Raw genomic sequence first — 72089 nt, 5'->3', positions numbered from 1 at the left:
TTGTACAGAACATATTTACTTTACGTAAGTTCTTCATGTGTTCGATAAAGGTGCACAGTTTTTCTGAGACCTAAATTCTAACATTATGGTTAGGGATGAGCTGATCTTTAGATTTCAGGATCGATTATAAAATCCAATTTCCAATCATTTTCCAGCTAATCCCGATCGCGACCGTGAAATTTGCTCGATCGCCGATCAGAATCCGATCTTTTCCGATCCCAATCATTCAACCCTAATGGACGGGACAGGTTGGCCCCAATCACTCAACCCTAGTCAATGCTTCTCTATGGGAAAAGTTACTTTTAGGGTTGAGATTTCAAAATCCGATTTCTGATCATTTTCCAGCCGATCCCGATCGTGAAATTTGCTCGATCGCCGATCGGAATCCGATCTTTTCGGCTCCTGATCCCTCAACCCTAATTATGGCGCCTGAGGTGAAAGGTAGCCTGTTGGCTGAACACCAGCCTGTCGGAGACATTGTCCTCTTACCACTGATATCACTTTATACACAGACCTTTGTTTTTGCACCATCCCTGCATATGTAACGCTAGGTTGACACTAGCGTCGGCCTGGGCTTCGTTCAGGTCCGTCAGAGGTCCTCAACAACCTATAGGCGGACCCCTACAACAGTGCGGAGTCCGACGGACCCCTTTAACTATAATTGGATTTGTCAGGTGACTTGCAGGACTTTTTTACCCGGTGATTTTGGATGCACACTGTGACTAAGACTCCAGGACAGATGTGAGCACAGTCTTATACAGTAGTGGAGTCGTACTTGCACAGCTGCACGGCTCAGGAGGTGAGCACGTACTGTACAAGTACAGATCTCCACTACATAATGCTGAGGGTATGAATAATACAGATTACAATGTCCCGCTAGTATTTATCGTCTAATCATACACGTGTAGGCAAACATTTAGTGCTCAGCGCTCACTCCAGGCGGGATCATAAACCTCGGAGCTGAAGTACAGATTTGTTTACACACTGTCTAATCTATGAAATATTAAAGGGAACCCGTCATCCAGATCTTATATCAGGACAGATGCCTTCACTCTCCCATCCTCTACCTCAATGTGACCTCTGGAGATTAGCAGATGATGGATTGTGTACGTGCGATTCCTAACCTGTCTGGTTTCTAGGGTTAAACTGCATAACAACAACAAATTGGGGTTGTCAGACAGCAGATCTACAGCAAACGGTATAAAAGCTCTTAGTGCTATTTTCACCAGGTTTAATGGTATAACGCTCCCATTACTGGCCCCTACATGGTATATTGTTTCCTTTTATGGCCCCCACAAAGTATATTGACCCTTTACTGGCGCCCATACAGTAAGTGCCCCCTTTATATAGTGACCTTAGGCTGCTACCTATGGGGCTCAGTCATCCCCCTGCTTTTCACATATACACAATATCAGACATTACAGAGTAATATTCATCATTGATTCACACTATAGGGATCTATGGGGTCCTGATACACAGCTCCATAAACATCGAGCAACCTGATCATATTCTGTCTGCCTGCAGCCTCCACTAGGGGGCACTTGCTTACACTGTGCTATTATTGAGTTCACTGTATAAATATAATTATTACTAATTATTAGAACTGTCACTACTTATTGTTGCTATGGTTATCACCGCAATTATTACTATTTACTAATATCTTGTTTCGGTTCTCTCTGCAGGAATCTACCTACAAAGCACTTTACTATACCAAAGAGTCACTTACATTTTCTGAAAGGCCAGCAATGTATCCTAAGGACTACGGGGGCTACCAGGAATTCTGAGGCCTTCTGCTGGGACGAACCAGAACTGCAATGTATCCTAAGAACTAACAGGAATTCTGAGGCCTTCTGCTGGGATGAACCAGACCAGCGATGTATCCTAAGGACTACCCGGAATTCTTAGTCCTTCTGCTGGGATGAACAAGACCAGCGATGAATCCTAAGGACTACCTTGAATTCTGAGGCCTTCCACTGAGATGAACTAGACCTGCAATGTATCCTAAGGACTATCGGGAATTCTAAGGCCTTCTGCTGGGACGAACGAGACCAGCGATACATCCTAAGGACTACTGGGAATTCTGAGGCCTTCTGCTGGGACAAACCAGGCCACCATTGTATCCTAAGGACTACTGGGAATTCTGAGGCCTTCTGCTGGGATGAACCAGACCAGCGATGTATCCTAAGGACTACCCGGAATTCTTAGTCCTTCTGCTGGGATGAACAAGACCAGCGATACATCCTAAGGACTACCTTGAATTCTGAGGCCTTCCACTGAGATGAACTAGACCTGCAATGTATCCTAAGGACTACTGGGAATTCTGAGGCCTTCTGCTGGGACGAACCAGACCAGCGATGTATCCTAAAGACTACTGGGAATTCTGAGGCCTTCTGCTGATACGAACCAGACCAGCGATGTATCCTAAGGACTACTGGGAATTCTCAGTCCTTCTGCTGGGATGAACCAGACCAGCGATGTATCCCAAGGACTACTGGGAATTCTGAGGCCTTCTGCTGAGACGAACCAGACCAGCGATGTATCCCAAGGACTACTGGGAATTATGAGGCCTTCTGCTGGGACAAACCAGACCAGCGATGTATCCTTAGGACTACTGTGAATTCTCAGTCCTTCTGCTTGGACAAACCAGACCAGCGATTTATCCTAAGGACTACTGGGAATTCTCAGTCCTTCTGATGGGACGAACCAGACCAGCAATGTATCCTAAGGACTACTGGGAATTCTGAGGCCTTGTGCTGGGATGAACGAGACCAGTGATGTATCCCAAGGACTACCAGGAATTCTGAGGCCTTCTGCTGGGACGAACCAGACCAGCAATGTATCCTAAGGACTACTGGGAATTCTGAGGCCTTCTGCTGGGACGAACCTTTCTTTGCCTCTCGTGAAATCTACAGGCCGGTCTTTTTAATTTTCACCGCACTATCCTCGGACCTATCAAAGTTTTTTTTGCCTTCCGTGAAGATTTCAATTCACCTTCACAGAATCTTGGAAGCTGTAGGACTGACGTCAGACCTGAATGGGACGTTGATCACACTAAGACTGTTATTCTCAATTTCAAGATGACTGATTCCTTGGCTAGAATGAATGAAGGACATTCCGCACAGAGCCAAAAAACATATATGCACGTTGTAAACCACTTATCTACCTCATTCTGTCACATTATTTCTAGAAAATCTGCAAATGTTTTATCCAACGTGCCAGTCAGGGGCATAAAATAGAAGTTCTATCCACTGACTCCTTCAATATGGAGGTCGGAGTGTCTGGTGCAAGAGTTTCCCGCCCCCTTGACTCCTTAAAACAGGAATTGGTCAGCTTTGAAGCAGTCATGGCTACAAGGAAGGGTGTGAACTCTCTGTTCTATGGGTTAGTGGGGCTCTCAGAAAGGAGCAGTAGATTTTCCGGCCCTTGAGGGGTATTTTGGGAGCGAATGATATTTCATTCCACATTGGGTGGTGGTCCACTTTATATCACCAATTTTTGCACCCTCTGCTCCTGTGTATAGGGTCTAATCTTTCAATACTCTGACAAAGGAGAAGCATGGATTCAGAATATAATTTTATAATACCATTGGTTTTAGACTAGGACTACACAGCAACCTTGGCCATGACTCCAAGATCATCATGGCACCTTGCGGCTCCTTCACCTCCAATGAATGGAGTCTCAATGTGACCCCCTAGGGTGCTGCGACTGTGACTTCTAGTCATGTAATCCTAGTCTAAATTGAAAGCATTAAAAGAGAAGATACTTAAACATTTCCAGATGTGCCCAGCCTTACCTTAGATTGATTTGGTTAAAGGGAATCTGTCAGGTCCACTAAAGCACCCAAAGGCCCTTATGGGCCAAACAGGGTGTCCCAAATCACCCTGTTATAAAGCCATCTGTGCCAGAAATAAAAATAAAAAAAACCTTTATACTTACTGTTATGCACTGAAGCCGGGAGACCCAGAGGTGAATCCGATGACTCTTCGGACTCATCTTTAGGTAAGTAGAAAGGTTTATTTTTATTGTAGGCACTGATGGCTCTATAAAAAGTCGATTTAGGCCAATAAAGCCCCAGTCTATAATAGTGTGACATGCTAGAAATACCCTTGAAGGCTGTAGTTCACAACACAACCAGTGGGTAGCCACACATCTTGTGGCACAATATCAGGAAATCATGTTTTATGATGGAAAGGCCTCATCAATAAACTGGTTTACATTTCAAGAGTAGGGTTCGCTCTGAATATTTTTAGGCAGCCCTTCAGTTTTAATCATTTTCACAGAGATGTAAGAGAAGATAGCACTGGGGAATTTTCAGGAGTTGACCCTCCCCGTCCCGAGCAATTTCGCCTGCAATATGGCTACTACTCACACAGTGGGTGAACCTTAAGTGGGAAAGGGGAATATCTGAGAATGTGAAATGTGATGGCACTGTATGATTTATACTATGCACTTCGGCATATAGTAAAATCCTGAATGTAATATCTGAAGCCAACACTATTATATTCTTTATACCTTGTTTGTCAAAATAATTTGGAAGTGGTTCTATAGGATGTTCAATAAATGTATATACATGTAAAATTGTGTTATATTTAAAGGGATTGTACCAAGTTTTACATTTATGACCTATCCATAGCATAGGTGTATGATCAGTGAGGTTGGTCTGACCACTGGGACCCCCAACACTCACAGGATGAAGACACGGATCCATCAAGTCCAACCTATAATCCTATAGTAGAGATGAGCGAACACTGTTCGGATCAGCCGATCCGAACAGCACGCTCCCATAGAAATGAATGGAAGCACCTGGCACGCTGACTTTGCCAGTGTCCAGCCGGCGTCACAGGTGCTTCCATTCATTTCTATGGGAGCGTGCTGTTTGGATCGGCTGAGCCGAACAGTGTTCGCTCATCTCTACCCTATAGTGTTGATCAAGAGGAAGGCAAAAAACCCATGGGGCTGATACCAATAGCCCCATATCAGGGGAAGAAATCCCTTCACAAATCGAAATCCGGGAATCAGTATAAAATCTGGATGAATTTGTCCTTAACAAAATCTAAAATCCATAACCTGTACTAGTTCTCTGTTCAAGAAAGACAGGCCCTCCTTGAGCTTACACAATGAATCCACCAAACTGGAGGATGGGGGGCATGTGAGGGGGACACTAAACTTTGGGAACAGATGAAGAAGGACATTAAACTGGGGGCAGATGGAGGGAGTAATAAAATGGGACAGATGGAGGGAGCATTAAACTAGGGGGAACTGGAGGGGACAATAAACCAGGGGGTTAGCAGGAGAAGGACATTAAAATGGGTTAAACTGGAAGACGACATTAAACTGGGGGAAACTGGAGGGGGGTATTAAACTGGGAGAACTGGAGGGAGACAATAAACTGGGGCGAGTGAAGGGGGATAGTAAACTGTGGGGGGCAGCTGGAGGGGGACATTAAACGGAGGCAACAGCTTAGTCCCATTCATGTGAAGAGAAGGGGTGTCCTCAAGACAAACATTAATTTTTATTGTAAAATCAAGTAAAAGGTCAGGGCAGGCGGCCCCTATTGTTATGAATACAAAAATTTTTTTAGGAGTATGATATACATTCCAAGCACTAGGGAATCTGGGTGTAGTCCCCTTATTCTGGGATTAAGACTGCCTAGTGAGTATATGTTCAATTAACTTCTAGACACCTAATGTTATTGATAACAAATAAAACTTCTGCGTACCATAACCTAGTAATCTTAGCTCTGATACACTGTCTCCAAGGCTAGTAGTGCTCCAGTGTTCCAATAGATTAACCCTTCTATGCTCAGATCCACTCCCCTACTGATACCTAAGGGAGATTGAGAGCCATCTGTTTTCAGCCCACACCTATCTCCTACATGGGGTTAGCAATGAGTGTTCCTCGGTGCTAGAACAGGGGTAGGGAACGCATGGCTCTCCAGCTGTTGCAGAACTACAGCTCCCAGCATGCATACTTCCTCTGCTGTTCTTGGAACTCCCATGGAAGTGAGTAGAGCATGCTGGGAGATGTAGTTTCACAGCAGCTGGAGAGCCGAAGATTCCCTCCCCCTGTACTAGAAGAACAGCGAGGCTCTGGAACTCTCTGCCCCAGGAAGTGGTGATGGTGGATTCATTAAACAAGTTCATAGGCGGCCTGGATGTCTTTCTTGAAGAGAAAATATAACAGGTTATGGTCTCTAGATTTTAAGGACACGTTGATCCAGGGTTTTTATACTGACTGCCAGATTTGGAGTCGGGAAGGAATTTTTTCCCCTGAAATGGGGCAATTGGCATGAGCCTCATGGGTTTTTTTGCCTTCCCCTGGATCAACACTGTAGGGCAGGGGTAAGGAACCTTTGGCTCTCCAGCTGCTGTGAAACTACAACTTTTTTTGCAATAGCTGGAGAGCCATACGTTCCCTACCCCTGCTGTAGGGATTGTAGGATTATAGGTTGGACTTGATGGACTAATGTCTTTATCCAACCTCATCTACTATGTAACTATGTGTATCTAATCCTGTCATGGACAACACTGTGCAGCTGAGCTGTGTATCTAATCCTATCGCGTGAGATACAGTCCTGCATTGTTTTATACAGCCCCATTGATTTTTATGGCATGTCTGACTTGATCATCCGGTTAGACGATGTCAGTCACATGACACGGGGAGAATTTTAAGAATCTCTTCACGCCCTGAAGTATTTTGCAGAACATGAGGTCTGAGCTTTGGCCTTTGACCTGTCACCTGTCAGGCATTTTTTTTATAATCCAGCCTAAGCCGTTCAGGAATCATCTCCTTTTATTGGTGGATGATGGATTGTACAAAGACACGTTGCCCGCCGCCTGCCCACAATGTCAGCCATCAGACAAGCCATGTACAGGCATGTTTTTTTTTTCTGGCTACCACAGGGGGCGCTGTGTCTACTTCCAAACTATCAACCATCACTTTCAGCTGCAGTTTTGCACATAAATCTCACCCTTATATAATGGCCATTGTCCTATAGATTAGCCTCATACACAGTGTCTATTAGAGAGCCCCCATATACAGTGCCTGCTTAGTAGTCTCTATATACAGTGTAGTGATGCCCGATATACGGTACCTGCCAGAGAGTTCCCCAATATACAGTGCCTACCAGTGAGTGCCCATATATATGGTGTAATCCAGAGTGCTCCATATGCTTTACCCGCTTAAAACGGTATAGCCGCTACAATATTCACGTCACTGTGCTTGGTATTACATGTAGAGGCTGCAGCACCCATCCAAATACTGGGTAATACAAGTCTCTTAAACCAGCTGATCTGTAAAGGTCCCAGGTTTCGGATCTCCACCACTCACATATTGAAGACCTATCCTATGTTCCGGAAAACTCTTTAATTGACCCTATAGATATAGACAGTGCATACTGGGGTCCATAATCAGCATCTATGTTAGTCCCTCCTATACTTTGCCTTCCATAGAAAGCATGATATGTAGAGATGAGCGAGTACTGTTTGGATCAGCCAATCCGAACAGCACGCTCGCATAGAAATGAATGGACGTAGCCGGCACGCGGGAGGTTAAGCGGCTGGCGTCAAAGCAGAAGTACCAGGTGCATCCATTCATTTCTATAGAGCGTGCTGTTCGGATCAGCTGATCCCAACAGTACTCGCTCATCTCTAATGATATACAATTTCTGGCAGGGACTACCCCATATACAGTGCCTTCTTTAGTGGCCCCGTATACAGTGACTGACATAGAGTGCCCCACATACAGTACCCTTAAACAGTGGCGCCATATACCGTGCTAACCATAGCGCCCTATGTACAGTACCTGCATACGTTCCCCAATATATAGTCTTGCTAGAACGTAAACTACTAACCCCAGTCTCACCTGTGTAGACAGCGGGGGCAGGAAGGCATGGGAATTGGGGAAGGGGGAAATATCGTCTTATCCTCAAGTCAAATAACTAATAAGTACAGATACAGGTCATGATATTTATTGTATCAGTGTAAAGTCCAGACATACAGAAACAGCATTGTGGTGACCGATGTTCTGTAAGTTCGCCCAGCAGATTTTACCGTGATACCCACCATGCAAAATCGGCTACGGAAGTCTTGCTGCCAATAGCATACCCTTCAATGGGAAGATCGAGCCGAGTCCGCCTGAAGACTGAGCAGGGTGATTATTGTTTCTGCAAATAAACAGAATGAAGCTTCTACCTCCCATTGAAATAAATGGGAAGAGGAATTATGTGTAGGATTCTTCTGCACAGATTCCACCATGTTAACCTGCCCTGGACACCCGGAACATGGCCCTCACTGTAATATTGCCTTTCCTGAATGTAACAGACTTTTTTTTTATTTTTTTTTTAATCTTAAAGGGATTTTCCAGTTTTACAATATTGATGGCATCAACACCAGTTGGTGGGAGTCTGACTGCAGCATTGAAGAGTCAGCAGCATTCAGGTGACCATTGCGGCCTAAATACCAAGCACAGTGCCTTATATATACTGTATCACATGAATGATATCACCGGATCTAGGAGCACCAAAAATTTATATATTCACATAAGGGGTGTCCTCAAGACAAACGTTAAAACTTAACTTTTATTGTAAAATTAAGTAAAAGGTCAGGGCAGGCGGCCCCTATTGTTATAGATACAAAAAAAATTGTTTTAGGAGTGTGATATACATTCTAGGGAATCTGAGTGTAGTCCCCTTATTCTGGGATTAAGACTGCCTAGTGAGTATATATTCAATTCACTTCTAGACACCTAATGTCATACCTCCCAACTTTTGAAGAACCGAAAAAGAGGGATAAAATGTAGCGTACCGCGCCGTGGCAAATTTAGCCCCACCCACTTTTGTGTTGACTATGCCCATTTATTAATTTTTCATGTGCCCTCACACAGTATAATCCTCCTACAGTCACCCGTAAATTATATGTCCCCCCCTCTATCTCTCCCCCAGTTTCATATACACCCTTCATCTGCCCCAGTTTCATGTCCCTCCATCTGTGTCCCCAGATTCATGCCCCCCATCTCTGCCCCCAGATTCATGTCCCCTCCATCTCTGCCCCCAGATTCATGTCCCCCATCTCTGCCCCCAGATTCCTGTCCCTCCATCTCTGTCCCCAGATTCATGTCCCCCATCTCTGCCCCCAGTTTCATGTCCCCCCATCTCTGCCCCCAGATTCATGTCCCCCATCTCTGCCCCCAGTTTCATGTCCCCCCATCTCTGCCCCCAGATTCATGTCCCCTCTATCTCTACCCCAGATTCATGTCTCCACATCTCTGCCCCCAGATTCTTGTCCCCATCTCTGTTCCCAGATTCATGTCCCCCCCATCTCTGCCCCCAGATTCATGTCCCCTCCATCTCTACCCCAGATTCATGTCCCCCCCCATCTCTTCCCCCAGTTTCATGTCCCCCCATCTCTGCCCCCAGTTTCATGTCCCCCCATCTCTGCCCCCAGTTTCATGTCCCTCCATCTCTGCCCCCAGATTCATGTCCCCCATCTCTGCCCCCAGATTCTTGTCCCCATCTCTGTCCCCAGATTCATGTCCCCTCCATCTCTACCCCAGATTCATGTCTCCACATCTCTGCCCCCAGATTCATGTCCCCACATCTCTGCCCCCAGTGTCATGCCGTCCTCTCCTTCATCTGCCCCCAGTTTCACGTTCCACCTTAGTGTACACATTACACTTATCTTCTCCTTCGCTCCCTCGCCGCTCTCTCCGCGCCTCTCTCGCTCTCTCTCTCTCGCTGACACAGTTGTAGACACAATGTGACTTCATCACATCACGTCTACACAGCCAGTAGGCGGCGCCAGTGACCACATCTACTGCATTACCCATGTCCAGTCTTGAACTGACCTCCTCATAGAAGCTGATCAGATTAGTCTGACAGGACCGATTCCTCATAAACCCATGCTGATTGGGTGTTATAAGATTATTTACATTGAGATACTCCAGGATAGCATCTCTTAGAAAGCCCAACACAGCAGACAGTATCACACATGGTAGGATTAGATACACAGCACAGCAGACAGTATCACACATGGTAGGATTAGATACACAGCACAGCAGACAGTATCACACATGGTAGGATTAAATACAGAGCTCAGCAGACAGTATCACACATGATAGGATTAGATACACAGCTCAGCAGACAGTATCACACATGATAGGATTAGATACACAGCTCAGCAGACAGTATCACACATGGTAGGATTAGATACACAGCACAGCAGACAGTATCACACATGGTAGGATTAGATACAGAGCTCAGCAGACAGTATCACACATGGTAGGATTAGATACACAGCTCAGCAGACAGTATCACACATGATAGGATTAGATACACAGCTCAGCAGACAGTATCACACATGGTAGGATTAGATACAGAGCTCAGCAGACAGTATCACACATGATAGGATTAGATACACAGCTCAGCAGACAGTATCACACATGATAGGATTAGATACACAGCTCAGCAGACAGTATCACACATGATAGGATTAGATACACAGCACAGCAGACAGTATCACACATGGTAGGATTAGATACAGAGCTCAGCAGACAGTATCACACAGGATAGGATTAGATACACAGCTCAGCAGACAGTATCACACATGATAGGATTAGATACACAGCTCAGTAGACTATCACACATGAGAGGATTAGATACACAGCTCAGTAGACTATCACACATGAGAGGATTAGATATACAACTCAGCAGACAGTATCACACAGGATAGGATTAGATACACAGCCCAGCAGACAATATCACACAGGATAGAATTAGATACACAGCCCAGCAGACAGTATCACACATGATAGGATTAGATACACAGCTCAGCAGGCAGTATCACACATGATTGATGGGATTAGATACACAGCTCAGCAGACAGTATCACACATGATAGGATTAGATACACAGCTCAGCAGACAAGATGAAACCACCAGGCAAACCTTGAGAGGCGAATCTCGCGAGGATCACCCATCACCTACTGATACTTTAAAAGGGTTGTGGCTTTAATAGGGCGTGACGTAAATAATCGGTATTTTTCGTAATCGAGGTGAAATACCTGATAAATCACGATTTTGATTTAGATCACTGCCCAGCCCTACGAACATTGGCATGTAGCCTTATACTAGGTTCACACTTCTGCTGTCTTTCCTTTGCTCTGGTCCGTTGGGGAGCTCGAACAACAGAGTCAGACCTCTAAAAGAGTGGTTACACATAGAGCCCAGAAAACTCCTTTGACTGTAATGGGGTCCAGGGGGTGTCCATCATTTTTAGACTGAAACAAGTGGAGAAAAAGTCCTCCATTTTCGGCGGCTACCGCAATGGAGTCTCTAATGGGGACGTAGCCTTAGTGGGTTTCTTGTGTGAGTGGATAACATATATGCAAATAACTTCTCCTTGCCAGAAAGGGAGAAATTGCTCTAGCGCCACCTATTGGAAGGTAGCACTGAGACCTAGTGGCATATTCTGGGAAGGACAGGGAGTGACTACAGTCTGCCTGCGGCCTTACAGAATTCAGTAATGAGGCGTACAGGATCTTGCGCCACAGGGTTCAATACAAAATGGTTTATTGGGAGGAAAGCCCTTCCCGGGCATCTCCGCTATGTATCACGCAGCATATTTGCGCTTTGCCTAATGATTCATTAATTTAACAATCCGGACGATATCTCTTACCCTCTCTACACAGAATGCATCGGCCCTGAATTATTTATAAAGAGAGATATTAAACATGATTTATCCTTGTCCAACAAGCCAAGAATCTTAATGGCGGTGTCATGTGTTCGGGCTTTGAGGAGCTCTACAATTCCCACCGCGCCTCAAAGACTTCAAAAAAACGAGCTCCACAATTAACGCGGCCATTGTTCTGCCATTAGCGTCAATTAGCTTCAAAGTTGTCACTCGCTGAATTATTGAAAAGGATCTGATTCCTACGGAAGAGAAATACAGAAGCTGTTGCGGGAGTCTGGTGACCTCAGATTTACTTGGTTTTCTTAAAGAAGCCCCCTTTGGTATACAAATAAAAACTTGAAAACTGTCTCGTGATATCTTTTTTCTAGGATGAGATAGGATCAGTTAAAGTTACAGGCCCTATGCCTGAGGCTGCACTACTGAGGACGTGTTCCCTACTGATACTGTCAGGTGCAGGTCACGTGAGGATCCAAATTACAATCATATCCAAGATCATAGAGGCATCGCTGGCCCTAAATATTGATGGTTCTCAGTGCACATGTCGCTTTCTCTAGCTACACCTGTGGTTGTAAATAGCTTTTTTTTTTTTTTTTTTTTTTTTTTTTTTTTTTACTTTTTTGGTAGAGTTGGAAGGGACCTCAAGGGCCATCGGGTCCAACCCCCTGCGAGTGCAGGTCTTCCTAAATCATCCCAGCATATGTTTATCCAGATTTCACTTAAAGATTTCCATTGATGGAGCGCCCACCACCTCCCGTGGCAGTCTATTCCACTCTCTCACTACCCTCACTGTCAGAAAGTTTTTCCTAATGTCTAATCTGTATCTCTTTCCCTTTAGTTTCATCCCATTGCTTCTTGTACTTCCTTGTGCTAATGAGAATAGGGTAGATCCCTCTGCACTGTGACTACCTTTCAGATATTTGTAGACTGCTATTAAATCTCCCCTCAGCCTTCTCTTCTGCAAACTAAACAGTCCCAGTTCTTTTAGCCGCTCCTCATAGGACATGGTTTGCAGACCTTCCACCATTTTGGTTGCTCTTCTCTGGACTTGCTCCAATATATCGATGTCTTTCTTGAATTGAGGCGCCCAGAACTGTACACAGTATTCCAGGTGTGGTCTGACCAGGGAAGAGTACAGCGGAATAATGACCTCTCTTGATCTAGATTCAATGCTTGTCTTAATACATCCCAGAATTTTATTCGCCTTTTTTGCAGCAGCACCGCACTGTTGGCTCATGTTGAATTTGTGATCTACTATTATGCCCAAGTCCTTTTCCCCTATGCTATCACTTAGTTCTATTCCTCCCATACTATATATGTTTTTTACATTTCTGTTACCCAGATGTAGAACTTTGCATTTGTCCCTGTTAAATACCATTTTGTTGGCCTCAGCCCATTGTTCCAGTGTGTCTAAGTCCTTTTGAATATACTCTCTCTCCTCTCTAGTGTTGGCTATTCCTCCTATCTTCGTATCATCTGCAAATTTTATGAGTTCCCCAATAATTCCATCGTCCAGATCATTTATAAAGATATTAAAAAGTACTGGGCCCAGAACAGAGCCCTGCGGCACCCCGCTTTTGACTTTCTTCCAGTTCGATGTGTAGCCATTTAGTATTACTCGTTGTGCCCGATCATTAAGCCAGTTGTGAATCCACCTAACTGATTTTTTGTCAAAGCCATACTTAATCATTTTTTCAATAAGAAGGTTATGTGATACTTTATCAAATGCCTTACTGAAGTCAAGATATACTATGTCCACGGCATTCCCTTGGTCCAACCATTCAGTGATTTTGTTGTAGAAGGAAATCAGGTTAGTCTGACAAGATTTATTGGTCCTAAAGCCGTGATGGCTCTGGTTAATTAATGCCTTCCCATCCAGGTACCGAAGTAAATGTTCCTTGACAATTTGCTCAAAGATTTTTCCTGCTATCGAGGTCAGACTTACCGGCCTGTAATTTCCTGGATCGTCCCTTTTCCCCTTTTTGTAGATGGGGACAACATTTGCCCTTTTCCAATCTAAAGGGACCACTCCTGTTTCCCATGACTTACCGAAGATTATAGCAAGGGGTTCTGTTATTTCCTCTGCTATCTCTTTCAGGACTCTAGGGTGTAAATCATCTGGTCCTGGGGACTTGGTTTCCTGTAACTTGGCTAAGTGCTCTCTTACCAGACCTTTGCTTATAGTCAGCTTGGAGTCCTCCTTCCCCTCATCTCCATAACCATTAATGTCGATATTTCCATTAGTTTCTTGGGAGAAGACGGATACAAAATATGAATTTAGTAGCTCCACCTGCTGTTCCACAATGTTAACTGTTTCTCCTTTGTCATTCTTCAGGACTCCAATGGTCTCCTTCACTTTTCTTTTGCTTTTAACATATCCCCAAAATCCTTTTACCTTACTCTTTGCCTCTTTTGCAAGCTTCAATTCGTGTTCAGCCTTAGCTCCTTTGATGCTTGTCTTGCAGAGTCTGCAGACTGCTGTGTACTCTTCCTTAGATATAGTTCCCATCTTCCACTTTTTGTATGTTTCCTTTTTCCTTTTTAGCAGGTTATGTAATTTTTTGGTCATCCATCCTGATATTTTTAGGTGCTTCCCATTTTTCTTCCTTCTAGGTATTGTTAGTTCCTGTGCTTTAATGATTTCCCTACAGAAGATTTCCTACCCTTCATGTGCATTTTTGTGCTTAAGAATTTTGCACCATGGAATTCTGCTAACCCTTGCCTTCAGGCTCTTGAAGTCTGCCCTGCTAAAGTCAAGCCTTGAAGTCTGTGTCTTCTCAGGTCTTCTTCTTCTTGCAACCCCAAACTCGAGTATAGCATGATCGCTGAATCCCAGTGTCCCTGCTACCCGTAGTCCCTTAACCATGTGCTCTTTGTTGGTTAGGACTAGGTCCAAAATGGATGTTCCTCTCGTGTTTTCTTCTACTAGCTGGGCAATGAAGTTGTCTGCTAGAGAGGATAAAAATTTGATGGAGCCTTTACTCTTGACTGTGTGGGTTTCCCAATGAATGTCAGGGTAATTGAAGTCTCCCATGATCACTATTTCATGTTTCTTTGAGAGCGTGGTCATTTGCTGTGAAAAAATCTCATCCATGTCTTCTGTCTGTCCTGGTGGTCTGTAATAAACGCCTAGTATGATGTCCTTATCATTGTTTTTCCCTTGAATTACTACCCAAATAATTTCCAGTAGATTATCATTCTGTAAAACTGTAATTTCTGTGGAGATGTGTTCTTTTTTAACATACAATGCAACTCCACCCCCTCTTTTATTAGTTCTATTCTTTTTGAATAAGTTGTATCCTTCCATCTGTATGTTCCAATCATGCATGTCGTTCCACCAGGTTTCTGTGATGCCGATGACGTCATAGTTTTCCTTGTGTATCATCAGCTCTAGTTCTCCTTGTTTGTTTCCCATACTTTGTGCGTTTGTGTAAAAACATTTCAGATTGTGCTCTGTTGTATCCTTTTTCGAAATTTCCTTCTGAGTATCTTGTCTTGGGTCCTCTTTACCACATCTAGTAACCTTGTTTAGTATGTCTTTTAGCTGCATGTTCTTGTCTTTCTTTTTTCTTCCCATCCCCTCTTCTTCTAGTTTAAAGCCCTTCTGATGAGTGTGGCAAGTCTTCTGGCAAATATGTTTTTCCCAGGTTTTGTGAGATGTATCCCGTCTCTAGCAAGGAGTCCATCGTAGAGGTAAGTCACGCCATGGTCCAAAAATCCAAATCCTTGCTCTCGGCACCACCGTCGAAGCCAGGTGTTTACCTCTAGTATTCTATTCCATCTCCTGATGCCATGACCATCAACTGGGAGGATTGATGAGAATACTACCTGCGCATCCAGTTCCTTCACTGTCTTCCCCAAATTTTCAAAGTCTTTATAGATAGTTGGTAAATCATTTTTGGCCGTGTCGTTTGTACCTACATGTATCAGTAGGAATGGGTAGTCGTCCTTGGAGCTGAGGAGGCTTGGTATCCTATCGGCCAACTCATGGCCTTTTCGCACCACTTTTCCAAAAAGTAGGTGCACCGCAGGCGAGGCTTTGTGGAAAGGCAAATGGGCCCAAATAAGATTTATTATTACAAAGTGGCCTAAACCATATATCAAATCTATGTCGGCTTCCAGATGGGCAAAATTTTGCTGTATGAGCCCCACATATACATGAATAGCCTTTAAAAAGACTCTTCAGGTACCGGTAATCTTTTTTTAAATCCCCCTCCCTTTTTAAAATAAAACTATAAAAACATATATGTAAATCATACCTGAATGTGCACGGTGGGCGGCTGTGCACGATCCGATGTCATCTTCTGGCACTCCTACCCCTTCTTTCTTTCAGCGATGCCCTCTGGTCCTGGCTCTTCTACGCCTTCAGCGTCCTCTTCTTCCGGCGTGATGGCTTCAAATCCCACGCCTGTGTAGTAGTGCTTCCCTCCGGAGCGCTACTGCCAGGTTTCGGCGCTCAGGATGCTCAGTTCCCCTTACAACTTCACGTTTGCATCATCAGTATTGCATCATGTACTACAATTGCATCAACTCAGAATGACCAATAAAAAAATGCCAATAAAGTTCAGGTGGTGCAACCCTAATTAAACTTATATCACACAACTTTATATATTCTCCCTCTATCAACCATCCAGCACTTGCTACTCGGACTTGCATTAATAGAGCAGATAATTTCTGCTGTATATGTGACGAAGTCACCAAAGCAAAGTTTGACTCCCATGGTTAGGGAAGCCTACCACCTGTACTTTGGCTGAAAAATACGAGACTAGGACATGAGTTGGGCTCCAGACCTATGCTATAATAGATATTCATCAACCCTCACACAGTGGTTGAACGGGAAAAGACAATCTATGCCTTTTGCAGTGCCAATGGTCTGGAGAAAGCCAACTGACCATCCTGCCAATTGCTATTTCTGCAAGGTGTCGCTAATTGGGAAAGGAATGTCAAATAAAAGGAAGTGGACTTCACAGTATCCAAATATTCCGTCTGCGATATGTCCAATAGCTCATTCAGAAGGATTGCCAGTTACAAAAGCACCAGAAACAATCTCACTTGATTCCACTGAGGAAGAAAAAGAAGAAGCATGTGGTCATTAATAGAGATGAGCGAGTACTGTTCGGATCAGCTGATCCGAACAGCACGCACGCATTGAAATGAATGGACGTAGCTGGCACGCAGAGGGTTAAGCGGCCGGCCGGCGTCAAAGTGGAGGTACCAGGTGCTTCCATTCATTTCAATGCATGCGTGCTGTTCGGATCGGCTGATCCGAACAGTACTCGCTCATCTCTAGTCATTAACCATCTACCTTGCACGATCAAGATTTTCTTTCATCAATCTCCCCCGAACCTCACCTTATATTGTAAAGTGAATTAAATTAAACCATCTTGTTAGAGATCTAGATCTGCCCAACAGTAAGAGTAAGCAGAGCTCTTAGGTCCCAGACTTCAACAGTGGAAGCTGCTAACAGATGATGTTCCGATTTCTTTGTTCCGGGACCGTCAAAAGCATCTTGTCCAATTCTTCTTCACGGACGGTGATCTTGTTGCATGCAATAACCTCTGCAGTTTAATGGAAGCTCTCAATATCAGCTATAACCCAGATGAGTGTAGGCTATTTATTGATTCATCCAAGCTGAGTCTTAAATCTGTCTTACTGCACAATGGCAAAGCACTACCATCCTTTACAACTGGTTATGCAATTCACATGAAGGAAACATATAACAACATGAAACAGCTTTTGAGATGCATATGTAACACTCAGGAGGGCCAGGGCTGGTATCATGGGTAATATATCAGATATGGCCGGCTTTTAGGGGGTCCCTGGGTCCCAAATGTGCACAAAATCTCCTTTCTGATGTCCCCGACTACCCACCCCCATGTGATATCTGACAATGACAACAGACAACCAGGTCTCGGGGGTAGCCGTCACTCTTTTACTAGCAGGACAAGGTAATACAAATGTACATATGGAGTAATTCTTCACATACAATACAGCGATCTTTGTAGGTAGTGACCAATTGAGCAGGTGATAGAGTTTGGAACAGGAATGCTTTGGATAGTTTAATTAATAGTTGCTTGGGTAGTTAAACTTGTATATACTTGTAAAGATGGCCTGTATCCAGGGGGTTAGTCCGCAACAAACTGGGTACACGTATGTAGAAGAGGAAATAGAATTTTCCAGCAGCGGGAGACCCTCAATTTCTGCCAGACTAGCTATGGACTTCTTAAATATAGATTTGTCCCAAAGACTTACTTGAATAGAGAGATACGTGTGAGGTTCCCAGATGTATGGATAAGCAGGTCCGTCAACTTTGGTGCTTCTAGGCTTGGAGCTTCAGAGGAAAACACTCTCTGAGGAGAATCTTGAGTACAGAGGAAAAGACATCTCTGTTGGAAGTGCTCTCAGACTTGGCTGCCATTTTCAGCTCTCCATGTGCTGCTCTGCAGCTGTCTTCACACAAAGGACCCAGACAAAAGGTCCCCAACCCCCCTAGAGGGGGCTGTAACTCCTCCTCCTCCAGGCCAGTCAAGGGAGCTTGATGGGTCCTGAAGGTCACCTGATCATACTGGACACTCCTTTACAGTGCTAACTCAAATTACAATGGCAAGTATAGGCAGGTGTAGTTCACAAAAACATCCACAAGATGGCGCATTAATAGACCCCCTGTGTGCTGGCTCCGGTAATATATGGAAGGAATGAAGGGGGAGGAAACGCTTTACCTTATCTGCAAATGTCCATACCATCTCGGTCTGCAAGGACTATTAAAGGGAATGGGACAAGTAGTACCGGGACATTACACATAAACTATGATCAACATCTGTGGTGCCTCTGTGGTGACCTGAAGGTGGTTGTGCTAGTGCTTGGTCTCCAGGGTGGATACACAAAGCTGCTGCAAGGGATAGTCATCCAAGATCAGACTACTACAAGAAAAGAGACTGGTCACTGCAGCCAGGGACTAAAAATGTTATGCATCCAGCACTTGTTGAACCAACAAAGATTCTGCTACCTCCGTTGCATATCAAGCTGGGCCTTATGAAGAGCTTCGTAAAGGCGATGGATAAAAATGAAGAGGCATCCAAGTATCTTCTATGTAAGGTTTCAAGGTTGAGTGAAGCAAAGATAAAGGAAGGAGTTTTTGTTGGTCCTCAGATTTGTGCGCTTCTTCAAAATGATGAGTTTCACTGTCTGCTGCATGGCAAGGAAAAGGCTGCACGGGAAGCATATCGGTTAGTAGTACTATTGTATACTGGGAAATACCAAGGGAAATAACTATGAGGAGCTGGTGGAAAATCTCAAGGCATATAAACACCTGGGATATAACATGTCTTTAAAGGGATTCTACCACTAAATCACTTTTTTTTCTAGTTACCATGTCAGAATAGCCTTTAAAAAGGCTATTCGTCTCCTACCTGTGGAAGTGCTCTCCGCCGCGCCGTTCGTTCAAAATACCGGTTTGTACCGGTATGCTAATTAGTTCTCTCGCAGCGATGGGGGCGTCCCCATCACAGGAGCAGCGATGGGGGCATCCCCATTGCAGCTCGAAAACCGACCGCAGCGCCGTCTCTCTGGTCTTCTGTATCCTCCCCTTGCTTCTTCAGCGTCTGTCGGACGCCTGCGCAGTATGCTCTCTGTTCGGCGAAGATTGCCGAACGTACTGCGCATGCGCGAAATTGCGGTGCCCACACTATGGCTGGGACCGCAATTTCGCGCATGCGCAGTACGTTCGGCAATCTTCGCCGAACAGAGCATACTGCGCAGGCGTCCGACAGTACGCTGAAGAAGCAAGGGGAGGACACCGAAGACCAGAGAGGCGGCGCTGCGGTCAGTTTTCGAGCTGCAATGGGGACGCCCCCATCGCTGCTCCTGCGATGGGGACGCCGCCATCGCTGCGAGAGAACTAATTAGCATACCGGTACAAACCGGTATTTTGAACGAACGGCGCGGCAGAGAGCACTTCCACAGGTAAGAGACGAATAGCCTTTTTAAAGGCTATTCCGACGTGGTAACTAGAAAAAAATGTGTTTTAGTGGTAGAATCCCTTTAAAGATTCAATTTTTGCACTCTCATGTAGACTTCTTTGCACCAAACTGTGGTGCGGTGAGCGATGAACATGGTGAGTGATTTCACTAGGAAATTGTGAATGTGGAAAAAAGATATCAGGGTAGATGGACCCCATCAATACAGTTATCAGAGACAATCCAATGCCTGAATACAAGAGTAGCCAATGAATGAGGACCTACATTGCAAAAGTGCTTAGACATGTCAGTAAATTATAGTTGATTTTACAGCTAATTTTCCTCAGAATAAATTTCAAAATTTTATGAACAATAAACTTGCACTTATGAAATTGCAGAAGGGGAAAAACCTGTAGACACTTGTGGAACCTCTCTAATAGAGAACATCAGGTATGGCAACAGGCAATCCCAGTCACGACCATCTTTTTCTACCACCTTTTTAAGCTTATGCTTGAGAGTCTTATTAAAGCGCTCCACTAACCCATCTGTCTGGGGGTGATACACAGAGGTCCATATGTGGGTAATTTTAAACAGCTTCCATAGCTCTTTCATAACCTTTGAAATGAAGGGCGTGCATTGGTCAGTCAGTATCTCTTTAGGTATGCCGGTTCTTGAGAACATGTAGAACAACTCACGGGCAATACTCTTTGATGTTGTATTACACAAGGGAACCTCCTCAGGATAGCGAGTAGCGTAATCTAAGACAACCAGAATATATTGGTGACCTCTAGCTGACTTGACTATTGGACTGACCAAGTCCATACCAATCCTTTCAAAAGGCACTTCAATGATGGGTAGGGGAACCAAGGGACTACAGAAATGTGGGGCTGGGGCATGTACCTGACATGTTTCACGACCTGAATTCTGGTAATAAAATTGTGTATTTTTCTGGTGGGGATTTGATCCAGGTTTCTGTGGTCTTCGGGTGGTTTCCTTGCCATTAGTCCATTCTGTTTGTGCATTTGGTATCGCCCGTCAGAGTATGCTTGAGGTTCTCTGGAGCGAACCTCAGGGGAGGAAGAGGAAGAGGGGAGGAAGAGGGAGGAGGAGGAATGTTTTTGGAACTTCAGCTGACTTGGAAGTGGTGTGAGTGTTGCTTTGTGTGTGAGTCTGGTTTGTCCCTCCACACTTCCACTCTGCCCTGTCCTACAGTTCTGATTGCCTGCCACTGTCTTGGTGTTTGTGAGGAAGTTTGGGTTCCAGTTTGTTTTGCCCCAGTCCCTTTCCTCACCTCTCCACTGTCCCTCTCCTCATTCTCTTGTTGCGTATTGTGTTGTGCTGCGTGTCTGTTGTCCAGCACATCCCATCCTGTTTTGTCTGCATCTGCACCTTGGTTTCGGTAGGGGTGACCACCTTAGTATCCCCAGGCCCTAACTCTCTTGTAGCTCTCGCCCTGTCGGCTAGGCCTACGTGTTAGAGAGCCAGGAGTTGTCGGGGCCAAGGCTAGCTTGGGAACAGCTGACCACCACCCGCAGGAAGGGCCTAGCTAGCTGCCGTAGCGTCAGGGAAAGTTTCTTTCCCATGTTCCCTTAGTGGTGCAGTCTGCAGTCTGGATTTTGGGTCGAGACATAGACACGAACGTGACACATGTAGGACAGGATGCACAGTAGTCCTTCACTTCCCTGTACACGCTTGGCCAAAAAAATCTTTGGAGAATCCTCTCCTGTGTTTTCTCCGCCCCTAGGTGTCCCCCAAGCACATGATTATGGGCCATATCAAGTACCACACGGTGGTATGACTTTAGTACAAGAAGCTGCTCCACAATTTCCCCATTACTTTTTGCAACCTGATACAAGAAGTCATTATTCATAGCAAGACGTGGGAATTGGTGGTCAGCATCAGGTTGATGAGGCACATTGTTAACAACTGTCACGTTATCACAAGCATTAGCAAGAGTGGGATCTCTCATCTGTGCAGTACCAAAATTATCACGTGAAACTTCTAATTCAGGTATAAGAGGCATCCTCCTCCTCTCCAGCTAGGACCTGTAACAGAAAGGTGTCGCCCTCCTCATGCACTTTGGGTGTAGGCGGGGTTTCCATATTTGGTTTTGTGGTTTTACCTTTTCCCCACAAATCCCAGAACAAAGGAAAATCACGTCCCAAAATTATATTATGCATCAGGATTTTTACAACACCCACTTCATAATAAACAAATCCTAATATAGTCTCTATTTTGACATTGGACATGGGGTAGTCCTTGATATCCCCATGGATGCAACAAACCCTCATACGTTTGTCCGGGATAAAGTCCCCAGCTATCAAGCTGGCATGCACCAGAGTGACCATGCTACCAGAGTCCAATAATGCCTAGACAGAATGGCCACTCAGTACAACGTTGCAGACCTGCGGCTCAGTCTCTAGTCCTGGCGCCGCAGCACAGGCAGGAACTGCAAATAAGGATTGACGCTTACCAACGTCACAGTCCATTGGCTCAGAGGTAAATGGGCACTGAGAAGCAATATGTCCCTGCTCATGGCATCTCCAACATTGTACCAGCTCTGGTTTCTCCAGCAGAGTCCCTTCTTGGGCTGGTAGACTGCCTGGAAAACCCATCATGAGCTCTTTTCCCTCCGCTCTCAAATATTGGAACAGTCTTACCGGGAGGTGCCCTCCGCTTGGTTTTCCTGGGGGATGGTCGTGCTGTTGGGTCATCACAGAGTTCTGCCTCAGTCGCCAGGTACCTGTCCAGAAGGCTGACGAGCTGTTTGGCATCTTTGGGGTCTCCATGTCCAACCCATCGCTGCAACGCAGGAGGAAGAGCTCTGGTAAACTGGTCTAGGACCACCTTCTCCACCATCTTTGCAGGGGTACAGATGTCTGGTTCCAGCCACTTTTTCACCAGGTGAATCAGGTCGTACATCTGGGATCTGGCAGGCTTGTCCATATGGTAGCTCCAGGTATGCACTTGCCAGGCATGGACAGCATTGGTTACCCTCAGCCAAGCAAGAATTTCTGCCTTTAGTTTGTCATAGTCCTGGACATCTTTCTGGCAGAGGTCATAATAGGCCTTCTGGGGTTCACCGGTCAGATAGGGTGCAATGACATCTGCCCAGTCAGTAGCTGGCAGTTTCTCACGTTTGGCCACTCTCTCAAACACTCCACGTCATCATCTGGGGTCATCTAGCTTTGCACAGCCCGTTTCTCATCTTTGTTCTCCACAGGTCTTTGTGGGCTTGTGACAACATTCTCTTTAAGGATTTGGATCCCGAACGAAGACTCCACGGCTGATGACGCAGCAGAGAGGAGTCTGCAGAAGAAGAGGTGACGCTGAATCTTCGGAAGAGCATCTTCTTTGAGCACTGAAGACGCCCCTATGCTTTCTCAGCACAGGTGGAACACCCCCTGTGCTTTCTGAAGATTCATTTGCATAAAGAAGAAAACCAAAAATTCTTAGAAACGGTGGCATGGAGCAGAAAAAGAAAGGTAGGAGAAGAATAGCCTTTCTATAGGCTATTCTGACATGGTCTTTGAGGAAACAAACTTATAAAAATATTTTTCCTATATGGTGAACCCTGTAAGATCCAAATGGCACAAATAAAAAGTAATCCATATGCATACCTGTACATGGAAATATAAAATAGTTACAGGTTTCAGAATGTGGCAAAGTTTTGGATTTTTTTAAGGGGTCAAAAGGGGAAAAAAATTACATAAGGGTAAGCTCACACTGAGTTTTTTGGTCAGGATTTTGAAGCCGTATTCGCCTCATAATCCTGACCGAAAAGATGGGTCTCTTTGAAATCAATGGGAGGTGCTCAGAAGCGAGGTGGTCATTCTTCAGGCTGTTTCGCCTCGCGATTGCAGCCTGAAGACACTCCCTCCTCCCGATTAGGCCCATTCATTGGGCCTAATCCGGAACAGAGTGCACGGCTGGATACTGATGCAGTGCACCAACTTTCAGTCGCAGCTACCTGGCCCTGTGTGAACTCACCATAAATTTGGTATCCCTGGAATCGTAACGACCTATAGAGTACAGGTGACATGTCATTTTGGCTGCACAGAGAATGCCATAAAAGCAAAGCACATAAGAAAGTCGCACAAATGCAGTTTTTCTCCAATTCCACCCCATTCTGATTTTTTCCAGCTTCCCAGTACATCGTATAGAATATTAAATTGTACCATTATAAAGCAGAATTTGACTCGCAAAACGAGTAAATGATTACGTTACATAGATGAGATATATGTGCTTCAAAATGGTGCCACTAAACACTACAACTAGTCCTGCGGAAAAAAAAACCAAACCCTCATACGGTTACATTGGCAGAAAAAGTAAAAAAAATGTTAAAGCTCTTGGTCTGTGACAATGGAAAAACGTAAAAGGGTGAAATTTCTCAGAAAGAATCAGAAGCCGTTGTCTAAGTCTCCGACCACAGAGCCTAAGAAATAGAGACGCGCTCCTCGCATGTTCCTAAAATGTCGGCTTTTCACCGGGATGTTTTACTTTTTCTTCACCCTCTTGACCAGTGTAATACCCGGGCTGGATAATATTATTCCATTCAGCCCAACATTTAAGAAAAAAACTAAAACTTCTTCCTCGGTTTATTGCAGAATTCCAGAGAATTTCCCTTTTCCTTCATAGAGATAATTGATTGTTATTCTCTGTCAGGATTGTACATGAGGTCGGCCATCGCTTCTCTTTTGGAAAAATTCTGAGGTGAAGTCTCGCATTGATGCCGACACGACATGACGTTCAGTCGAGAAGTAGCAGCTGCAACCAGATGTTGCTAAGTGACTAATGCTTGTACTAATGCAGCTCACCTGACTCCTCCCACACATGTGACTCATCACATGATCATGACATCATCAAAGGTCCTTTAGCCAAGGTGTTACACAGAGCTGTACACGTGGTGATGTATATATATATATGTATAGTCACCGTCACTGTCTGTCAGGATTACTGGCCACATGTACCATTAACCCCTTCATTACCACCTCTCTGACCCGGGGTGGCCTCTCGGCCAGTGTTCACACCAGGAGGGCAGTGCTGGTAATAATAATTGGTGGTTCAGGGATTTCTCTCTCCCTGATTGGTCAGGCTGTGTGTCAGTCTTCCAGCCTGGCCAATCAGAAGTGTTAGGGGCTGAGAGGACATGCCAGGACATTGCAGGCTCAGATCCTGGAGCTATTCCGTCTGCTGGAGCCTGGAGTAAGTGGTGTGCAGGGGATGATGGGGAGACATGGCTGCTGTGTGGACTGTGCGGGGAGGAGGGGGGGATGCTGCTGCAGATTCTTTATCATGGCTGAGCTGGGTACAGATCAGGGGATAAGGTTTTGGATAGAAATCACTCCGGTTCTCTGCCCCTTACCCGGATACCTGATGTGACTGCGGCATGGGGGGAGACACATCCTAAGGATACTATTTTGATTGTCCCTTTAACCCCTTAGCAGCATATGATATGCCTGTCTCACTAAGATAATATGGAGACGGCTTAGCTACTAGGCCTGGTCATTGCATCTGAGAGTGGAATTGAAGTGTACAGACTAGAATTAGGCCAGAATGGAAATTGACTGCCACCCATCATTCATAATCTTCATCTGACTCTGGCCTGTCTCCATTCTCAGGCATGTCCTCTTGAATTCACCATCTTGCTACTGTCCTGCAAACGTCCTGCACTACAACTCCCAGCATTCTCATCCTGCTACTATTGTGTTTTAATTTGTTGGTATGTTGTAACCACTGTGTAGTAATTACAATAGCCTTGATCCCCTTTTCTCCATACCCTTCCCCCTCCTCTCCCTCCCCCCTCAAGAAAAGGCAGGTTGCTTCTTTTTCCATTTCCACTGAATTCAATGGATTCCTTTCTCCGCGAGCGCTTTGTTCCTGGGAAAGGTGAACTTAAGCCAGGAAAAGTGAAAGCAAAACATAATAACCTGTCCCCGATACTCTGGTGTCTCCTATCTCAGTGCGATCCTGCAATCAGTGGCCTCAGCGAAGGGACACAGTATATCAAAGCCGGAGAGAAATTCCGCAAAAGAAGACAACTGAGCAGCATTTTCTGACTCCTGTAGCTAGTCCCAGCTGTATGATAGGCAATGTAGCGGGCACAGCTCCTGTCCCATCCTAGTGCAATGCTGAGTGATAACTATATGCTTGGTGTGACATAGTAGTATGGCAAAGAGTGTAAAAGGGATCCTATCACTCAGACACAATTTTTTCTAGGTACCACGTCAGAATAGCCTTAAGAAAGGCTATTCGTCTCCTACCTTTCGTTGTCTTCTCCGCACCGCCGTTCGCCTACAATCCCGTTTTTTCTCGGTATGCAAATTAGCTCTCTCGCAGCGCTGGGGGCAGGCCCCAGTGCTCAAATAGCACTGGGGGCATCCCCAATGCTGCGAGAGAACTCTGTCCAGCGACGCCTCCATCTTCGTCAGCAGCGTCCTCTTCAGTCTCTTCTTCCGGCGGTGGCTTGTAACTTCTAGGCCTTGGGCAGAGCAGAATGCGCATGTCCACAGGACACAAGAAGATGGCCGCTTACAATACTGTGCAAGTAGCCATTTTCTCCTGGCCTGTGGGCATGCGCAGTCTGCTCTGCCTGAAGCCTAGAAGTTACAAGCCACAGCCGGAAGAAGAGGCTGAAGATGGAGGCGGCGCTGGAGAGAGTTCTCTCACAGCATTGGGGACGCCCCCAGTGCTGAAAGAGAACTCATTTGCATACCGAGAAAAACCGGGAGATAGGAGACGAATAGCCCTTCTTAAGGCTATTCCGATGTGGTACCTAGAAAAAATTGTGTCTGAGTGATAGGATCCCTTTAAAGAGGGCCTTTCATCAGATCGGGCACAGGCAGTTCTATATACTGCTGGAAAGCTGACAGTGCGCTAAATTCAGCGCACTGTCGGCTTTCCCGATCTGTGCCCGGTGTAAAGCGCTATCGGTCCCGGTACCGTAGCGCTTTACAGTCAGAAGGGCGTTTCTGACACTTAGCCAGGGACGCCCTTCTGCCTCGCGGCGCCTATCGCGCTGTGCTCTAAGACTGGGGAGGAACTCCCCCTCCCTCCTGATAATACTCGTCTATGGACGAGCTGTGTGAGCAGAGGAAGGGGGCGTTCCTTCCCGCTCCACAGTACAGCGCGATAGGCGCTGCTGGGCAGAAGGGCGTCCCTGACTAAGTGTCAGAAACGCCCTTCTGACTGTAAAGCCCTACGGTACTGGGACCGATAGTGCTTTACACCGGGCACAGATCAGGAAAGCCGACAGTGCGCTGAATTTAGCGCACTGTCAGCTTTCCAGCAGTATATAGAACTGCCTGTGCCCGATCTGATGAAAGGCCCTCTTTAAAGCTAAGGCCAGACACTGTCATTGTATTTCTAAATGGTATTTTTAGTGATTTTACATTGGTTCATCTTTTTTTCATTCAGGTAACTACAATACAAAATCCGAGCAGTAGATATATATCAGAGAATTTACCTAATTGGCCTATCAAATATGAATAGAGATAAAGACAAGATGGCTGAAATTGTATTAAATCTCACCCTAGAGATCCTGCACCAGCTTACTGGAGAGGTGAGAGATTCTGATGGTGTCACATTACATCATTCTTATCTATAGTAATAACAGATGATATGACTGGAGAGGTGAGGGACTCTGGGAATGGATGGAGTGATATTTATTAATGTGTCTCTCCATAAACAGGATTACACAGTAGTGAAGAAGACCTCTAGTGGGCGCCGTCAGGCTCCTGTGCCTAAACGAAAAAGGAGAACCCTGAGCCCAATCCCGGGGCCTCCACCTCACTCCCTGATACATGAGGAGATCAATAGACAGAAGATCCTAGAACTCACCAACAAGATGATTGAGCTGCTGACTGGAGAGGTGACACTGCTGGGAATGCTGGGACATTATACAGGAGCGCTATGAAGGGATCTGGTGATGACTGTATCATTGTGTTGTCAGGTTCCTATAAGGTGTCAGGATGTCACTGTCTATTTCTCCATGGAGGGGAGTGGGAGTATTTAGAAGGACACAAAGATGTGTACAAGGAGGTGATGATGGAGGATCAGCAGCCCCTCACATCAGCAGGTAATAGACATGACTAAATACACACGGCCTCTCATTATCTGTATGGAAAGAATGAATTCAGTCCCTGTATGTGTTTCCTCCAGTTCCATCCAGTAAGAGAACATCACCGGAGAGATGTCCCAGTCCTCTTCTACCACAGGCCTGTAAGGAAGAAAATGTCCTCCAGGATGACCAGGTAGATGACAACATGGTGGATTTATCCAGGAGACCTGCAGCTATTTGGTCAGATAACTCCTGCTGTCACTTTTGGTGGTCATGATAACACCACACAACAAAAAAAAAAATAAAATAAAATCTTTTCTTCTGCTACTGGACAAAAACCGTTTGTCCTATACTAAATTGAGTGTGCAGATTCCAAATCCAGATTCAGAAATGTTGTAACACGCTAGGAAATTTTGTATAAGTATTCCTAAATGAATGAAGCACTTGAATAATTTCGAACAGAACGAGTTTTACTCCAACAATTTCCTGATCTACATCAAAGTTTTCATAGTAAACAGTGTATGGAAATGTAATGGAATAACAAAATTTCAAAAAGTCTTGTTTTTCAGTGTAAAAGTCTTACTTGAGCAAGGCCCAGGACTGTTAGAGGGGCTTCAGGCATTGTTGCAAAAACCAGCATTAGTCCCCCATCACGTTGGGATTTCAGCGGCCTTGGTATCTGTTCTCCATTGTAGTAATATCTTTATGGAACTGCTCTCCATGTTTGTCACGTGTCCCAAATTGGGTGAGAAAAAGTCAAGATGAGAATGTAAGAAATGTATTTTCAATGACATTCGGCAGCCGAGTTGTCCATATGCCGTAGCCTGTTGTCTCCTAATTTCAGCTCATCTGTTCCCGGGCACGTTCTGCACTACTAGTACAAATACATCCCAAACTGCGAGGTCCGGACAGTTGAGATTTGTTCTGAATGTATTAGTTTGTTGATTTCGGGGCCAATAAAAATTCCGGCCTTTATTTTAGCCTCAGTTTTCAGTCGCTAAACTTCTCCTTCAAATACTGGAAACCATTTCCATCACCATCAAGGGCAATTACAAAATTTTTCATTAAACCAAGTTTAATTTGAAGTGGTGGAGGATAAACTTGTAGTGGATGGGCCAGTGATTTGTGTTGTACATTGTACTGACCACCGGTGTGCTCGGCTCTGAGAGGCTGCTGTCTCATTTTGTAATGATTGTTGTCATCCCGACTGTTCCATAGGCACAAGATACAAATCTGCTTTGTGTAACCTATCTGTAGGCCAAGCAGCAGCGCTACCACTAACAGGTCAGCACAAACTTTCCATTTATGTTCTGAGTATTTGATCATTTCCAGTTGGCCTCCATTCATCAGGAACATGTGCACCATCTAACTCCACCATAAGACCATTTACATCAGTACAGAAACAGACATCGCTTTCCATTGCATAGTATGCAGCTAACTTGGTGTGTCAATGACGAAAGTGTTAAAGGGGCTCTATCAGCAAAATCATGCTGATCGAGCCCCACATATGTGTGAATAGCCTTTAAAAAGGCTATTCAGGAACCGTAAAAGTTATATTAAACTATACCGAACGTGCATGGTGGGCGGGCATTCAGGGTCCGCCGTCTTCTTCATCCACGCCTCCTCTTCCTCCGATGTCCTCGGGTCCCGTCCTCCTCCAGCGCTCGCCAACTGACATTGCTTAAAAAAATGGCCTGGGCGCATGCGCAGTAACATGCTGCTTCTACTATGGCTACTGCGCATGCGCCCAGGCCATTTTTTTTTAAGCAATGTCAGTTCGCGAGCGCCGGAGGAGGACGGGACCCGAGGACATCGGAGGAAGAGGAGGCGTGGATGAAGAAGACGGCACACCCTGAATGCCCGCCCAGCGTGCACGTTCGGTAAGTTTATCACATTCTTTTAAGGTTTTATTTTAAAACGGTGGGGTAGTTTAATATAACTTTTACGGTGCCTGAATAGCCTTTATAAAGGCTATTCACGCATATGTGGGTCTCTATCAGCATGATTTTGCTGATAGAGCCCCTTTAAGTTTTGGTGCCGGACAGGTCTGGGCATGTCCATTGGAATATTTCCAATATAGAATGCATTAATATTATAGCTGAATAGGCTTTACATGTATAACTTAAAATCTAGACGTGTGAGGCAAATTCCGAGTTCATATTTAGAATCCGCGCACTCATTTTAGTATAAGTCACGTGTTTTTTTTTCTCAGTAGCAAAATCATTGTTGTGCGGTGTAATGATCTTTTCTTCTCCTATAAAACATCCCACGTGACTTCTCCATCCGTCTGGTGACTTTTACAATATTTGTTTCACAGCTTTTGTATCCGGGTGAAGATCTGAACAATATTAATGCTCCGGAGACATCTGTGAGGGGTGATGAGGAGAGTAAGGAGGACATTCCTACAGGTGACCGCCCCGGTGAGTAGTGAATAAGACATATTTTCATCATCTGCTCTCAGTACTAATAAGTAAAAAGTATTTGTCTAATTTTAGAATTTATTAACCATTCGCTCCCATTCAGAGGTGTAACTTGAACTTCCTGGGCACTAATACTAATTCTGTAATGGGGCACCAACCTATTTTTATTTATTTTATTTCTCTTACTTTTATAGCACCAGTTCTTTACAGACATTATCAGTCAGTGTCCCATATAGGATTCCAGCACTCCAAAGTAACATTACTAACCACTAAGCTACCGTGTGTCCCATACCTATCTTATGCCATTTGGAATAGGGTATATTTTATGTAGCAGAGGGACCTTAGGGCCCCCATTAGGGTCTGTGGCCTGGTACCTCTGTACCCCCTATGGGTATAGCCCTAATCCTATTAGACTCATACCTAGTTCCTAGTGGTCAGTGACAGCTTGCTGTGCCTCCCACTGGTCATTCTGCTACAAATGCTTTTGCATGGCCTTTTTCAGATCCCCAGTGACCCCATGTTAGTATTGGCAGTCACAATAGGTTATTTACAATACCAGAGTATGCCATTTACTGCTGTTTTTCATGTAGCTTAAGTCTAAAGTATAAAGGTCTTGTCTAGAGATGAGCGAACACTAAAATTTTGGAGGTTCAAAATCCGATTCGAACAGCCGCTCACTGTTCGACTGTTCAAACGGGTTTCGAACCCCATTATAGTCTATGGGGAACATATACTCGTTAAGGGGGAAACCCAAATCCGTCTCAGGAGGGTCACCAAGTCCACTATGACACCACAGGAAATGATGCCAACACCTCTGGAATGACACTGGGACAGCAGGGGAAGCATGTCTGGGGGCATCTAACACACCAAAGACCCTCTATTACCCCAACATCACAGCCTAACAACTACACACTTTCCACATTCAAAAAAACCTCTATCAAAGTGGGAAAATACCTGGAAACCTTCTTTACTCCCCAAATGGATGGACACAAACCCCAATTTAAGCTCAACAAACATTAGCAACCACCCCTTTAAATCACGTTCCCCATGACAACCACAGATGGAATAGGCAATGGGAAATCCTTCAGTCCCCACCCTGAACTGTCATTGTGTGTGTGTGTGTGTGTGTGTGTGTGTGTGTGTGTGTGTGTGTGTGTGTGTGTGATGTGGTAAGACCTTTCAAAATTCACTTTTAAGGCCCTTAACATGAGCCCTTCCAAACAAAGTTACAGGACCTTAAGCTGAGCTACCAGCAGAGATTGAGGCCCTTGGCATGAGTAGAGCCTTGCACCAGCAGTGTTTGGAGTGAGCCTTGGAGTGAGTAGAGCCTTCAAAATACAGTGTTTTTGGCCCTTGGAGTGAGTAAAGCCTTGCACCAGCAGAGTGTTAGCCTCTTTAAAACTCTTTGCCCCTAAAACAGTGATTCCAGAACCATCACTCTCATTGTGTGGGATTGATGCAGTGGATTGGACTGAGGACCCAGACATTGGCCTTCATTTTGACTGTCAAATTGATAACATTTTGGCATCAAGTCCTGGGGGTAACTTTTATTTAGAGGACTGCAAAGGGGGAGAATTGGCTGCAACCACTACTAGCAGTAATGGTCCTCTAATATCGGACTCTACATTACCTATACAGGGTTCTGATCAGGTGTTAATTGTCCAAACAACATGCTCCAGTACTTTAGATGTAGATCAGAAACCACTTTCCCTTCCGACACCAGATTTAACCAAGCTTCATCATCATCATCATCCTGCTGAGATGGAGCCACTAAAGGAAACCTTGCCTTCAAAGGCATGTCCTGGAGCTGCGACTGAGCCAAATGTAAACACAGAGTCCTTTTGAACTGAACAAAATTCACCAGCAGTGTTTTTGGCCCTTAGGGTGAGTTGAGCCTTGCAACAGCGTATGTCCCATAACATCAGGCGGGCCCTAAGTTCTGCTCTTTGCACAAAGTTCCACTTGACCACCGACGCGTGGACAAGTGCATGCGGCCAGGGATGCTACATCTCAATCATGGCACACTGGCTGAATGTAGTTGAGGCTGGGACCGGGTCGCAAACTGTGGCGGCCTGCCTTCTCTCCATGCCCATTATTCCTGGCAGGAGTGCTGAAACACCACCCTCCTCCTCCTCCGCCGTTAAATTGACCCCAGCTACGAGCTGGAAACGCTGCAACACTGGCGTGAGGAGACGTCAGCAGGCCGTGCTGAAGCTCATCAGCTTGGGGGACAGACAGCACACTGCATCTGAGGTCAGGGATGCCATCCTGGATGAGATGGCAATTTGTTTTTCCCCGCTGCCCCTGGGGCCAGGCTTTTTTGTCTTGTTGGAGGGCTCTGGAGCTTGCCAGCCTCCAACACGTTCAATGCCTGGCCCACGTGTTCAATGTAGTGGTGCAACAGTTTTTAAAATCATACCCCAAATTAGCGGAGCTAAGGGTGAAAGTGCGGCGCTTGGCCACCCCCTGTTGCAAGTCTACACTAGCCGCTGCTAGCCTCAAAACACTCCAGCAAGGCCTACATCTGCCCGAACACCGGCTGTTGTTCGTCATCCACACATGCTGAAACCTTACATACCATATCTTGACCAGGGTGTGTGAGCTGCACAGACCTTTGATGGAGTTCCATCTACAAAACCCAAGGGTTCCTCAAAGTCACTCCCTCAGTTCCTGCACCATGAGTTTCCATGGGTGGCAGAGTTATGGCTAGAGGCAGAGGCATGGATAGGGGTGATGTCTAGGGGCAAAAGCAGTGTGGATGTGGAGGCAAGCTAAGCAGCAAAAACTGGGGATACAAGCAGAGGCATGGACTGGGGTGATGTCTAGGGGCAAAAGCAGTGTGGATGTGGAGGCAAGCTAAGCAGCAACAACTGGGGATACAAGCAGAGGCATGGACTGGGGTGATGTCTAGGGGCAAAAGCAGTGTGGATGTGGAGGCAAGCTAAGCTGGGGAAAAGGTGGCTAGAGGCAGAGGCATGTCCAGAGTCACAGGACAGCTTTTTGACAGCAAGCGCAGGATAATCGTCGTCTGGTGTTGCGGCCACTGCCTCTCCCACTGTTGACAGTGCTGGTGCTGCAGTCCAGATCACCATCCAGATCACCTCCAAATCTAACTCTGACACTTTGGGGAGTTCACCCTCATCCTCCCCTTTTCCTGCCACTTCTCCTTTTGCCTGCACCATCAAGCGCCTCTTCCCAGCAACTCCCCATCTCCCAGGCCTTTCATTCCAGGCTAAAGTACAGCGCAACCCACCCACATGCCCAAGGCTTCAACGGCCTCCTCTTCAAACTTCTGGCCCAGGAGATGTTGGCGTTTCGGCTTGTGGACACTCTGCCCTTGTTGGGCCTGCTGGCTACTGCGCCACCTCACTGTGCCGTCCACACCTTTCACCAGCACTTTTCCCCAAACATGAGGTGGTCCCTAAGTTCAGCGCTTTGCACAAAGTTCCACTTGACCACCTACGCATGGACAAGTGCATGCGGACAGGGACGCTACCTTTCAATCTTGGCACACTGGTTGAATGTAGTTGAGGCGGAGACCGGGTCGCAAATTGTGTTGGATTGCCTTGTCTCCTCGCCCAAGAATCCTGGCAGGAGCGCTGAAACACCACCCTCCTCTTCCTCCTCTGCCGTTGCTGGACCCCAGCTGCGAGCTGGAAACGCTGCAACACTGGCGTGGGGAGACGTCAGCAGGCCCTGCAGAAGCTCATCAGCTTTGGGGCCAGACAGCACACTGCCTACAAAGTGAGTCATGCCATCCTCGATGACACGGCAATGTAGTTTTTGCCACTGCACCTGGGCCCAGGCATGTTGTCATGTGTGATAATGGCCGGAACCTGGGATCGGCTCTGTAGCTTTGCAGCCTGCAACATGTTCCATGCCTGGGCCACGTTTTAAAATCAGTGCTACAACGGTTTTTAAAAAAGTACCCCAACGTTCACGAGCTACTGGTGAAAGTGCGGCGCTTGTGCGGATACTGTATATACTCGAGTATAAGCCGAATTTTTCAGCCCAGTTTTTGTGCTGAAAAAGCCCCCCTCGGCTTATACTCGAGTCAGCAAAAAAAAAAATTATTATTATTTTTTTTTTAGGAGGGGGGTCTATGACCAGCCACAATATTAATATACAGAATCTCCCATAAAATAGTGCAAAAGAAAAAAAAAAAAGAAGATTTAAAAAAAATTAAAACATAAAAGTTGTAAATCACTCCTTTCCCTAGAGTACATACAAAAGTAGAAAATTACTGTGACACATACACACATTAGGTATCCCTGTGTCTGAAAGTGCCCGGTCTACTGAATATAGGGGATCTGCAGTGCTCCTGTTCCGTCGGGAAAGGGTTAATAGGAGCACTGCAGATACCCTATATTCAGCCAGACTGAATTCCAAGTGGGGGGAAGAAAAAACCCCAGTCCTCAAGCTCAGGGAAGGGGCAGACAGACAACCAAAACACCCCCTCCCCTTCCCCAGCACCCAGCAACTACCCAAAAACTCCGACCATTTTAATTTTTGAAATTTTCCAGTAGCTGCTGCATTTCCCCCCTAGGCTTATACTCAAGTCAATAAGTTTTCCCAGTTTTTCGTGGTAAAATTAGGGGGGGGGTCGGCTTATATTCGGGTCGGCTTATACTCGAGTATATACGGTAGTTTCGCAAGTCTATAGTAGCCGCTGCTAGCCTCTAGCCAGTCCTAAAACGCCTGTATCTGCCCGAACAACGGCTGTTGTGCAACGTCTCCACACGCTGGAACTAAACGTATCATCTGTTGAGCAGAGTGTGTGAGCAGCACAGACCTTTGATGGAGTTCCAACTCCAAAACCCTCGGGTTCGTCAAAGTCAGCTCCCTCAGTTGCTCAACCATGAGTGCCCATGGGTAGCAGACTTATGTGAAATCCTATCCCATCCATTGCACTGGACACAAAACATTAGCATGCGCTCATCACAACTCCGGATATGGCAGCTGCGTTAAGCAGGGTGCAGGGTACAACACAGACCAAGCCTGAGCACCAGGAACAGGTGTTAGAAATACTGCAGCATCCGCCATTTCCTTCCAATTTTGTGGTTGTAGACCCGCCACCGACGTTTCTAGACCTCAGTGAGGATGATGAGACACCGTTGCCATCAGGGCAAGCTGTGGTTATGTGCGGTTTGCAGTAAAGGGACAGTGCGCAATTGGAAGAGGAGTTGGTGGACGGCGAGGCCACAGACCCCACATAGACAGGGGTCATGTCTAGGGGCGAAAGGAGTGTAGATGTGGAAGGAAGCTAAATCAACAAAAAAGCTGGGTAGAAGCAGAGGCATAAACTGGGGTGATGTTTAAGTGCGAAAGCAGTGTAGATGTGGAGGGAAGCTAAGCAGCAAAAACGGTGGGTAGAGGCAAAGGCATGCAAAACTCTACCCTGTTGCAAGACTTATTCCTAGGTCTGGAACACGTTAATGGCCCCCCCTGGCCAAATTACCACCTCTCAGGGGCCTACTGTCACCAGGAGGGACACGTTAATGGCCCCCCCTGGCCAAATTACCGCCACTCAGGGGCCTAGTGTCACCAGGAGGGACGAGTATAGGCGCATGTTGTGGGAATACCTGGCCGACCCCAGCTCTGTCTTCTCTGATCCCTCTGTGCTCTGCAGCCTACACTTATTTTCTCATCTTTTTTTCTGCAATACACACCTCTTGTGAAGTTCCTTTGGGATCTCAGAGGAGGTGGCCTCAGTGCTGAGAAACACATCTGAGTCCCCTTGGCAATCTGTATTGAGAGAACCCTGGAGCAACCAAATGTAGTGAGCTAGCATAGAGCATGGCTAAATGCAGAGAAAGAAGTTGGACCACTTCAAGAAATGGTAACTTCAGTGCTGCAGTTGTCAATGGACAGTGTAACGGGATTAGCTGATGGATCGCTGTCTTGACCACTTTTTGGCACAAAATGAAAGTGCAATCCAGCCAAGTATGGTGCAAGGATATGATGCAAGGACACCTACACATCTGTCTGACACATTGGGGAGTTCACCCTCATCCGCCCTTTTGGCCTGCACCATCATGAGCCTCTTCCCAGCCACTCCCCATCTCCCAGGCATTTCATTGCAGACAGAAGTACAGCGCAAGCCACCCACATGCCCAAGCCTTTAATGGCCTCATCTAAAAACTGCTGGCCCTGGAGATGTTGGCGTTTATGCTTCTGGATACCCAGGTCTTCCATCACCAGATAGCAGCTGGGGCACCTCCCTATGCTGGATATTTTATTATATCTGGTAAACAAAATACCATAAAAACAAATAATACAGCAAGTCAGATGGATATAGCCAAAAGAACACACATAATGACACAAAAGACTAGAAAATATAAGGCATTCAGCTAAATAGTCAAAAAATTATATCTGTCATACTATCAACTACAGGCAGCTAACATATCAAATATCAAAGTGTAGTATCCTTTCTATTGTAACTAGGATCACTGCCAGGATATTTGATATGTTAGCTGCCTGTAGTTGATAGTATGACAGATATAATTTTTTGACTATTTAGCTGAATGCCTTATATTTTCTAGTCTTTTGTGTCATTATTTGTGTTCTTTTGGCTATATCCATCTGACTTGCTGTATTATTTGTTTTTATGGTATTTTGTTTACCAGATATAATAAAATATTTTTGATATTTTTATAGATATGTTGTGATTGTGATTTAATTTATTGGCTTGTGCTTTTTCCGTGTTATACAGTATGTTGAGCTATACATTTAAGTCAATATTGATGATATTATGAGGATAACTATGTATGACCTCCCTATGCTGGGCCTAGCCGTTACTACTTCTCTTGGTGTGCTGTCCCTGCCTTGCACCTGCATGTGTCCCATAACATCAGTCGGGCCCAGAGCTCTGTGCTTTGCTGCAAGGTCCACTTGACCACCGACACATGGACAAGCGCCCGTGGTCAAGGATGCTGCCTATCTTTAATGACAGGCAGGGTGAATGTAGTGGAATCTGGGCCCGGGGTGCAAACTGGCGTGGCCTATCTCCTCTCCCAGCCCAAAATTCATGGCAGGAGTTAACTGAAAGCCTACTACGCTGCAACCTCCACCCCAGCTACTAGCGGCAAATGCTGTAACGGCGTGGGGAGATGTCAGCAGGACGTACTGAAGCTCATCAGCTTGGGGGACAGACAGCACAGTGCCTCCGAGGTCAGGGATGCCACCCTGGCTGAGATGGCAATGTGTTTTTCCCTGCTACACCTGGGGCCGGGCATTTTTGCGTCTGTGATAATGGCCGGAACCTGGTAGCAGATCTGGAGCTTGCCAGACGTTGCCCACATTTTCAACTTGTTGGTACAATGGTTCTTTGAAACCTACACCATTGTGCCTGATATACTGGTCAAAGTGTGGCCATTTTCGTAAGTGAGAAGTAGCCTCTGCTAGGCAGAAAACATTCAGAGCACACTCCTCTCATCTTCGCACCGTTGGTTGGCGGAGGAAGACGAGGGGGATGGAGTGGCATCTGATGTCCCTGTCCCACACGAGGCTTGAGGGTGCACTTCAGTGCATCCCATTGCTTGACCACAGATGGTGTGAAGGGGAGTGGAAAATGGAGGAAATGGAGAGTGACCCTTACAGTTGGGGGGCAGCAAAGTCATGCCAAGTAACACACTGGCACACATGGCTGACTTGATGTCTGGTTGCTTTTCAAGAGACAAACACAAACTTCACATCATGGAGAGCAAATAATACTGGATTTTTGCAAGCCTCGACCCCCGGTATAGGTCAAATGTCTGTTCCTTTGTTATATTAGGGGAGAGGAAAAAAAAATTGCAAAAATAATTGGCACAAGCAACTGGTGCAGAACATGATGGGAATGTTTCCATTAACCCTCTTGGGCGTCAGAGAGGATATTTCCTCCATGAGGCTCACAACTTCCATCCGCTGCACAACCACCAGGGGAACACTGTACAAGGTCTGGTACACGTTAATGTTTCCCCCCCTCCCTGCCCAAACTACTGCCAGTTAGGGGCCTAGTGTCATCATGAGGGATAAGTATAGGCGCATGTTGCGTGAGTACCTGGCCAACCACAGACCTGTCCTCTCCAATCCCTCTACGAATTACACTAATGTATAATTTGGACCTGTATCCCTTGGGTTGAGCGTACATAGTCTGACAATTGGTGTGTATCCCACTTAGGTTTTGTGGGGACACACCGTGGAATGCTGGGTTTAGCGTACATAGTCTGACAATTAATGTATATCCCACTTAGTGTTGGTGGGGTTACACACAGTCACAACCTGGCTAAAGCTTCTATAGCCCGACAATTAGAATGTATGTATGCCAAGGTTTTTTGGGGGGGGGGGTTACACACTGTCACAACCTTAGTGAAGCTTCATTAGCCTGAGAATTAAAATGTATGTATGTATCCCCAAATAATTTGGGGATTTAACACTGACAACCCAGGTGAATATGGCAAGAGCCTGAGATGTAGGGTGTATGTATCCCCAAATTATTTGGGGAATTAACACTGACAACCCAGGTGAATATTCCACACGCACACTGTCATGCCCTATATACCCTTAATCCACATCCTATGGGCTGAGCATTTCAGTGTATACCAGTTAGCTACGGGGTGGTGGTGGGGGGCACACTGTTAGAACGTGGATTGAGGGTATATGGGCTGCGCATTTCAGTGTATGCCAGTTAGTTCCGGGGGGTACACCGTGGATTAAGGATATGTAGAGTATGTGGGAATACACTTTCAGTGTATCCCACTTAGTATTATCCCCACCGCGGAGAGCTGGGTAGCGCTGATGCAGCCTGTGAATCCCACATTAGTGTTAGTGGGTAGACACTGTGACAATCATTTTTTTTGGATTCTCCCTTCAATGTAGCTCTTAAAAGAGCTGTTGGTTTTCTTCTCCTCTCCTATCCTATCCATGCCTAGCAGAATCTAATCCCTATCTAAATTGACGGAGACCTCCGTCTGTGACCAAGTGAAAGCTCAGAATGACGCGAAGCTGGGCGGCGCTGATCTTATGAATCAGAGGTCACATGTTTTCGGCAGCCAATGGGTTTTTAGTATTTTTTTTCAATGTCCCTGTTGTCGTAGTTCCTGTCCCACCTTCCCTGCGCTGTTATTGGTGCAAAAAAAGCGCCAGGGAAGGTGGGAGGGGAATCGAGTTTTTAGTCAGTTTACCACGCGGTGTTCGATTCGATTCGAACATGGCGAACAGTGTGATATCCGATCGAACATGTGTTCGATAGAACACTGTTCGCTCATCTCTAGTCTTGTCCTATTTTTCTCATGTAGTAATTCAGCCTTACAGCTGCTCCAAAGCCATCATACATGACCATGCTGCCCCTCCCCGATGTCCTGTCTATGATAAGGAAATATAAATCTTTGTACCGTATTAGCCAGTGGACATGAAATATAAAAATTGAAAGTCTTCAGTAGTTGATACATTGGCTAACAAAAATAATGACAGATTTTAAGCTTTCGAGACGACTCAGGGCTCTTCCTCAGGCATTGTATGACAATTTCTGAAGCCATGCATATTTATACACAAAAGGACACAGGAATAAAGGCGACAGGTGATGGAAAGCAGTACACACCAAATAAATACATAATTAAAAAATAAATTATCAATTCAAAGGACGGCCCTTTGAGTTTTATAGTCCCTTTGATTGGGGATGTGATGTCTAGCTCTTGTAGAAGGATATAAATCAATGTGACAGATTTAAGTTCATGAGTTTATACTCCCTTATTTTCCTGTCTCTCTTAGATTTGAAATTCCCCCTTAAAACCCAAATCTTCATGTCATTGATGATATTATGAGTTTGATTGCAGAAGTGTTTTGGCACAGGGAGGTCCATTCTCTGCTCTGTAATCATGTAACGGTGTGAGTTAATCCACATTCTGAGTTTCTGCCCTGTCTCTCCTACATAAAAGCCCCCAGCAGGACACTTGGTACATATTATTAACTACACCACATTAGGTGTGCCGCAGGCGAAGGTACCTGGGATCTTGTAGTCCTGATTAGAGTTGGGGATCTTTATCTTGTCGGTGGTCAGTATGTGAGGGCAGGTTTTGCACTTTTTCTTTCCGCATGGAAATGTTCATGTTGTAGTTGGAGGTGACAGTGAGCTGCTAACAACCATATTCCTGAGGTTTGGTGGCTGTCTATAGCACAGGAGAGGGAGGTCTGGAAATGTAGATTTTAAACGGTTGTCGTTTTACAATAGTGGATGTAGTTTGCGTGTGACTCCTCTCAGCATCTCTAGGTGTGGGTTATATGTGACAACCAGGGGCACCCGATTGTTTTCCTGTTTGGTATGGAGTTCTTTATGTGTTTGGGATGAAAACTATCCCATCTTAGGTGTGTTGGGTGGTCAATCAGCGATGTTTAACTTTGTTGCTCTGTATCTTGATGACTGTGTCCAGAAAGTTTATTTCAGTGAAGGAGTAATTGAGCGTCAGGTTGATGGTGGGATGGAACTCATTGAATTGTTCATGGAAGGTTTTCAGCTGTTGTTCAGACCCAGTCTAAAGTCTAAAGGATTAGGATATCGTCAATGAAGCGATAGTAGGCCAGAGGCCTGGTGGTGCAGGTGGATAGGAAGTCGCTCTCAAGTTTGGCTATGAAAAGATTACCGTACTGTGGTGCCATTTTGCTTCCCTTTGCTGTACTGGTCTGCTGTAGATAGATGCAGTCACCAAAGGAGAAGTAATTATTGGTGAGGATGAATTTTGTGAGCTTCACCACAGCTTCAGCATTCATACCTTGCTTTTCCATGAAGACCGGGCAGGCATTTACACCATCCTGGTGTGGGATGTTGGAGTACAAGGGTTCTACACAGGGCCGGCGTCAGCGCACGGCATAGTCGGGCAAGTGCCGGGGCCCACAGAGCCTCTGGGAGCCCCCCGGCACTTGCCTGTCACAATTTCAGCTCATCGGCGTCCGTCCGCCGATGAGCTGAATACATAGGCGATTAAAGCAGGAGCTGTGAGATCAGCTCCTGCTTTAAAACTCCGGCCCGGCTTGTGTGTGTAGGCGCGATGACGTCATCACATTGCGCCTACACACGCAAGCCGGCCGCAGCTAAGCAGGAGCTGAACTCACAGCTCCTGCTTTAATCGCGTATGTGACTGGAGAGAGGAGCGTTGGGGGAACGATGGAAGGTGAGTGATAGAAGGTGAGTGTAAGTGTTTGTTTTGTATTAAATATTAAGGTGGAACATAATGAAGGGGGCCCATGAAACTGGGGGGCAAATGAAGGGGAGGGGGGGAACAGCATGACACTGGAGAAGATGAAGGGGGTGGGGAGAGAACGGCATGAAACTGGGGACAGAGATGGAGGGGGCCCAATGAAACTGGGGGGCAAATGAAGGGGAGGGGTGGAACAGCATGACACTGGGGCAGAGACGGGGGACATTAAACTGTGGGCAGATGAAGGGGAGAACTTGATGAAACGGGACAGAGATGGAGACGGGGGACATTAAACTGGGGGCAGAGGAAGGGTGTATATGAAACTGGGGGAGAGATGGAGGGGGGACATATAATTTACGGGTGACTGTAGGAGGATTATACTGTGTGGGAGCACATGATAAATGAATGAGAATGGGTGGAATCAACATAAAAGTGGGTGGAGCCAAATTTGCAGCGGCGCGCAGAGCACATTTTGCCCCTCTTTCTACTCTTTAAAAGTTTGGAGGTATGGCATTGGTGACGCCACACTCCTGCATGACGTCACTCGCTTCATCTGCGACGCACAGTGTCTCGACTCCCCCGCCTCCTTTACAAGAGGGCCCACTGAGGCTCTGTCGCCCAAGGGCCCATAAAAACCTGGAGCCGGCCCTGGTTCTACATCCATGGTGGCCAGGATGGTTCCGACTGGAAGGGGACCTATGGTTAATAGATTATTCAATAGATCTGTTGTATCCTGAAAGTAGTTGGCTTTCACTAAGGGTTTAAGAATACCCTCCACCCATCTAGAAATTTGCTCAGTGAGGATGCCCACACATGAAATAATCGGTCTCCCTGGATTCCAGGCTTATGCAATTTTGGAAGCAAATAAAAAGTCCCTGTCCATGGACTTGCTGGTATGAGGTCACTTAGGCTTTTGGCTCCATCAGATAGGCCGGAAATTATCTTTTTTAGTTCTCTGGAGTATTCCTCTAGGTTCTGAATCCAATTTGGGCTAATAGTGCGTATCAATCAGCTGTCTATGTGCTTCCTTTACTTAGTCTGATGTGTTCATCATGACTATTGCGCCACCTTTGTCTGCTGGTTTAATGATGATGTGTCTGTTATTTCTCAGGGATTTTGTATGGCTCTCCTCTCCTGGGCACTGATGTTATACGGCCGTCTTTTGTCTGTGTCCAGGATAGTGGATTTGACCATGTGTCTGAAACTCTCTATGTAATTTCCAGATGGTTATTACGTCCAGTCGGAGGTGTCCAATCAGATGTCTCCTTTTTTGCCAAGATTAGACCATCTGCAGGAGTAGGTTGCGTTTCCTCTGTGTCATCATGAAAATATTCCCTCTGGCGCTGTCTCCTGAAGTATTTCTCCATGTCACTACACACTTCTATTTTAACTAGAGCTTTAGAAGGACAAAATGCAAGTCCTTTAGAGAGCACCCCAAGTTCTGCTTTGGTTGGTTCTTAAGCATCACAAGCATTGTTGTATATTTTGTAATTTGTATGGAAATTATTATCTAGAAATTGTTTTTTTAAAAATAATTCAAATCAGTTTTCTTCTCGGCAGATGACTGCACCAGGACCTCAGAGGGACCTCTCATGTCTTCAGATTATAAAGCAGATGATGTTGACATCACACAAGATACATATGAAGAACAAGCCATTATCCCAGATATACCCTCAGCCCTTCACAGCAAAGATCTGTCATCTGATCCTTCTACACAGGTCCAATCTTATGATCCATCACTGACTAAGGAGCAAAACAAAAGCCAGAGCAGTGATATACATCAAAGAAGACGCACCAGAAAGAAAACATTTTCATGCTCAGAGTGTGGGAAATGTTTTACTACTAAAGCAAGTCTTACTGTACATCAGAGAAATCACACAGAAGAGAAGCCATATCCATGTTCAGAATGTGGGAAATGTTTTAACCAAAGATCAGATCTTGTGAAACATAAGAGAATTCACACAGGAGAGAAGCCATATCCATGTTCAGAATGTGGGAAATGTTTTAGTTCGACATCAAGTCTTCATAAACATAAGAAAGTTCACACAGAGGAGAAGCCACATTCATGTTCTGAATGTGGGAAATGTTTTACACTAAAATCATATCTCCGTATACATCAGAGAACTCACACAGGGGAGAAGCCATATTCATGTTCTGAATGTGGGAAATGTTTTACGCAGCAAACAGATTGTGTTATACATTACAGAAGTCACACAGGGGAAAAACCATTTTCATGTTCAGTATGTGGGAAATGTTTTATAAGCAAAGCACAATTTGTTACACATGAGAGAATTCACACAGGGGAGAAACCATTTTCATGTTCAGAATGTGGGAAATGTTTTACTCTTAAATCAAGTCTTATTGTGCATCAGAGAAATCACACAGGAGAGAAGCCATATCCATGTTCAGAATGTGGGAAATGTTTTAGTTTGAAATCAAGGCTTCATAAACATAAGAAAGTTCACATAAGGGAGAGGCCATATTCATGTTCAGAATGTGGGAAATGTTTTACTGAGAAATCAAGTCTTCATGATCATGAGAAAGTTCACACAGGGGAGAGGCCGTTTTCATGTTCAGAATGCTTTAAATGTTTTACCCAAAAATCGCATCTTCTTAATCATCAGAGACTACACACAAGGGAGAAAAAACATTCATGCTCAGAATGTGGGAAATGTTTTACACTAAAATCATATCTCCGTATACATCAGAGAACTCACACAGGGGAGAAGCCATATTCATGTTCTGAATGTGGGAAATGTTTTACGCGGCAAACAGATTGTGTTGCACATTACAGAAGTCACACAGGGGAAAAACCATTTTCATGTTCAGAATGTGGGAAATGTTTTACAATTAAAGCTCAACTTGTTAGACATGAGAGAATTCACACAGGGGAGAATCTATTTTCATGTTCAGAATGTGGGAAATGTTTTACAATTAAAGCTCAACTTGTTATACATGAAAGAAGTCACACAGGGGAGAAGCCATTTGTATGTTCGGAATGTGGCAAATGTTTTACAAGTAAAAGTCAACTTGTTAAACATGAAAGAACTTACACAGGAGAGAAGCCATATTCATGTTCAGAATGTGGGAAATATTTTAGAGACAAAGCATATCTTGTTAAACATCTTAGAATTCACACGGGGAAGAAGCCATTTTCATGTTTCGAATGTGGGACATGTTTTCCAAGTAAAGGTCAACTTCTTAAACATGAAAGAACTCACACAGGAGAGAAGCCATATTCATGTTCAAAATGTGGGAAATATTTTGTAGACAAATCAAATCTTGTTAAACATCTCAGAATTCACACAGAGGAGAAGCCTCTCTCATTTTGAGTGTGGGAAAAGGCCATGGCATATGGTGGAAAGGGGCATGTTCTAAGTTGTAACTTCATGTGCCAAGAAATTTTGAGCAGTGTAGTGATAGACTAGACAGTCTTAACAATACACCGGATTTATCAAACACTGTGGTTTAGGACTGTTTATTGGTAAATCTACTCCAGAGTTTATTCAATGGATGAAATTTAAGACCTCCCCATGAATCGTTGATCAATAAGAAGGCTTTTGGTCAATGTTGTGAATATGGATGAGGCTAAAATAAAGCATTCCATCATGAAACCAGTGGTGGTAGTATCACGTTTGGGCTTTTTTTTTGTTTTTGCTGTATCTGGGCCGAGACAACTCGTTATCATTAAATTGTATTCCCATAATCCTTGTTCACCAACCTGCAGACTCTGTGCTCTGTTCACTTCCTGGTTTTCTCGGGACATTGGTGGGCGGGGTTTAACTTGCTCTGCTATGTTTGCAGTTAGTAATGAGGGCTTGGTTGTAAATGCATTACCACAGTATGAAGCTGATGTAGAGGCTGATGTAGCAGAGCTGGATTTGAGTCAGCTTGCATTACATACAGAGGTACCGGACTCCCTATCTCAGCCCTTATCAGCCAAAGTCAATTAAACCGGCTGATAAGTGGAAGAGCTGAAGATAGCGTTCAGTTCAGAAATCCCGGAGCTCTCACCTCCCCCTCCCCTATCTGAGGAGCTCCGTTACTTGTCAGACATAAAAAGCTCAGAGCTTCTGCCGAGCACTCAGCCCCTCCCTCCCCCCCTGAGAGCAGGCAGTTATGTCACTTGGAAAATGAGCAGATAAGCTCAGCACTGGCCCCCATGGTCATAGAAACGCAGTGTAAAGAATGAAGTGAATAAATTAAGATAGCGGCCAAACAAGCAGTTTTGATAAAGCAATGTATTTAGGAAAAGTCTTAAATCCACATAAACTAGCAGTATAGATAGGATCCTTGTTATGGGACAACCCCTTTAATGGAAAAATGAATTCTGAATTATAACAACAAATTCTAAAAGAAAATATCAGAACATCTTTAGCAGGTGCTGAATCTCAGGAGTAAATGGATCATGCAGCAAGAGAACAACCCTAAACACACAAGTTGTTCTACCAAAGAATAGTTAAAGGACAATAAAATTAAAATCTTGAAATGGCCAAGTCACAAAAATATTATGGAAGGATCTGAATCTAGCCACAGTAGCAGAGTTATACAGTGTTGGCCAAAAGTATTGGCACCCCTGCAATTTTTCAGATAATACTCATTGTCTTCCAGAAAATGATTGCAATCACAAATTCTTTGGTATTATTATCTTCATTTAATTTGTCTTCAATGGAAAACCACAAAAAGAATTGTCAAAAAGCCAAATTGGATATAATTCCACACCAAACATAAAAAGGGGGTGAACAAAAGTATTGGCACTGTTTGAAAAATCATGTGATGCTTCTCTAATTTGTGTAATTAACAGCACTTGTTACTTACCTGAGGCACCTAACAGGTGGTGGCAATAACTAAATCACACTTGCAGCCAGTTGAAATGGATTAAAGTTGACTCAACCTCTGTCCTGTGTCCTTGTGTGACCACATTGAGCATGGGGAAAAGAAAGAAGACCAAAGAACTGTCTGAGGACTTGAGAAGCAAAATTGTGAGGAAGCATGAGCAATCTCAAGGCTACAAGTCCATCTCCAAAGACCTGAATGTTCCTGTGTCTACCGTGCGCAGTGTCATCAAGAAGTGTAAAGCCCATGGCACTGTGGCTAACCTCCCTAGATGTGGACGGAAAAGAAAAAATGACGAGAGATTTCAACGCAAGATTGTGCGGATGGTGGATAAAGAACCTCGACTAACATCCAAACAAGTCCAAGCTGCCCTGCAGTCCGAGGGTACAACAGTGTCACCCCGTACTATCCAGTGTCAGCGTCTGAATGAGAAGGGACTGTATGGTAGGAGACCCAGGAAGACCCCACTTCTTATCCAGAGACATAGATTTTTTACGTGTATACCTTTGCCTTCTATGTGTCAAAATCTCTATTCTATCAATTTTGGCACATAGAAGGCAAAGGTATACACGTAAAAAATTAAGGCTAAGCCCACGTTGCGGAAAAGCAGCTTTTCTTGTTGCAGATTTTGCTGTAGTTTTTTGAGCCAAAGTCAGGAATGTTACAGAAGGAATGGGAGATATAAAGGAATCACTAATTCCTCAATGTCCGTAGGACACCGATGAGCTGAATACATAGGTGTACAAAAGCAGGAGCTGAGCATTTGTAGCCGCGATGTGATGACGTCACATCGCGCCTACAACTATGTGAGCGAGTGAGACTGCGGGGAGCGAGGGAAGGTGAGGGGCCCATGAAACTGGGGCAGATGAAGGGGGAGAGGGGAGAAAGGCATGACACTGGGGCAGATGAAGGGTGGGAGAACGGCATGACACTGGGGCAGATGAAGGGGGGGGGAGAACGGCATGACACTGGGGCAGATGAAGGGGGGGAGAACGGCATGACACGGGCAGATGAAGGGGGGGAGAACGGCATGACACTGGGGAAGATGAAGGGGGGGAGAACGGCATGACACTAGGGCAGATGAAGGCGGGGAGAACGGCATGACACTGGGGCAAATGAAGGGGGAGGGGGGAGAAAGGCATGACACTGGGGCAGATGAAGGGTGGGAGAACGGCATGACACTGGGGCAGATGAAGGGGGGGAGAACGGCATGACATTGGGGCAGATGAAGGGGGGAGAACGGCATGACACTGGGGCAGATGAAGGGGGGGAGAACGGCATGACACTAGGGCAGATGAAGGGGGGGAGAACGGCATGACACTGGGGCAGATGAAGGGGGGGAGAACGGCATGACACTGGGGCAGATGAAGGGGGGGAGAACAGCATGACACTAGGGCAGATGAAGGGGGGGAACGGCATGACACTGGGGAAGATGAAGGGGGGGAGAACGGCATGACACTGGGGCAGATGAAGGGGGGAGAATGGCATGACACTGGGGCAGATGAAGGGGGAGAACGGCATGACACTGGGGCAGATGAAGGGGGGGAGAACGGCATGACACTAGGGCAGATGAAGGGGGAGAGAACGGCATGACACTAGGGCAGATGAAGGGGGGAGAACGGCATGACACTAGGGCAGATGAAGGGGGGAGAACGGCATGACACTGGGGCAGATGAAGGGGGGAGAACGGCATGACACTGGGGCAGATGAAGGGGGAGAGAACAGCATGACACTAGGGCAGATGAAGGCGGGGAGAAAGGCATGACACTGGGGCAGATGAAGGCGGGGGAACGGCATGAAACTGGGGCAAATGAAGGGGGGAACAGCATGACACTGGGGCAGATGAAGGGGGGGAGAACGGCATGACACTGGGGCAGATGAAGGGGGGAGAACGGCATGACACTGGGGCAGATGAAGGGGGGGAGAACGGCATGACACTGGGGCAGATGAAGGGGGGAGAACGGCATGACACTAGGGTAGATGCAAGGGGGGAAAACGGCATGACACTGGGCAGAAACGGGGTGACATGAAACTGGGGGGACATGAAAGTGGGGACAGAGATGGAGGGGGGGACATGAAACTAGGGGCAGATGAAGGGTGTATATGAAACTGGGGGAGAGATGGAGGGGGGACATATAATTTACGGGTGACTGTAGGAGGATTATACTGTGTGGAAGCACATGAAAAATGAATGAGAATGGATCAACATAAAAGTGGGCGGAGCCAAGTTTGCTGTGGTGCGCTGTGCACGCCGCACATTTTGGCCCTCTTTCTAATTTTCAAAAGTTGGGAGGTATGGGTTAGAAGCGCAAGTCCCTTACTCACCAGTCTTCGCAGCTGTAAACACTTCTTTCTTCCTGGTTTTCTTGCGTCAATTGGTGTGTGGGGTTTCATATGCAAAGCCAGCAGCGAGATGACGTCGCTTCTATGCCGCTGGCCTTGCGTACGCGCTCCCAATGCAGCTAATAGTACACAAATAAGGTCAGTTTTGTTGGTCAAACACAGCTAACTAGTTTAAAAAAAAACGCCTTAAAAATGCATTTTTAGAGGTAATTTTTTCAAAAAATCCTGGGTGGGGGACCCCCAGACCACCCCTTCCCCTGGGGGGTATTCCATACCCCCCAAACCCCCTGGTAAGTAGGGCCCCGCCACAGTCAATTGCCCAGGGCCCCGCAAAGCCTGGATCCGCCACTGTCAGCCACGGATTCCAGAGCTCGAGACTCCATTCATCTGGGTCTAAGTCTTCCACTGAATTAATTAAGAAGATTCACCGAGCGGACCCCCAGGATTAGGTTCTCGTTAGAGGATTGGTGTCTTTGCACATAGGAGCTTGTCAGCAGCAGTAGCAACATCCAATACCTCCAGGAGGTGAAGTGAACACGAACAGAAACAGACCGATGGATGTAGAAAGAACTGCGCTTGCTCCAAATTCCGTAAATTCAACGCGATCTTTATTAAAATTCCTAATACACGACGCAGCGGGCTGCGTTTCGGGGCTTCCCCTTTGTCAAGTGTATTACCACTGCACACACTTACCCTATTAGTAAAAAGACCAGAACACAAAACAGATGTTCCCTATGAGTATGTCTCCTTACTTTTGGATGTAACAATCACAAAAATATACATATAAATACATGATAATAAATTGGTGAAGCTAATAAATAAAAACATTGATTTCAATGTAAAAATGCTAAAAATACTAAAATTACACCTGAAATAAGAGTCTAATACATATCCAATGGGGCTATAAATAGCATCATAGTTGCATTAAAACATATTAAAATAACACAAGAAAGGGTAAATGTCCAATGTCAATCACAATGTGGCTATGAATATCATCCTAGTGGCAGTACAGACTGGCAGAGTCTATAATGTATACAATCTGCCCTGATGATTACAGTTGTGAAAAGCCATACCTAAATAGCCAAGGGAAAGATATTCCTTACCTCTCAAATCGATGACTAACTGAGTGGGCTGTGAGCGTTAGCAGTAGCCGGGCGTGAAGAAGCAGAATGGCATGCTTTCATTCTAGGGATATTTTAAGTCAGTGAAAAGCGCGCAAGAAACCTGCGCATGCGTACTAACGGCTGTGTAGTGACGTGGAACCTATAAGTATATCCGTGTTCAAATAGGTTTTAACCGATATCCTGAGATGAAAATAGAGGACAAATGGAATTCATCCAGCTATTTTAGGCCCCAGTATCAGCAATCGCACCCACGTATGTGATGCGAACGTCAGGGACACCGGACGGCGTGCGGAGGAATAATCGGGGATTTCCGTAGTTCACGGAGTTCCCCGAAGTCTATGCGCATGCGCACTTAGAATTTGATGGATATCATTGACTTCGGTATTATCCGCTGGATTACGGATACTGCCGAAGGTATGCGCATGCGTGGTGCAAACTGTTGATGATTGCTGATGTACCATGCTACATCTACCGTCTAGGTTTGTTACATTGTAACTATTTTAGGAAAAGATAGATTATGTTCTTATGTATGTACTCTCTTGGTGTTATGAACGGGACTTACACCAAAACCCATTGTATACTTATAGACGCTGTAAAATGTATTCATATCAAATTTATAAAAGAAGGCATTATACCTTGTATTATAACGTAAACAATTTGACAATATATATTTACCATGCAAATTTAGATGAAAAAACATATATATGCATTAAAAATTAATAAATAAATCATAACATGAATATACATGTGTCTAGAATCTTTTGATTCCAGTTCAAACATACTATAACCCTTTCATTTATGGTTTTTTTTAAAAATGGATATGACTTAACACGAAATATCTTCAAGGGCCTCATTAAGTCCATCAGGATAGAGTGTATTAATTTTATAGATCCAGAACATTTCTTTCTTTTTAAGGGCTTCAAACCTATTGGTGATGCTATTAGAGATTTGTTCCAGAGGAGTTACTGTAAATTGGGAAAAATCACATTTATGTTTTATTTTGGCATGGCGAGAAACGCTGTGTTTTTCAAACCCTTTGTTAACATTAAACCTATGCTTTTTTATCCTATCTCGCAGTGCCATGGTAGTACGTCCCACATATTGGATCCCACACAGGCAAGTAGTGTAACAGACCCCCTTCTCGTCAAACTAAAAAGTGATAGGTGCCCCGCCCCTTTTTGATGTAACCACGCCCCCTTTTATTATATGACCACGCCCCCTTTTATATGATTATTTTTGACGTCACTACGGCCATTTTATAATTAACACCCCCCCCCACCCCCACACACACACATCCCCCCCCCCCCAACCCCCTTTATAAATATGATGCTACGCCCCTTTTTATATAAGCTCTCCTTTTGCGCTGGCATAAATGATATTTCTTTGATAGAAAGGAATATCATTCATTTCAGCGCAAAAAGTGCCCGCCCCCCTTTTTATATATATGCTTCTCTCCTTTTGCGCTGGCATAAATGATATTTCTTTGATAGAAAGGAATATCGTTCATTTCAGCGCAAAAGTGTCCGCCCCCCTTTTATATATATGCTTCTCACCTTTTGCGCTGGCATAAACGATATTTCTTTGATAGAAAGGAATATCGTTCATTTCAGCGCAAAAGTGTCAGCCCCCTTTTTATATATGCTTCTCCTTTTGCACTAGCATGAATGATATTTCTTTAAGGAATATCACTCAGCCCATTGCAAAAGTGTCTATAGTTTTATTTAAGATAAATAATATACCTATTTATTGTTGATGTAACCAGCTATGCACTTCAGCACCGCTGCGTGGCGTCATGAGTCAAGCTCCTACACATCCACCCCAGAAGACGGCAAGACATATTGTGACATGGCCGTACAAAGTTCCCCTAATACAACTATGGACCGTGCTTCTGCGCAAGCGTGTAGCGCAAAAACATGTCTTGACATGTAGAGGACCTGACCACAATGAGCGATTGGCATGACCGCGCATGGCTTTTCAGCAGAACTTATGGTACATTCTGCGTACGAGCAAAAACCACAAACACACAGCATTTATTTTAAAAAATATATAATAATTTTATTCAGAATACCAAAAAAAAACAAAAACAAACACAAACACATGAAATATTATTATTACAATGTTAACCACGCCTGCTGTAATAGTGGAAAAGTTCTCACTTTAGGTAATAAAGTCGCATGGGGCAGTCCCGAGGCTGTGGGTGATGAGGGAAAAATGTGGGTTCTGGACCAAGGTAGTTCTGAAGTTGAGGGATGAGTTAAATTCATTTTTAAAAGGTCCAGATTTTCCCTTCTGGTCGGATTACCCACTACACTGGAGGGTATATTTAATTCGGCCATCGAGCTGAAAAATACATCCCAGCCGGGAGGCGTATTCTTTTTCACCAAGCTGTGACTCTGCGTGGCGTGTTTAATGAGATCCAACATATTAGATCCGGGGATCGGTTCCCCTCTGTAAATAAATTCACCTTTGTCATTCCCGGCTGTGACATCTGATTTCTGATCCATTTTGCTCAGTATAATTTCTGCGCTCCTTTTAAAGCGCGGGCTGACACTGTCAACAATTTCACGGATTGAAGCATTTTTATCAGGTAGTGTATTTGACAATTGCTGGTGGTCGGTGAGAGGAGACGCAATAAGGTTCAAACTAGATAACTCGGTCGTCTCCTGTTTTACAAGATTCAAGTACCTCGCTAGCACCTCTGTGTATCTCTTAATTTTCACATCGTCAGGGAGATCTCTACGCTGTAAAATGTTGCTAAGCTCCTCCTCCAGAGTGTGCAGGGTATTTTGGCGCATAGTGGGTGCTGATGTAATAGTCTGTTTTAGTTTGTTAAGTTCACTTTTAGGAACCAGGTACATTTTCTCTGCGTGTTCCATTACTTATTAGCAATAAGACCAGCTATTAGCGGTATAGCAAAACTCAGCAGAGGTCCTATAAATCCGCCGCACTGGTTCACTATGCGCTTCTTTTTCTTTGCGTCTATATATTTATTCCCCAGCTGTCTTATAGACTTACGCCATTTCTTGAGTATATTCTTCTGTCTCTCTTTTAGAGGGATTCTACCTTTCAAAATATTTAAAGCAATTTCACCTATGGCCAGTATTAAATCTCTACTGGCATTGCGTAAAATTGATGTCCTGAGCGGCGGGGGTGCCTTCACCAGAGTTTTTAAGAGGTGCCAGTTACGGCGTATTCTCTCAGACATCTTGTCGATACTATGCGCAGGACATAGAATGTGACTAGATCTCTAAGTTTTTGTCTTATTAACCTTTGATTTTCTTTTGAACATAGGCAACTGGTAAATCTGGTGGAAACAAACCCGCTCTTAATCGCATATCCTCAGGAGTAGAACCTCTTAAGTCTACTAACAAATAACCGTAAGGGTTACGTGTCGCGTCTTCAAAAGCTTCTAAAAAGAAGCGTGTTTTCCCCGGGTACATCTGCCGTGCTAATGTCATAACTTGTAATTTATCACGAGGATTATTAAAGAGAACCATGTACTTTGTGTTTAAAGCTATTGTTCTACTCTTTTTACCCTGACAAAATATGTTCTGAACTAAATAGAAAATGCTTAGATTTCTGTGATGTACGTACTTGGTGAAAGCCTTCTCTATCTCGCCATTCTGGCTAGCGCTCTCCATGAGATCATCAACAATTGTCAAATTTACCTTGTCAGGGGGAAAAAGTTCATCGTCTATAAAAGTTGCCGGTAGACCTTCAATAAAACGTATGTTAGGAATGGTGCGAGACAGATCATCGTATAATTTTTGCCAACATGCATAAAACCAGACAATATTTTCGGGTTTGTGTGATAAATGAGTGTCAGCGTAATGTAACAATTGTTTTACAAAATAGCTTTTCCCTGAATTACTTGGTCCCGCTAAAATGCACGAGAAAGGGTGCTGTAACCGAGGATCCATAATAATGATGATGAGGGCGGCATCCAAAATGTTCCCAATTATATTCTAGGGCAAACCTGTATTCTAAGCGGTGCAACCGCCGTAAACTGCGCTGTAGATGCCCTATTTCTTCTCTTGATCCACGGCCGTGTATTTCAATGCTCATGTGTCTCACAAGAGCGTTCCACAAATCTAGTAAAAACACATAAAAAAATGGAGTGGAGTAATGTAACAAGACTAATACCCGAAAGGCAGTGTTGTAAAATCATCGAACAGATGACGTTTTGTGTAAACACATCTCTGTGTTTTACTCAGAGGCCGAGTCTCAATACACCAGTATTTCTTATTACGAACAATGCCAGGCTGTTGAACAAATAACGATTTCTGGGTGTGAGCGTCTGAATTGCGGGGGTAGTCCAAAACTAAATCTTTTAAACTGTCAAAATTAATAACCTGGCTATTGGCGACATTCAGTGTTATCCCCTTAACTTTCAAGACAGTCTTACCAGTGTTCAGTTTGTAGCCGTATGTTTTTGGGCCTGCAGATACAAACTTAGTTATGTAGGAGTCATCGGGTATTTCACTGGTCAATTCACCCAGATAGTCGCCTAAAGGCGGACACCACTCACCATCACAATGGATGAAGATGACAGAGTCTGTGTCGTGGTAGAGACACCGTTCCTGCAGTCTGTCCAGTAACTTGTACAGTTCAAGTCTGGCATAAGCGGTAGTAAAGCAAGCTATAAAGATGTTTGTGTTTCTGTTGACCGTGTAGTGATCTTTTGCATATTTCCAATTGACAGTGGCCGTTTCATCGTCTATAAAATTGAGTTCTGAGACTTCATAGTAGGGGAGGAAGACATAATTGAAGAGCTCGTCAGGGTCTGTGACCAAACTAGTTGTTGGTAAATTTGATTTTTGACCAAACTTCCCCCATAACGAATTTAGAAAAAGTTTGGAGATTTGTCTTTTTGCTGGGTTTACTTCAATTTCATCAGGTCTTAATCGTACACCTTCTTTTTCATAAAAGTCAGCTACGTATTGAGCCTTCTTTTCATCATCAGTGCATCTGCTAGGGTAACCCGAGGCCTCCTGTTTATCCCTGAGATGTAATTTAATGTATTTAGCAAATAATTTGTCACTTGAACGAGCAAAATCCCACACCTCATAGACCTCTGCTATTCTATACCCCTTTTCAATGGCCATTTCTAACTCTATGGTGCACCATGTCCCTGTGAGAGCTCGTTCCTCCTCAGTATGCGTGCAGGGGTCCGTCTGAGAGTTTGCAGCGCATGTATAACACAGAGGGAACATTAATTTTTTGTTAAGCTTCACAGGCAATACTGGAAAGAACAGATCGCGTGGAGGGTATACCTTAACTCTGGCAATGCCGAAGTATTTTTTCAGATGCCCGAAATTCTCATAAATGATCTTGGGGTGACCTACAGGATATCTTTTTGTTTTGTTGACAAAGGGGTAGAGGCTTGTGAAATCAAAGTACTTAATGGTCTCACCCTCAGACAACTTGTGATACAACTTAATCGCGTTAGTTCTACCGCCATAAAGGGCATCACGCGGCTCTAGAGGCTCGGGGAATTGCATCTCATCAAGAAAGGCACGGACACCCGCATCTTTTTCAACCATCTCTTTCCACTCATGTTCCCATAATTCACGTACTTTGAAACCACAGCTATGGAGGTAGCGTCTTTTACGCTGAGTATTGTAGTACAACTGACCAAAAGTGGTGGCAGTGACACTATTTTCATCTTCATCATTATAGCAGACACGACAACCGTGATAAAAACAACCCTGAAATTCAAATGCTGTCTCCTGGCCATTAACATTAGCATAACCGTCTAAAAAATATATCCCCACTTTCTTTTCGCCACCTCTCAAAGCGTGTTGTATCTCAATATTCTCATTGCGTGCTACATACATGAGCCACTGTATAGCAGGTGTTGAATAACGCTTTTTTGTCTTGTTGTAATTGTCAGCGGGCACGATAGCTATACGCCTTTTCGGCAAGAATTTAAACCTGTACATAGACATGCACACAGACGCCAAAGTAGTAAGCTGAAATGGATCAATATATACAGTTACCACAATATTCGCCCGCTGTTCCGGACAGTATCTGACAACCTCTTTCTCTGTCATTTCAATAACACGATCCCTATACCGGATACAAGCTTGACGCAACACTTCAACATCTTGTTTGCAATATGCTTTCAGCTCTGATTTAAAATCAAATTTCACATCTTTTTGTGTCTCATACCACGCCATGAACTCTTTCTTCTCACTATCCATCATGTACTGTACCCCGTAAGCCTCTGGCGGCGGTAAAGGTCCCACATAGTTTTGATTCTTTTCAGTATTAAAAAAGTGGGGAAAATGACCTTTTGTTTCAGAAAAACCCATGGCCTGCGGTAATTTACTCAACTTCATGGGTATAAAATTTAGAGAATCTATGAATCGTATCCCCAAGCCATCAACGGTTACACACAAGAGCTTGCCACCTTGAGTAAGCAATTTTACAGACAATTTCTCATTTATCAATTCTTTGACTATGAAATATGAATCATAACGACCGCCGTTGTGGGCAATAAATGTAAAGCCAGAAAAGGCACCAGATGTAAAAAACTGGACAAATTCACTAGCACATGTTTTTCCCTCAAACTCCCAGAACTTGTCACCCGCCAATGTTGTGGCGTATACGTAATTAGGAACATGGGGGCCATTCTCCTGCATGCATTCAAAGTCATAGAAAATATAAGCATCAGTCTCATCCATTTCTTTGCAGCGCCGCATATAACAGAGGTGATCATCAAATTTTTGAACACGTGCATAACATACACTACAGCGCAGCCCCTCACACTTATGATCACCGAATGTTTCACGGCGTACAAACCGACAGCACTGATCACAAAATCTTTTAGCTATACAAAACTCTCTGTCCTCTCTACTCAATAACATGTGACGATTCAAACAGTCTCTAGAACGAGCATATACACGGCAAATAGGACAACGCACATCAGCTTTCGGGTCCTCTTTACAGTCCTTGTTCCTGCAAGCTCTACACCAATACTGACATGAATGAGCGTATTTGTGATGGTACGCAGAATTGCAATTATCACAAAAGTATTTCGCACCGAAAAAACCTTTTATATTTTTGATGCCATAATAGTGGTCATCATGGTGGAGAATGAATAAGGTTTTATCTGAAGGGGCTTTTCCTGTCTGATAACAACGCCAATCACCACGACTGAAATACATGACTCTGATAGTAATGTTCAATACACGTTCAAATCCCGCAACATCGCTAAAACTGACTAATGTCTTATCACCAATCCCCAATTCGGCATGCAGCTGTTTAGCACGTTCCACTATTTCCCAGTCACTCACAGCACCTTCCTCCAGCAGCGCTATCAGGCTTGCAGCCATGCACAGGTTTGTGTCATGATTATTGAAATCATACAGCCATCTCTGTTTTCGCTTAATGATCTGCCTATATGAAATAGCCCTTATACGCTTTTTGATGCCACCTCTTCTATTTCTAATTATGGTGACCGTCAGTTTGAGGCAACCATCGGCTAAACACTCGGCGTTACTCTGTAAAGCATTCGCTACAGCGTTTAAAAACTCCTCTGCATTGAAACTCTCACGGGACTGCTTTGTTGAGTAAACAGGATCTAGACTGCCCTCCCCTGAAAGTCTTAACTGCACAAAATCACCAGGCTCTATGTCACTAAGCAGATTGTCTAGTAAATTCTGAACGGCTGTATGGATCGCATCGATTGCCTCTACAAAAGAGTGTATACGGTCCAGATTGACAAAACGAAAATGCTCGCTGTACACAATACCGTTAAAACCCGCAAGCACTCTCTGGTGATGAAAAATGTGTTGTAAAAACACAGAGGGTCGGTTTGAACCCACCCCATCACTTTCACCAGTAGGTGGCGGTGGTGTATCAGACTGCACCTCATCACATTCACCAGTAGATGGCAGTGGTGTATCAGAATGCATCTCATCACTTTCACCAGTAGGTGGCGGTGGTGTATCAGATTGCATTTCATCACATTCACCAGTAGATGACTGAGGTGTGTCAGATATCTCGTTACCATGATTGTCCTGGACCTCATGAATTGAATTCGTTTGTAGAGGTAACTGATGCATCTCTGCTTCTATACACCCCTCTATGGCATGCGTACGGCTCTGTCTGCGCCTCCTGGCCGCCAATGACCTCCTAGAACGTATCAACATGTTTATAGCTCGCTTAACATGCTTACGATTAGCAGCACCCGATGTGTGTGGTTTGGGCAGACACTTCATTCCATTACCAACCATGTCTAGTCATAAGCATGGTCCTATCTGTGAATTCAGAACACTAATAGTTTCAGCGATCGCACCATACATCTTGTTCATTTTCTTTAGTTCTGCTAGATTGTGTGTGCTGAATGTGCGTGGATTTCCGAGATTTGTTTGTAATTGCTTATACCGGGACATCATATCAGAGATGACTTGATGTGCACGGTAAAGCTGCACATTATGCTTATACACGAGAGCTAGTTCATTCAAAACTTGCAGCTCTTCAGTGTGTTCCAATTTTGGTTTTTTCGCTTTAGTAAATACAGATTGTGATACCTTGGATTTACAGGCAGCGAAAATGGATTGTGGCGTCCTCGCTTCAGCTGAGCGACGGCGTCCACCCGTGGTTTTACTGGTAGGAGTAGATGTGTTTATGGCTACATTGCTCACTACAGCAGATCCGGACGGCAGTACCGTGGCTGTACCTGCAGGATGCATTGTAACGTATGTGCTTGTGTTTTCAGTGTCTGTGTTGTGACAAACCCGTATAATATTATCTGGTTTTATACAGATTGACTTACCATTGTGTGCTTTCTTGAGGGGTGCTGTAACAACTTCGCAAATTGGTGAGAGTGGTATGTGTCTTACGGCCGGATTACGCACAGCTGGGACATCTACTGTTGCGTGTTTTCTCTTGCTCCCTTCTTCATGTTTTTTTCCAGAATCCTTGACATTAATATCCAGAGGTAAGCGGTTGGGCCGAAAAGGCATAGCATTCGGTAGTCCCTGGTTACCCTGCTCCGTGTTGTCTGCTCCTGACACAACTCCTGACTGCACGGTCTCTGACACGACAGCTGCCGATGTGGTGTTCTGGTCACGATTCTCACTCAATAATGTGTTGAATAGTCTACGTGGTCGACGTCTTCTTGCTGTGAAAAGAACGTAAATGTGTATCATTACAATGCCTATTAACGTTTTGACGAGTAAATAGGAATCACACAGTTCAGTCATTATTCTACTTACAGACTCCGTATACAATGCTGGACATGGCGTCGATTTCATCCTGCGTCATTACAGATGCTATACGTGGTGTCGATACGTCAGGTTCAGTCACTTTAGTAAGCTGAACATTTTCTTTATTTTCCTTGTTTTTGGACTTTTTAAATGTGTAGACTGAAAAATCAAAAATTAAGTGTTGTTATTCATACTATATGTACAATAAACAGCATACATGTAGAGCACGTATTGTTAGTCTTCTTTTTGTTATTTTGTTTTTATTACGTATTAACCAAGATTAAATAAAATCATACCTTTCTTTCTGCTTAGGTCAACACGGCCGTTGACACTCAATGACTTCTGTAATACGTTCTCCGACAGCAATTCATTGGTTACTAGAGATGAGCGAACACTAAAATGTTCGAGGTTCGAAATTCGATTCGAACAGCCGCTCACTGTTCGAGTGTTCGAATGGGTTTCGAACCCCATTATAGTCTATGGGGAACATAAACTCGTTAAGGGGGAAACCCAAATTCGTGTCTGGAGGGTCACCAAGTCCACTATGACACCCCAGGAAATGATACCAACACCCTGGAATGACACTGGGACAGCAGGGGAAGCATGTCTGGGGGCATAAAAGTCACTTTATTTCATGGAAATCCCTGTCAGTTTGCGATTTTCGCAAGCTAACTTTTCCCCATAGAAATGCATTGGCCAGTGCTGATTGGCCAGAGTACGGAACTCGACCAATCAGCGCTGGCTCTGCTGGAGGAGGCGGAGTCTAAGATAGCTCCACACCAGTCTCCATTCAGGTCCGACCTTAGACTCCGCCTCCTCCGGCAGAGCCAGCGCTGATTGGCCGAAGGCTGGCCAATGCATTCCTATGCGAATGCAGACTTAGCAGTGCTGAGTCAGTTTTGCTCAACTACACATCTGATGCACACTCGGCACTGCTACATCAGATGTAGCAATCTGATGTAGCAGAGCCGAGGGTGCACTAGAACCCCTGTGCAAACTCAGTTCACGCTAATAGAATGCATTGGCCAGCGCTGATTGGCCAATGCATTCTATTAGCCCGATGAAGTAGAGCTGAATGTGTGTGCTAAGCACACACATTCAGCACTGCTTCATCAAGCCAATACAATGCATTAGCCAGTGCTGATTGGCCAGAGTACGGAATTCGGCCAATCAGCGCTGGCTCTGCCGGAGGAGGCGGAGTCTAAGGTCGGACCTGAATGGAGACTGGTGTGGAGCGATCTTAGACTCCGCCTCCTCCAGCAGAGCCAGCGCTGATTGGTCGAGTTCCGTACTCTGGCCAATCAGCGCTGGCCAATGCATTCTATTAGCCCGATGAAGTAGAGCTGAATGTGTGTGCTTAGCACACACATTCAGCTCTACTTCATCAGGCTAATAGAATACATTGGCCAATCAGCGCTGGCCAATGCATTCTATTAGCTTGATGAAGCAGAGTGTGCACAAGGGTTCAAGCGCACCCTCGGCTCTGATGTAGCAGAGCTGAGGGTGCACAAGGGTTCAAGTGCACCCTCGGCTCTCCTACATCAGAGCCGAGGGTGCGCTTGAACCCTTGTGCAGCCTCGGCTCTGCTACATCAGAGCCGAGGGTGCGCTTGAACCCTTGTGCACACTCTGCTTCATCAAGCTAATAGAATGCATTGGCCAGCACTGATTGGCCAGAGTACGGAATTCGGCCAATCAGCGCTGGCCAATGCATCCCTATGGGAAAAAGTTTATCTCACAAAAATCACAATTACACACCCGATAGAGCCCCAAAAAGTTATTTTTAATAACATTCCCCCCTAAATAAAGGTTATCCCTAGCTATCCCTGCCTGTACAGCTATCCCTGTCTCATAGTCACAAAGTTCACATTCTCATATGACCCGGATTTGAAATCCACTATTCGTCTAAAATGGAGGTCACCTGATTTCGGCAGCCAATGACTTTTTCCAATTTTTTTCAATGCCCCCAGTGTCGTAGTTCCTGTCCCACCTCCCCTGCGCTGTTATTGGTGCAAAAAAGGCGCCAGGGAAGGTGGGAGGGGAATCGAATTTTGGCGCACTTTACCACGTGGTGTTCGATTCGATTCGAACATGGCGAACACCCTGATATCCGATCGAACATGTGTTCGATAGAACACTGTTCGCTCATCTCTATTGGTTACAGCTAATTAGACACAAAAGAAAATGTGTTTTAGCATTTTTTATACGTTGAAATAGAAAAAATCTAAACCGAGATTAAATAAATAACATACCATCGCTTGCTTTCTTTAAATTCCGGTTTAGGCTATCATTGTATGTCATGCCCCCTTCTAATACACCCTCCGGTAGCGTTTCAGAGATGTGAGCTAATTAGGTACAAAAGAAATAAATGTATTTTAGCAATTTTTATACACTTAAATAGAACAAAGTTACTAGTCATACATGATATATTTACCTAATTGGGGGTCAGTAAAATTTTGATTTAAACTATCGCGGTATATCTCGGGGTCTTCTAATACATACTCCGGCAGCGAGTCACAGATGTGAGCTAATTAGGGCGATTGTTAAAAGAAATATATTTTTAGTATTTTTTACACACTTAAATAGAGCAAAATTATTAGCCGTACACGGTATATTTACCTAATTGGGAATCAGTAACAAGATCGCTGTATTCGCTGACCTCACTACCATTATTTCTGTTCTCCATCTGATAACAAAAACAACGTGTTAATAAACTGATATGCTAGAATCAAACTTAATTTATCTAGTAGAAAATATCTCATACGTTATTAATGAATGCACAGTCTTTTTTAAAAAAAAGCTAAATAAAAAGCGCAAGTCTTACCTTTTTTTTCTATAGGCTTGAATGCTGAGGACTAGAGCGAGGCTCTCTGTCAGTGCAGACGAATGTACACAACACTGACCAGTGCTTCTAATAAATACCCTCACAGCTTTATGGTAGGGGGGTGTGTGTCTCCGCCCCGTGAATGGTAGGTGGGGTTGGAATACCCAGCCCCCCTCAGGAAAATTTGTAATCTAACTACGTATCACTGAATTAAAATATATTGCTGTTCCTAAGTAGTGTACTGAAAAAAAAAAATAAATAAATGGCGTTATCGGATCGTTATTATAACCCCAGACTTCCTGGATCCTATGGAGGTATTGACGCTTTATATAGGAATTCAGCAAGCGCCTCTCGCAAAGAAGTTATTAAATACCTCAAGAATGAAGATAATTATACATTATTTAAACCAGTACGCAAATCTTTTCCCCGTAATAAAATCTTCGTGGCGAACGTTGACCATCAATGGCAGATGGACCTGGCATGTATGAATAATCTCTCATCACACAATGACGGCATTAATTATTTATTGATCTCGATAGACATTCTCTCCCGTTACGTATGGTGTGTAGCTCTGCATAATAAGTCGGGCAGCACGGTAGCAAAAGCGCTGAAATTGATTTTTGAAACTGACGGCCGTGTACCACGAAAAATACAGACGGATAGAGGCCGTGAGTTTATGAATGCACCCCTGAAGAAGCTATGCAAGATTTACGCGATAGAACAGATCTTTACTACAAATTCTGTAAAAGCGGCCATAGTTGAGAGATTTAATCGCACCCTTAAAACGCGAATGTGGAAATATCTTAGTCATCATAATACTTATAGATATATTAACATATTACCTGATTTGATATATAGTTACAACCACAGTTATCACAGAACGATAGGTTGTAGTCCTGCCGAAGTATCAAAGCATAACTCATTAACAATATGGAGAAGAATTTACGGACAGGAATCTAAGGCTAAAAAGGAAAAACCTACTTTAAAGGTAGGTGACCATGTAAGGATTTCACAGTATAAGCACGTGTTCGCCAAAGGTTATGAGCAGACATACACCGAGGAAATATTTATCATTACTGGAATCAACACAAGATTCAGAAGACCGCTGTACATGATCGCCGATTTGAGCGGTGAGCCTATAGAAGGATCATTTTATAAGGAAGAAATACAGAAAATAACATTCAATGAGAACCAAGTCTACAAGATTGAGAAAATAATAAGAAGGAAACGTAGTGGTGGACAAATTTTATGTTTTGTCAAGTGGCGCGGTTACCCTGATAAATTTAATACGTGGATACCTGCAAATCAGCTGATTGACGTGTAAAGCATGATGGAATCAGATTCTTTTTATGTAACATTGCCGAGCAACGCTTCACGACATATCTATAACGATAACACCATAGCAAGTTTCACAACGAAATTAGCGAAGCCGCTCCATTTTTCGGGTCCCTTTGAGGTGGCCCTAACGGAAATACAGTACCCGCATACATGGGATAGTTTTGGCAAAATGGAGGCGAACTTTTTTATCGCTAGAGCCGGCGAAGAACTGGTCGAGCATTATTTAAACCCTGGCTATTTCTCGACAATTGCTGAATTAATTTCAACTCTGAATGATGAAATTAGAAATCTAAAGCTAAGTAGTGAAGACTTTAGACTCCGCTATGATGAAATAAGGGGTATTGTTCGTATACCCACATCACGTACAATACGATTCGAGCTAGGTCCTAAGCTGTCTAATATTTTAGGAATGCCTTGTTGTTTTGATGATTCAGCGCCTAAAAAGCCTCCAGGCAGGCGGAAACCGTATCCTGATATAAAAGACGGCTTTTATACGCTGTACGTCTACAGTGACATCATACAACACCAGTTGGTGGGCGACAGTTACGTACAGCTTTTAAGAACTGTAGAGATTGCTGGAAAAAACAACGAGATTGTTACGTTACGGTATACAACGCCGGATTATATTCCTCTCGCCAAACATCATTTTGATTCGATAACAATATCAATTCTAAACGATTTAGGAAAGCCTGTAAGGTTTAAGTACGGCAAAAGTATTGTGCGTCTGCATTTTAGGCCCCGCAAGGTGCTGAACGCATAAAATGCTATCCAGGAGGTCATTTGCGGACCCCGCTGTGTATTCGCGTTACTACATAGCGCAAGCTGGCCGCGGTTTGGAAGGCTTCCGCGGCGATGAGTACATGTATGGAGCAGGTCTCGCTGGTATATTTAGAGGACTTTTTAGAAGAGCTGTACCTTTATTTAGAAGAGGAATTGAGTTAGTAAAACCGCATGTAAAAACGGCTGTGAGAAACATCGCTAAAGACGCTGTTACATCTGTATCAGCAGCAATGATGAACAAAATCAACAACACGGCTGATGAGCAGAAGGGATCGGGTCTTGTATATACTGTAAACACATCCCGTAAAAGAAAAAGGCGTGCCCGATCACCACTACCCCCGCTACTCATGAATAAGAAACCTCAGCGTAAAAGAGGTCGGAGTCATAAACCTGTAAGGCGAACACGAGACGACATCTTCTAATCATCCGTCATGGCTTTCGTTCACGAGGCATCTGAGGAATGTACGAAATCTGAACTCGATATTTTCGATATACCACCTACTCAAACAAGTATTGAAAATTCTTTCTTTGTGGAAGCACAGCCGATCGCTGCTCTGACGGACAACGCGCCTCTGGAGTTCTTCATCTCCGGCACATCGGATTTTTATTATGATCTTAACAACACTTTTTTATACATAAACTGTAGAATTGTGAAACAGGATAACACGGCCATCGCTGACGGCGCCCGTGTGGGCTTTATTAACTATCCTATAGCAACTCTTTTTAATCAGGTGGATGTTACCCTGGGTGATAGACTTATATCACAATCTGATAATCTATATTCCTACCGCGCATATCTTGAGACCTTGCTGAGCTACTCCAATCAATCCCTCGAATCGCAATTTACAGCAGGCCTCTTCTATAAAGATACTGCGGGGCACCATAACACACGTACTTTGGATGGTGAAAATTTGGGGTTTATCAAAAGAGCTCGGGCAACCGCACGCTCGAGACCTGTGGAATTGCTGGGGCCGATTTTCGCGGACATATTTAATCAGCCCAAGCTGTTACTTAATGGTCTGGATCTGAAGATAAAACTCTCGAGGAATAAAGACACTTTCTGTCTCATGTCATCTGATGCTGAACCGTACAAGGTGCAAATTCTCCATGCTGCGCTGTATGTTAAACGTGTTCAGGTATCTCCTGCGGTCAGAATAGGCCACAGTCAAGCCCTTCTAACAAATCCCGCCAAGTACAGTATTGATAAGGCCTCTCTGAAAGTCTACAGCATACCTCAAGGCACACGGGTTGCAAATCATGAGAACCTATTCCTAGGACAAATACCCAAAACTGTAATATTGGGGTTTGTTGACAATGAAGCGTTTTCTGGATCCGTTGCGAAGAACCCTTTATGCTTTGAGCATTTCAATATATCACTAGCATCACTTTATTATGATGGCCACCAAGTACCTTCGCGACCGTTTCAACCCGATTTCGCCTCTGAGCAGGCTGTAAGAGAGTATATGGCACTTGTGCACATCGCCGGCAAACAGAAATCGGACAGCGGATTATCCATAGATCGTGAAGAATTCCTGAACGGGTATACATTATTTGCTTTTGATCTAACACCTGACCAAGAACCCGGAGGCCATTTCTCCCTAGTTAAAACGGGGAACCTGCGTGCTGAAATAAGGTTCGCAGTTCCAACGCCTCATACGCTAAACATGATTGTATACGCTGTGAACTCTGACATTCTTCAAATCTCCCATAAACGTGAAGTGATATTTTCATGATATTAGATTATTAAGAATAAAAAAAAAAAAAAAAAAAAAAAAAAAGGGCGGGGCACCTGTCACTTTTTAGTTTGACGAGAAGGGGGTCTGTTACACTACTCAGGCAGGTTAGGACGTAAATTACATATGTGGACGAACAGTCGAGTCTTTGTTTTATTGGGAATATTTCTTGTGTAGATGCACTTTTTACTTCTTTTATATTGTGTGATATGTTATAGCAACACTTGCATCTTTGGTGTCCGCACTTATAGCTCCCCGTGATCTTATTTGTCGCCAGGGTACTTGAGCTTTTTTTAGTAGTAGTAATATTATGTTGTCTGAGTTTACTTGGCGCAATAATACTTTTCAATGTGCGAGCCCGCCTAAACGTAATAGCAGGTTTATTGGGAAGAGTTGTCTTGAGATGTTGGTCATTTAATAACACATGCCAATGTTTTTCAAGGATTTTACGAACTGATTTATGAGCAACGTTGAAGGAAGTGATGAAATTATATTTAAACTTATTATCAGAGTTACTGATCTTATTAGTGATTAAACATTCTTTTTGTGTGAGAGTAGCGGCCCTATGTCGTGCTTCATTGATTATAGAAACAGGATATTTTTTCTCTTTAAATCTTTGGGTCATGATAGCACTCTGAGCCTGATAGTCAGTTTCATTTGTACAATTGCGTTTCAATCTTTTAAATTGTCCAAACGGGACGTTTCTTTTCCATTTATGGTAATGGAGACTTTTAAAATTCAATAGGCTGTTACTATCTACTTTCTTGAAAAAGGTCTTTGTTTGGATCCCCTTAATATCACCCATTAAGACTAGGTCTAAATATTCAATTTCTGACTTATTAATTTTACCGGTTAGTGTAATCCCCCAATCATTGTCATTCAGGTAGGTCGTAAATTCATGAAAAGATTCAACCGATCCTTTCCAAATAAACAGTAAGTCGTCTATATAACGTTTATAGAATATAATATTCCTTGACCATGGATGTGTATTAAGTATCAAGGATTCTTCATATGAAAGAATTGGAAAGGATCGGTTGAATCTTTTCATGAATTTACGACCTACCTGAATGACAATGATTGGGGGATTACACTAACCGGTAAAATTAATAAGTCAGAAATTGAATATTTAGACCTAGTCTTAATGGGTGATATTAAGGGGATCCAAACAAAGACCTTTTTCAAGAAAGTAGATAGTAACAGCCTATTGAATTTTAAAAGTCTCCATTACCATAAATGGAAAAGAAACGTCCCGTTTGGACAATTTAAAAGATTGAAACGCAATTGTACAAATGAAACTGACTATCAGGCTCAGAGTGCTATCATGACCCAAAGATTTAAAGAGAAAAAATATCCTGTTTCTATAATCAATGAAGCACGACATAGGGCCGCTACTCTCACACAAAAAGAATGTTTAATCACCAATAAGATCAGTAACTCTGATAATAAGTTTAAATATAATTTCATCACTTCCTTCAACGTTGCTCATAAATCAGTTCGTAAAATCCTTGAAAAACATTGGCATGTGTTATTAAATGACCAACATCTCAAGACAACTCTTCCCAATAAACCTGCTATTACGTTTAGGCGGGTTCGCACATTGAAAAGTATTATTGCGCCAAGTAAACTCAGACAACATAATATTACTACTACTAAAAAAAGCTCAAGTACCCTGGCGACAAATAAGATCACGGGGAGCTATAAGTGCGGACACCAAAGATGCAAGTGTTGTTATAACATATCACACAATATAAAAGAAGTAAAAAGTGCATCTACACAAGAAATATTCCCAATAAAACAAAGACTCGACTGTTCGTCCACATATGTAATTTACGTCCTAACCTGCCTGTGTGGGATCCAATATGTGGGACGTACTACCATGGCACTGCGAGATAGGATAAAAAAGCATAGGTTTAATGTTAACAAAGGGTTTGAAAAACACAGCGTTTCTCGCCATGCCAAAATAAAACATAAATGTGATTTTTCCCAATTTACAGTAACTCCTCTGGAACAAATCTCTAATAGCATCACCAATAGGTTTGAAGCCCTTAAAAAGAAAGAAATGTTCTGGATCTATAAAATTAATACACTCTATCCTGATGGACTTAATGAGGCCCTTGAAGATATTTCGTGTTAAGTCATATCCATTTTTAAAAAAACCCATAAATGAAAGGGTTATAGTATGTTTGAACTGGAATCAAAAGATTCTATACACATGTATATTCATGTTATGATTTATTTATTAATTTTTAATGCATATATATGTTTTTTCATCTAAATTTGCATGGTAAATATATATTGTCAAATTGTTTACGTTATAATACAAGGTATAATGCCTTCTTTTATAAATTTGATATGAATACATTTTACAGCGTCTATAAGTATACAATGGGTTTTGGTGTAAGTCCCGTTCATAACACCAAGAGAGTACATACATAAGAACATAATCTATCTTTTCCTAAAATAGTTACAATGTAACAAACCTAGACGGTAGATGTAGCATGGTACATCAGCAATCATCAACAGTTTGCACCACGCATGCGCATACCTTCGGCAGTATCCGTAATCCAGCGGATAATACCGAAGTCAATGATATCCATCTAATTCTAAGTGCGCATGCGCATAGACTTCGGGGAACTCCGTGAACTACGGAAATCCCCGATTATTCCTCCGCACGCCGTCCGGTGTCCCTGACGTTCGCATCACATACGTGGGTGCGATTGCTGATACTGGGGCCTAAAATAGCTGGATGAATTCCATTTGTCCTCTATTTTCATCTCAGGATATCGGTTAAAACCTATTTGAACACGGATATACTTATAGGTTCCACGTCACTACACAGCCGTTAGTACGCATGCGCAGGTTTCTTGCGCGCTTTTCACTGACTTAAAATATCCCTAGAATGAAAGCATGCCATTCTGCTTCTTCACGCCCGGCTACTGCTAACGCTCACAGCCCACTCAGTTAGTCATCGATTTGAGAGGTAAGGAATATCTTTCCCTTGGCTATTTAGGTATGGCTTTTCACAACTGTAATCATCAGGGCAGATTGTATACATTATAGACTCTGCCAGTCTGTACTGCCACTAGGATGCTATTCATAGCCACATTGTGATTGACATTGGACATTTACCCTTTCTTGTGTTATTTTAATATGTTTTAATGCAACTATGATGCTATTTATAGCCCCATTGGATATGTATTAGACTCTTATTTCAGGTGTAATTTTAGTATTTTTAGCATTTTTACATTGAAATCAATGTTTTTATTTATTAGCTTCACCAATTTATTATCATGTATTTATATGTATATTTTTGTGATTGTTACATCCAAAAGTAAGGAGACATACTCATAGGGAACATCTGTTTTGTGTTCTGGTCTTTTTACTAATAGGATAAGTGTGTGCAGTGGTAATACACTTGACAAAGGGGAAGCCCCGAAACGCAGCCCGCTGCGTCGTGTATTAGGAATTTTAATAAAGATCGTGTTGAATTTACGGAATTTGGAGCAAGCGCAGTTCTTTCTACATCCATAAGTCTTCCACTGAGGCCCATACCCTGCATTGACAACTCGCCATGGGTAGACCGCTGCCGGAAAATGGAGAGTTATGTAATGTAAAGAAGAAAGGGGAGTGATTTAAAGGGGGTCTCTGAAGTACAAAATACCTAACAAACCTCTATTAGTGTGGTGTAAGGGCCTTTCATAGGAGCAGATATATACCTTTATGGTCATATACTGATAAAGGAATGCAGAGATAATCATGTTTTTATGGATATGCAAATCAGCCTGCAAGTGGAGCGGGGGCGGGGCCTGATTTACCGGATTTGCCAACAGACAGCCACAAGTGTTCTGAATGTCCTCTAGAATTGCTTCCCGATGTAACCCCTGTAAACAACTTTTCAGACTCTAACTCTGTCAGAGCTGTCTGTAGGCCTACCTGGTATCTCAGGCCCCGCCCCCGTTGCACTTGCAAGCTGATTTGGATATCCTTAAAAAGATGATTCTCTCTTTGTTGCTTTATCGGTTAGTGGCCACAGAGGTATGTTCCTGCTCCGATTAAAGACCCCTACATGGCACTGTTATTGGTTTGGGAGACATTTTGGTCCTGACAGACTCCCTTTAAACTTGTATCTGTTTTTATTTATTTTTTAGACCATCTAGGGGTACCTTTAGACCTCCTAGGGGTTTATCACCCAAACAATATCCTAATGTTTTGCAGCATATTATGAAATCCAGTGACTTCAAATACTCACAGCCTGTGCGGCTAGTGGTGGGTGCTTGTTGTATAATACATCTGGTACATGCTGGATATTGAGAGGGTGCAGCTCCTGGCCGGTCGATTATGACCTAAATCAAAATCGCAATTACTCTGGACTACAATTAAAGGTGATCATTTAGGTTATGCCCCTTTTACACAACACCCCTTTTACAGTATAAGTATGTGTAGACCAAACATGGCCAAACTGAAACTGCTATTGAACTCACAAGTCTCGTCAGACCCAGGGCCGCACCTCTAATGAGGCGAGGTGAGGCAGTGGCCTTAGGCGGCACTTCAGATCGCTGCTTGTAAAAGTTTCCCTGCACTGAGCAGCTTCCTGTGCCGCCCCTCCCCTTCCTCAGCATCGGAGTGTGAGGGGAGACATCCTGTGCGATTAACTGCTTTACCACTGCCAGACAGAGCTGCAGATGAGCCTTCTCCCATGTCCTGTGCACCCAGCAAGTCACCCAAATGTGAGTATATATTCTTGGGTAAAATATGTATAGATTAGAGATGAGCGAACGGCGTTCAATCGAATTGGTACCATGTGGCAAACGCACTAAAAATTTGTATCCCCCTCCCACCTTCCCTGGTGCTTTTTTTTGCACCAATAACTGCGCAGGGGAGGTGGGACAGGATCTACGACAGTGGAGGCATAAAAAAAAAATCAGAAAAAGTAATTGGCTGGCTAAATCAGATGACCTCCAATTTATACAAATAGTGGATTTGAGATCCGGGTCATATGAGACTGTGAACTATGTGACTGAGACAGGGATAGATGTACTGGCAAGGTTAGCTAGGGATTACCTTTATTTAGGTGGGAATGTCACTCACCCAGCTCTTTGGGGCTCTATCTCGTGGCAGCCCATTATATGCTAGTCGGGATCCCTGTCAGCTTGTGATATGCAGGAGCGGACTTTTTCTCATAGGAATGCATTGACCAGCGTTGATTGGCCAAATGCCATACAGTGTACAGAGTTGACACAGCGCTGCTACATCTCAGATGTAGGAGCATTGAGCGTACAGCACTACTACATCTCAGGCAGTGGCGTAACTACCGCCATAACAGCAGAGCCGGCTGCCACAGGGCCCGCTACGTCAGGGGGCCTGGGGCCCCCGACGTGTCAATTTTAATTTTTTTTTTAACCTCTAGAAGCTTGGCCCCCCCCCCTCCTCTCCGGTGGGTGGAGGGGGGTGTCCAGTCTTACCGGCGGTAAGTGACCTGTTTTGTTAGCCTTTACGGGGTGTTCGCTAACACCCCGCGCAGGCCTGACAGGACCTTCCGCAGTGTCTCCTCCCTCAGCGTGCGTCCTGACGCTGGGAGGCGGAGACTTACTTCTCAAGAAGAAGCGGGACCCGGGCAAGTCCATGTTTAGTGGCACCGCGCAGAGCACAGCAAGCACACACAGCCAGGTAAGCGCTGGCAGGCACTCGGTCCCCAAACTCTCTCCTCAGTGCTGGTAGTTCTAGACATTCTTGACAGGTTATATAGGGGAAGGGCAGAGATCCTGATCAGAGGGTCTGCTCTGCTACATGATGTAAGGGAGCATTCACACATGACACATTTAGCTCTACTACATCATTTAGCAGAGCCGAATGTATCATGTGATTGTTCTTTATGGGCACTGAGTAGTGTGTGGACTCCTTGTAATATTATCTGGTAGGGCTTGAGTGTTGAGTTGAGACCCTCTAATCAGGACCCCTGCCCTTCCCCTATATAACCTGCGGATCCCTGCCCTGCCACTATATAACCTGTGGTATAGATAGATAGCTAGCTAGATAGATAGATAGATAGATAGATAGATATGCAGGACACGAGCACTGAGCACTTGTAAGGACAGGAGCGCTCAGCGCTGGTGAAGATAGCGGGGGGGGGGGGTTTGCGGTACGACGGGGAGGGGGGGCGGTACGAGGGGGGGCAGTATGACGGGGAGGAGGGGGGCCCCATGTCAAAAGTTCGCCACGGGGCCCCGCCATTCCTAGTTACGCCACTGATCTCAGGTATAGCAGAGCTGAGTGGGATCTGACTTTTTCCCCATAGGAATGCATTGACCAGCGTTGATTGGCCAAATGCCATGCAGTGTACAGTATTCAGCCAATCATCGCTGGTTCTGCTGGAGGCTCGTCTGTGAGGAGGCGGAGTCTAAGATCGGTCCACAGCAGTCTCCATTGTGGTCCGATCTCAGATGTAGCAGTGTTGAGCGCACAGCTCTGCTACACCTAAGATGTAACATCACAGTAGCATCAAGAGTTCATCACAGTACAGGTATTATTCCTCTAAATGGTTCCTAAGCATAACAGCAGAAGTTAGACGCCACATTACACGGGTGCCCAGTGCTGTTCCCATTATTT

The 72089-nt window shown here is 44.4% G+C and overlaps 1 protein-coding gene and 1 pseudogene across 1 annotated transcript; both read left to right on the top strand.

Annotated features, from left to right (window-relative positions):
• The first annotated feature begins 27093 nt into the window (after nucleotides 1-27093).
• On the top strand, nucleotides 27094-44900 carry LOC142210352 (uncharacterized; annotated as a pseudogene).
• A 19281-nt stretch (nucleotides 44901-64181) lies between these two features.
• On the top strand, nucleotides 64182-65483 carry LOC142209940 (uncharacterized protein F54H12.2-like). Its single transcript, XM_075278973.1, has one exon. The coding sequence runs from the start codon at nucleotides 64182-64184 to the stop codon at nucleotides 65481-65483; it is 1302 nt and encodes a 433-aa protein (XP_075135074.1).
• Nucleotides 65484-72089: the final 6606 nt, after the last annotated feature.

Source organism: Leptodactylus fuscus, chromosome 6, assembly GCF_031893055.1.
Source record: "Leptodactylus fuscus isolate aLepFus1 chromosome 6, aLepFus1.hap2, whole genome shotgun sequence".
Taxonomy (NCBI): Eukaryota; Metazoa; Chordata; class Amphibia; order Anura; family Leptodactylidae; genus Leptodactylus; species Leptodactylus fuscus.
Note: the sequence above shows the minus strand (reverse complement) of the source record. Positions and strands in the feature narration are given on the sequence as shown.

What these genes read in the sequence shown, in the direction of transcription:
- LOC142209940 (XM_075278973.1), top strand. Translation starts at nt 64,182, where the DNA reads ATGGCTTTCGTTCACGAGGCATCTGAGGAATGTACGAAATCTGAACTC.